This window comes from Vulpes vulpes, chromosome 10, assembly GCF_048418805.1.
Source record: "Vulpes vulpes isolate BD-2025 chromosome 10, VulVul3, whole genome shotgun sequence".
NCBI lineage: Eukaryota > Metazoa > Chordata > Mammalia > Carnivora > Canidae > Vulpes > Vulpes vulpes.
In genome coordinates this window covers 66,157,050-66,229,138 of record NC_132789.1, presented here as the reverse complement: position 1 = coordinate 66,229,138, position 72,089 = coordinate 66,157,050, and the positions used below count along the sequence as shown (strand labels likewise).

The 72,089-nt window shown below is 35.0% G+C and overlaps 1 long non-coding RNA gene and 2 pseudogenes across 1 annotated transcript; 2 read left to right on the top strand and 1 right to left on the bottom strand.

Annotated features, from left to right (window-relative positions):
• Window positions 1-22,316: 22,316 nt before the first annotated feature.
• LOC140594221 (uncharacterized) lies at window positions 22,317-57,813 on the bottom strand. Its single transcript, XR_011994897.1, has 3 exons — window positions 57,672-57,813; window positions 38,532-38,693; window positions 22,317-23,837 (listed from the first exon to the last, which is right to left on the bottom strand). It is a non-coding gene; the product is annotated as an uncharacterized lncRNA (long non-coding RNA).
• On the top strand, window positions 30,846-31,257 carry LOC112915041 (SNRPN upstream reading frame protein-like; annotated as a pseudogene).
• On the top strand, window positions 31,226-32,010 carry LOC112915040 (small nuclear ribonucleoprotein-associated protein N pseudogene; annotated as a pseudogene).
• Window positions 57,814-72,089: the final 14,276 nt, after the last annotated feature.

Here is a 72,089-nt window from a genome sequence, read left to right as displayed (position 1 = left end):
CAACATAAAAAAATAAACAAATGGGACTATATCCAACTACAAAGCTTCCACACGACAAAGGAAACCATTAACAAAGAGAAAAGACAAAATACAGGATGTGAAAAAAGTATTTGCAAACCATTTATCTGATAAGGGGTTAATACCCAAAATACATAAAACAATTCATTCAATTCAATAGCAAAACAGAAACAAAAACAATAACAATACAAATACACACCCCAATTAAAAAACGGGCAAAAAACCTGAATAGACATTTCTCCAAAGGAGATATATGAAAGGGTAAATTAAAACGAATTAAAGGAAAATTAAAATCACAATGAGATATGTCATGCCTGTTAGAATGGCCATCATCAGAAAGACAAGAGATAACAAAGGCTGGTGTGGATGTGGAGAAAAGGGAAACTCTTGTGTACAGTTGGTGCTACTCTAAATTGATACAGCTGCTATGGGAAACAGTATGAAAGGTCCTCAAAAAACTAAAAATAGAACTACCATATGATCCAACAATACGAGTCTGGGAATATATCCAACAGAAATAAAAACACTAATTTGAGAAGATATATGCATCCTCATGTTTATAGCAGCATTATTTATAATAACCAAGACATGGAAACAATCTAAGTTTCCATCAGTGGATGAACAGATGAAGAAGTTGTGATAAATATATACAATGAAATATTATTTAGCCACAAAAAAGAGAAAATCCTACCACTTGCGTCCACATGGATTGGTCTTGAAGACATTATGCTAAGTGAAATAAGTCAGAGAAAGACACGTTCTATATGATCTCACTTATATGTGGAATCTGAAAATGAACAAACAGAAAAAAAAGAGGTCAGATTTGGGGTTACCATAGGAAGAAGGGAGAGGGAGTGGAGATTGGAGGAGGTGATCAAAAGATAGAAACTTCCAGTAATAAGATTGATTAGTACTAGGGATGTAACGTACAGCATGATGACTACAGGTAACACTGATATATAAAATATAGGAAACTTGTTAGCAGAGTAAATCCTAAGAGTTCTCATCACAAGGAAAATTGTTTTTTCCCCTTTCTCTTCTTTCTTTTCTTTTTGTTGTAACTATATGGAGAAAGAGATGTTAGCTGAAACTATTGTGGTAATCATTTCACAACATATGTAAATCAAACCATCATCCTGTACACCTTAAACATACATATATCATCAAAAAAAAAAAGTACTTGAGATCTTTGGAGTCAACTCTGGAGTCAACTCTGGATATCAATTCTAGCTTACCCGTTTATTATCTGTGTCACCATGTGAAAGTCTCTTAACCTCTCTGAGCCTTAGTTTTCTTAGTTTTTCAAAAAATTGGACCACTGGCCCATAGGTTCTATCAAGATATAAGGATTAAATAAAAATGTATGGGAAGCACCTTATATTTTGTTCCCTACTCTCAAAGAGGCCATAATCTCTTTAAGAAACAGATAAATCCAAATAAATAGCTATGGAACAGCTAATGTTAATGTAGAAATGTAACATCACTATGGCATGGAATGAGTAGAAATAATTGCTCTGATAGTTTATGGGTACGTGTCTTACTGGTATATGATGATTTCTGTGCTTTGGCGTACTTGAAATCACACCAACAGGAAGTCACTTGAACTGCCTTGGTTTTCAACAAGCTCTGCATCACACAATTGTGAACACCTTACACGTAGGAATATCATCTTGTCTCTCACTTAGGCGGTAGTAAATTTTTTTAGATCATGGAATTAGATTGCCCACTGAAATATAAAGAAGGTAATACACCATGGGTGAGAGGATGTAATTATCGTAACTGCCTTTCTCTTCACCTTGTCCCTTGAAGTGTAAATTTTAATGAGATAAAGACTTGAAGTAGAAAATAGCTCTATGGGTTTTGTTTTTAATATGAAGGAAGGCTGAGCTAGGTTGAGCATACCAGCTTCATTCTCAGTTGAGAAGTGGATGTTTTGTTTTAAAGATGCTCTGGCTCTATAACACCTTGAGCAACCTCATGATTGCACAGATTCATTTTGCAGCTCCTGCTGCTGATTTTAATGATGTCAATATGCCACTTATTATCTACTTTTATATTCTTTATTTTAAATATAGTAGAGAAAAAGGCAAAGTTAATTTGTCTTATATTGTTTTTATTGTCAGTATAATTTCTGAAGGGAAAAAAAATAAGATACTGCCCCCTCTGGGGAAAAATAAAGAATGTTGAAACAGAAATTTAGCAAGTACAATTTTTACTTGAGAGGACAATATTGTATTCTTACATTATATATACAAATTTACTCCTTTGATTCCTCAGTTAATTAAAGTAGAATCTATTATGATGTGAGCCATTGTTAGACTCAAGTCACACCCATTACAAGTCTTTGCCTTCTAGATTACCTACACTCCCCCCCTACCACATACACATCCTAAATGAATTCTCTCTCTCTTTTTTTTTTCACCTATGCACAGTATTCCCATTCTTCCTCATAAAGTTATTTGGGATAGTTATTAATTTAATAAGCATTTATAAAATTCCTTTTATGTGCAGAGAACTGTGGTAGACACAAGCCTTCTTTCCAGGAAATTCACAGTTTAATGAATAAGATAAATCACAGAGAGGTATCCTTAGGAAAGAACATTTATTATGACATGAATACAGCCCAACAGATTCATCACATTCAAAATATGCACAATTATTTGGTATATATTTTAGTTTTTGTAGATCATATAGTCTCCATTGCAACTACTCCATCTTTGTAGCATAAAAGCATCCCTAGATTTTGCATAAACAAATATGTGGATATGTTCTCATAAAACTCGATTTATGGACATGCAGTGTGAAGTTCATATAATTTTTCACATCACAAAATATGATTCTTCCTTTGATATTTTCCCCAGAGGTTTAAAAATGTCAAAACATTCTTATCAACAGTATTTTTCACAGAACCAGAGGAAATAATCCTAAAATTTGTATGGAATTACAAAAGACCCCAAATAGCTAAACAATCTCAAAGAAGAAGAATAAAAATTTAAGTGTCACAACCTTAGATTTCAACTTATACTACAAAGCTGTAGTAATCAAAACAGGATGGCACTAGCACAAAAATAGACAAATAAATAGAACAGAATAGAGAGTCCAGAAGGAAATCCATGATATTATAGTTAATTAATCTACAATAAAAGAGCCAAGTATATACAATAGAAAGAGAGTCTTTTCAACGAATGCATTGGGAAAACTACACAAAAAGAATGAACTGGACCACTTTCTTATGCTGTACATAAAAATAAACCCAAAATGGGTAAAGACCTAAATGTGAGTCCTGAACAATTAATATTCCTTGAAGAAAATATAATTTCTTTGCCATTGGTTGTAGAAACATTTTCCTAGATATGTGTCCTCTGGTAAGAGAAGTAAAAGCAAAAATAAATGACTGAGACTACACCAAAATAAAAGCCTTTGCACAGCGAGGAAATAATCAATCAAACAAAAAGGCAACCTAGTGAATGAGAGAAGATATTTACAAATGATATATCCAATAAGGGGTTAATATCCAAAATATATATATATATATATTTTAAATTTTTATTTATTTATGATAGTCACAGAGAGAGAGAGAGAGGCAGAGACACAGGCAGAGGGAGAAGCAGGCTCCATGCACTGGGAGCCCGACGTGGGATTCGTTCCCGGTCTTCAGGATCGCGCCCTGGGCCAAAGGCAGGCGCCAAAGGCTGCGCCACCCAGGGATCCCTATCCAAAATATATAAAGAACTTAAGCAACTCAACACCAAAACAACCCAAATAATTCCATTAAAAAATGGACAGAGGACCTGAATAGACATTTTCCCAAAGAAGACCTACAGATGGCCAAGAGACATTGTGAAAAGTTGTTCAACATCAGAAATCATCAGGAAAATGCAAACTGAAACCACATTGAAATATTACTATATACCTGTCAAAATGACTAAAACCAAAAACACAAGAAATAACAAGTGTTGGCAAGAATGTGGAGAAAAAAAAAAAAAGAAACTGTCCTGCATTACTGGTGAGAATGCAAATTGATGCTGCCCCTATGGCAAACAGTATGGAGGTTCCTCATAAAAATTCAAACAAAGTTACCATATGATCCAGGAATTCCACTACTGGTTATTTACTCAAAGGCAAAAGAAAAACCTCTATTTGAAAAGACACTTGTACCCCTATGTTTATTATAGCATTACTTACAATAGCCACGATATACAAGCAGCCCAAGGATCCATCAACAGATGAGTGAATAAATACAATAGAATATTACTCAGCTATAAAAAATAATGAAATCTTGCTTTTTGTGACAACATGACAATGTAGATGGATACAGAGGGTGTAATGTTAAGTAAAATTAGTCAAACAGAGAAAGACAAATACCATGGTTTCACTCATATGCAGAATTGAAGAAAAAAAAAGTGAACAAAGAAAAAAAATGACAAACAAAACCAAACTCTTAAATACAGAGAAGAGGCTGGTGATTTCCAGAAGGGCAGGTGGGTGGGGAGATGGATGAAATAGATAAAGTAGATTAGGAGTGCACTTACCTTGATGGACACTGAGAAATGTGTTTTTGAATTAAAAGAAAATATCTTTTAAAAAACTATTATTAACGGGTATTAACTATTATAAACGGGTAGTGAGTGAGCCAGATAGAGTCCACAGGCCACAGTGTGTGCGTCTCTGGGACGTATAATTGTTTCTTCTTAGGTGGTAACTGTTTTGTCTCTTTGTGCTATGCTAAAAAGTCTGTGGTGTTAAGTGCCAAGAGAAGATTGAGGTAAAGTGGTCAGGAAAGTCCAGGAAAGCTTCATGAAAAGCGATGATTTTATTCTGGTTCCAAGTTTAGTACCAGTGGGGAGCAATTACCTTCATTCTCTTCCCTGACTGGAAGTTGCAGGCATACCTCAAGTCAGCCAACTGACAAGGTGCGTGCTCTCTGGCATACCAAAAAAATAAATGAAAATTCCCTGGGCTGTTATGTATGTATTTATTTATTTTGCTCAGTTATCATTATGGTATCTCCACAGGGCTTTTTTCTAGTTGAGTCTTGGCAATATATGCAGAGTTTCTTAGAGTATTTGACTGTATTTTACAAGTTAAGTAATCTTCTATCCCTTACTTTTGTCGTCCACTTTTGTCTTCTTGGAAATTATTGAGATTTTCAGTGAATCGAGTATACAGTACTTTGTTGCTCAAGACATGTCCCTGGCTTTTAGTCACTGTGACCCCAATTTGAAACTTTTTCTATCCTTAAATCTGACCCCTTCCTGCCATGCCCTCAAGCCTTGTCTGAACACAAAAGCCAGAATGACCCTTTTATCACACCTAGGCTGCAGATTCCTTTCAACGAATACCCTGGCAATGCCTTTGGAAAATATTTCCTGGAGTCTGTTTATACAAAATTCTGTAAGATGTAATACATTTTTTTCAGTAATTGGAATACGCCTATAGTCACAGCTAATATCTAAAAATCTTGAAATGTGTGACTCTTACTTGTTAACCTGTGATTTTGTTCTCTTGAGTGTTCTCAGGCTATGGCCACATTCATTTCATAAGCAATATCCTTTTTCCATTAGGATTCTTCTCTCTCACTGGGTTTAAAGGAAGATTTATTTTCACCAGCACAGTTAGTCTGGCTTCCCTGACTTCTTCATTCTTTTGTTGTCTCTTTGAGCTTGTCTCTTGGTGTTATGGATATTTTATATAGGTCATGCACTGTATAGGTATTATCTCTGGCTGAATCCTTTTGTCTCCTTCAAATGTCAAATAGCTAGCCTCATAATTTTCTAAAATATTCAGTGTTTTTCAATGGATACATCCATGTATAGAGTCAAAGCATGATTTCTTTTGAAAATTATTTTTCTTTGTCCTCTCCAACTAGAATATTTACGCTAGAGGAATTCCACATTTGTGAACTATGACTTCTCACCCCAAAATAAAAAGGAAATTCAACAATATATACACAAATGCTTCTGTTTACATGAATGCGTCTTGACTTGGTGGTCTGAAAAAGCATCCACTGTGGAATTAGACCTGAATTTAAGTTTTTAATCTTTGTTTCTGTCATTCAGTCAAGCCATTTCACTTCCTGGGTTTCTGTGTTCTTATCTGTAAATTTGGGAATCACAAGAGCAATAATATCTACCTCTGGAATACTTGTGCTAAATGTTTTATAAATGCTACTTCTTACCATAGTAAATAATCCCAAAAGATTGCTCCAAGTACAGGGCTTGTCTCTTCCAAATTAACTTTCCTGTACAGGCATTTACAGGAATGGATGTTTAGAGATTTTGTGGGATGAAAGGGAAAAGAGTTTGCATCACAGATCACACACCAAACTAGTACAGTCCCCTTTGTACATCCATTATTTTTCTGAAAATGTCTTCTCTTGGCAGTTGCCCAGATATCTCTCTTATCTTGTAGAGCTTCTCAGGTCCTTTTTATTGTTTCTCAGATTTCAGTCCAGGCACTTAGTTTCTCTTTCCACTGAGCCCATTGCAAGTCCAGCAGCCAGTTATCTCTGCCAGACTAGGAACATATTTTGGCAGCCACCTCTTAGATTGTAAAATATGCTCCGTAGTAGTCTTATTAAGCCCTCCCTTTTCGCCCACTCCCCAAACGCTCCTAGAGCCTTGTCAAAACATTCAGTCTAGGAAACATCTCGCTTACGAGCAAATCAACAGCTTTGATATTATATCACATGGTGGAAGGAGTGTGAACTGTAAATTGACAAAGCCTTGTAGGAGATAATTAAGTACAATACCTAAGTGTAGTAATATTTTAGATCAGTGCGGTCACAACTTAGCATGAATTTGGACATCCTACATACATTTATTCCACAAATTCCAATTTGACAAGCTTAAACTTTATTAATCATGAATCATCTGTACTTTCTTCTACAAAATAGACTTGTGTTTAGGAATGTGCCTATACATACACACTCACCCACATTCACATGAATGACAAAACCTATTTCCTATTTGGAAAAGGATACTTATTATCAACATCTTCTCTTTCTCCTTAGATCCATTTTTGTTACCTACTCCAGCCTATTCCTGGCATCAAATGACTGAGTAGACTACTTTTTCTCGGCTTGACATTACAATACTACTTCCCACATTCACCTGGCCTAATAGTTCCCTAGACCTCATTCTTTTCTTTCCAAAATAATAGCCAGGATCTTTTTGATAAAGTGGTGATATGTTAGTTGTTGTCTAATTCTTCCTCACAAGTAAATCCACGTACATTTCATTTGGTGTGTTTCGAATGGTGAAGCCTTAACTGAAAATGTTATGCATTTTGTGGGAGATCTTTCAGGTCAAACTTCCAATTTATCAGATCACAAAACATAGCCCATTTTAAAAGATAATGTGAAATGCTCCATTTAACTGGGTTAGTTGGATGTGGTACCATTTGAACGTGAGGGAGAGTAGCCATTTGGAGGTGGATAAAGTTTAGGATCACAGACTACTCAGTTAAACTGAGGACTTTGCGTATATTTTACTGTTGTAAGTGATTTAAATACATTCTTTTATTGTAAGGAAATTGTACAGAACTGTCCTAACATATTGTAGTTATTAATAGTATGTGGATTGTTCTATAGATCGATTATCTTCCTAACTGTTAATCAATTTGTTCGACACGTTTTTTTGTTCTTATTTATAATTTTGCTAATTTGGAGGATATAGTGGTGATGAAAACATTATTGCTGCAATTAGAAGGTCTTCAATTTATGCACAAAAGTATAAATTTAACATTCGTTGCTTTCTGTTATTCAAATATGAATTCAAGAATCACTCATTTAAGACATTTCTTCTACAGTGAAACTTGAAAGTCAACCAATTTGCAAAGTATGCCAATAAATTATATGAGAAATAGTCAATAATAAAAATAATAGCGAATGTAACAAGATTACTAATGTAGGATGCCCATTAGATCAGTTAACTCATTTAATCTCAGAATCCTGTGGCTTTGATTCTGTTGCTATTTTACAGAGGGGGAAACTGAGGCAGGGGCTTAATTTAACTGAGGCTTAATTTGCTCAAGATTACATATATAAAGAAGCAAATGGTAAAATACTAAAATGTGGCTTTCTCTTAAATTTCCCTGCTCCTAAGTCAATTTCTTTTTTTTTTTTATTTTTTTAAAGATTTTATTTATTTATTCATGAGAAACAGAGAAGGAGAGAGGCACAGACACAGGCAGAGGGAGAAGCAGGCTCCATGCAGGGAATCCAACATGGTACATGATCCCAGGTCTCCAGGATCACACCCTGGGCTGAAGGCGGCACTAAACCGCTGAGCCACCCAGGCTGCCTATCCTAAGTCAATTTCTAAAGCCATAATTAAGTCTAGAAAAAGAGTCAGCAGAGTCCTTTTACCTGATCGAGGGACTAACTTCTACTTTTTAAAGATACGGGAAGCCTTAGAGTCAGAGTCATTTACATATACATGTTTCTGGCCCTATTTGATACTCTCATTTCCAACTAATTTTTTTTCTTTATTTGGATTTCATTTATAGTTTCTAAAGCAAAGATTAAATGTAGCCTTTCTTTAGCATGCCCACAGATCACCAGTCTTTGGAGTGGTTATAGGTTGCATGGTCAGTTACATTTGTTTAATAATGGAATTCTTGATTATCCAAAAGGTTAATATGTGTCATGATCTCCCAAGAAGAAGATTATACTTTAAAGAGGTTTCAAAAAAAAAAAAAAAAATAAAGAGGTTTCATATTTATCTGCCCCCTCACCCAATTCCTTATGTTTTTATACATGCACATCTTAAAGGACTAATGTTCTTAGGAAACTACTCTGGGTAAGAAATGGACTGAATGATTATAATTTAAGATACTTGTGATATCTAATATGATGTATGTTGACTGTATGTATATTGATTCATGTTAAAGGATATAAGAAAGAAAAAAAGTTGCAAAGCCTTTTTAGAGTCCATGTTTGCTGCTGGGTTTATCCTGGCTAGGTAGTTTCTCTGACTCCTCCCCTTCTGCTGACACGTGGAGAAATGCACTAGTACACCATGAGGACTCTCCATTTCTGTAATTTATCTAATTCTGAAAATTCTCTTCAAATAACCATAATTTGATAATACAAATTGAAGTGCAGAAGATCAATTATTTTAAGCTAAAATTATATGTGAGCACTGTGAATGCATGTATTTCAATCTATTGCTTTTTAATGGGATGGGTGGCAAAAAATGTGTGGTCATCTTTAATCTACCAAAGTATTTTTTTTCTCTCATTTTTTTTTGAAAATCTTTTTTTTAAAAGATTTTATTTATTTATTCATGAGAGAGACACACACACAGAGGTAAAGACACAGGCAGATGGAGAAGCAGGCTCCATGCAGGAAGCCTGATGTGGGACTCGATCCCAGGTCTCCAGGATCACACCCTGGGCTGAAGGCGGCACTAAACTGCTGAGCCACCCAGAAGTCCTTCTCTCGTGTTTTACTTTCTTTTCAGCTATAATTCTAACATGTAGATTTTTTTAAATGCTACCTTTTAAATGATTTAATACTCTTGAATCATTATCTAGATTAAATATCTGTTTCTGAAGGAAAAAATATGAGGGGGTGAGGTGGAAAATGTAAATAGAACAACTTATGAAATAAAACATCTAGGAAGTTATTTTATGATTTTAATTAATGCTCATTACAATCTAAGATTGACTTGTCAATTTCAGCGTATCTAAGTCAAATGCTTAAGTGCCTTCAGTTTTTATATTGTTGGCAGAATGCATGGAAAAGGAGATAGTGAGTGATCTGTTTTTGTATTTCCCCCCTTTGGCAAGCTTAACATTTCCTCTGCTTCCAATAAATAATAATAATAATTAAAAAAACCATATAACTCTTTTCTTTGAGGGAAAAATAGGGAACTCTTAGAGTTGAATGAGGTCTCTTAATGATAATGAAATATGTAATTCCCTCTGCTGCTTTGTTTTTAATTCCATTCCTGTCAAATATTTCTAATAGTAAATACTGGGGTGGTATGACAACTAGATTAATTTACTATATCTTACATCTGCCTAAGTTTCAGTAGATTTTTCATATACGAGCTCAGATACTGATAAACAATTTGCTTTAGGGAATGAATCTCTCTTCTGTACCTGATTGATTGGTGTCATATGCTATTATCCCTCAAATACATGTTTCATTGGCTGGCCAGCATCTTGAGAATACACTGCTCTACCTAAGATAAGACCAATCACTTGACATGAAATCTGTGAATATTTTAATTCTGTTGGCTCTGTTCCTCTGAGCGACTCTGTAGGAATTTGTTCCTGAAGAATGTCAAAAATGTAAAGAAAGGAAGAAGTTGTTGTAAATGATTTTGGCTAACTACTTCTAAATGTAACCAAGTTTTTGCCTCACTGAATTAAATGGGATGAAGTGAGAGCAATGCTTATGTTGGTGTGTCTAGAGTGTTATTCATGCCACTTAACAGTGAAGGCTGTATTTCCTTGTAAGTTTTGAACAAAATGTCATATTTGTTGGAAATTGTCCCAGTGGTAGCTTATAGAAAAGTGCTCACAAACCTTGTCATGTCAGAGAGAAAAATCCTGAAACCCATAATGGAAAACACATTTCACATTTCAAATCTTTGGGTTATTTGTATGTCTCAAGCCAGTGTTCTGGACTACCTTTCTTTGCAGTGATATTTTTCATGTCTTTACAAATGAGCTTGCTCCTTTTTTTCTAAGAAAGCAATTTTCATCTCACTTGATTTCAGCAAGTCTTTAAATTTTACTTCAGTCAAACAATTAATCTTTGGCTAATAAATTTTTGATACTTCTAAATTTATCCTTTATAGTTTATTTCTAGAATTTTGTGTAAGTTAGCTTTTGTTGGATAACAAACCACCCAAAATATTTAGTTGTTTAAAATAACAACTGTTTTTTATTTTTCATGAGTCCATAGGTCGGCTAGGTGATTTTGCTGATTTAGACCAGGTTTAGCTGATCTCTCCTAGGTTCACTCATGTGTGGGCAGTCACCTGGTGGTAGGCTGGAGGCTACCTAGTTTCAGATGACCTTTTACTAGTCATTCAGTTTTCCTTCACATGACTATCCCATCATTTCACAGGCTAGCCTGGGGACATTTTCATGGCAACAACAGTCTCTGAAAGGAAGTTGGATTGTGCAAGGGCTAGTTGAATACTCTGCTTCGATCAAGTTTTCTACTGTCCTATTGTCCAAAGTAGTCAAATGGCCAATCCCAGAAACAGTGAAAGAAGAGATGACTATCAGAGGGCGTGGGTATAGACAGGCATGAAACACTATGTCCATTAACACCTTCTACCACAAATTTTATCTGAATAAAACAGACATGCAAACAAAGACTAACATATAAAAGTACCCACTGCAAGGGTCACTAAAATATGAAAATAATGGAAATGAATCTAAGGGATTAGTTAAATAAATGATGATACATCCATGTTATCAAGTAGTCATGGGAAGCACTAAGAATAAGGTAAATAAAATGGAAAATATTTCTAATGGTTTAAGTGAAAAAGTAAGATACAAACTTGTGTATGCAATAAGTCTTAATAGTGAAAAGCCTTTATATATGCATATACAAATAGAAAAAAACACAAAAATCTTAATAATTACCTATAGGTGGTGAACTTAAAAAATGTTTAATTTTTAATTCTTTTTTTTTTTTTTGAGATTTTTATTTGAGGGAGAGAGAGTAGGGGGGGGGCAGAGGGAGAGGGAAAAGAACACTCCCCATTGAGTAGAGAGCTGGACACCTGGCCCCATCTGTGGACCCTGAGATCTTAACCTGAGCTGAAGTCAAACACTTAACCTACTGAGCCACCCAGGCACCCCTTTAATTATTTTTATTTTCCAATTTTTAATTATCAGCATGTAGTATTTTATAATTAGGAAAGAATATAAAATAAACATTATATAAGTCCATGGTAAGCAGAATTCTAAGATGGCATCTAAAATTCCCTTCCACTTATATTTTATACCATATATAATCTTTCCCCCTTGAGTGCTAAGAGGAATTATGAATGCTATAAATTTCACTCTCATGATTAGATTATATCACATGTTAAAATTGAAAGATTTTGAAGATGTAATTAAGGTCCTAAATTAATTGGCTTTGAGTTAATCAAAAGTAAGATTATTCTGGGTAGTTCTGAGCAAATCAAATGAGCCCTTAAAAAGGGTTGGGCCCTTTCTGAAGGAAGAGATTGAAAGCATGAGAAAGATTATCCTGCTATTTTTGAAAAAAGTCAGATGCCATATTGTGAGAAGTCCATGGGGCTAGGACCTGATGATATAGCACCTTTAGGTGCTCAGAGAAATCCTAAACTTGAAAATAGTGAACTAGGTCTCGCAGCCTTAAGAATCTGAATTCTACTAATAATCAGTGAGCTTAAAGGAGAGTATTGTCCTGGACAAAGCTTGGATTTCAACCAGCTACCCTGTAGCCAGACTCCTGGCCGACAGAAACTATAAGAAAATAAACTTGTTTTAAGATGCTAATTTATGGTATTTTGCTATGCAGCAGTAGAAAACTAATAGCACAGCCCTTCTTTAGAGCAATATCATTTCAGGTTTTCATTTCCTGTGTTTTTCTGGATAGTTGTTGCAATTAATAGTGTATGACTCAAAATCATGCCACTATCATAGGATTGTTAGCACTATTGTGCACACTCATTCTTTCAACCTCTCCAAATGATGGTTTAACATAAGTTACTCATCAAATGAGAGTCACAACATTTAAGTTTGTGCTACATCCACAGTCAATGGAAAATTCAGTAGAATAGTAGGCTCTTGGAATTAACAGGTTGTTAAACTATCACAGATATAGGATTTTGCTGGGCAGATCAATCAATATTTGATTAAATAACAGGTGATAAAGAATGTCCCCAAGGTCATAATTAGCAGGATAAACTTTCAGGAAATTTAGAGCATGTAAATATTTTTTCATGTGAACTATGTATAAAACACATCACGAATGACAATAATAACCCAGAATTTGACAGTATACAATACTTAGTGTTCTTCCTATCTTCATTATCTCTGGCAGATAGTTATCTTTTCCTCCAAGCTCCAGATTAGCATCAAAATAATTTTCAGGACAGCAACTATATCCAATACATCTGATTTGGCTTGGGAAATAAAATCAATTTTCCCTTGAGAACATAACATTTACTCCTTGAATTAAATTGCCCTACTTTTTCCAATGCATTTCAGCAATTGAAGACCAACTAGACAAAATCTGTTTCATCTATTTTCATTATAACTTTAAAGCAGACTAATAGAATTTGTTGTAATAAAGTTCAAAAGAAAAGTTAACACGATTCGTGAGAAAGTGGTGTCAAACATATTATGTTGATTCCTTTTCCTGATGGTATACTTAGTCTAAAAGTGGCTGGACACCATGGTAGCCATGACTCTAAACTTGACTAAGGCCACAACCATGCTGTTAGGAGAAAATTGACTCCTTATCATTTATTTTGACAAATCTCAGTTGTCATTTTTTTCTTTTTTTACCCTTCCAAGATCATTTGCTGTGCAACTTTGGATAAGCTCATCAGGGCCTCAGTTTACAAAATATAATGATTTAGTCTGTATAAACACAGAATGGCTTAGTCTATAGTAGTAGCTCTAAAGTATGGCCATAGATCAGCAGCATCGGCATTTCCTCAAAACTCGTTAGAGATAGAAATTGTCTGTTCTCACCTGTGACGTAATGAATCAAAAACTCTGGAGTTGAGGGGTGGTCAGCAATGCAGGCTTAATTAATAAGTCTGCTCAGTGGACTAGATTGTATCTGAGACACATTTTAGACCTGATGTTGTCTCCCTCTATAGTTTTAGGTCATTGCACACACAACTGTGTGTGGTTTTTCAGAGTCCCAGCTTAGTGGAGCATGAGAATTTTTAGTTTAGAGAGGGATGAAGGTTATTCTTCTTTGGGAATGGCTTTAGGTCTACAGTGTTGATTTTGAAATTAAAGGATTGCTTGCTTTTGCCCCCAGTACACTTCTCTTTTTACTCTATCCTTTGAAGGTCCTAGCCACTTATGCCTCCATCTTGTTAGCCTTGGTTCTAGGAAGCTACGTTTCCAAAAAAAGAGTTTTGGTTTTGATGTAAACTGAAGGCAGTCTCTACATTGTAGATAGATTACATATATATTTTTTAATTTTTATTTATTTATGATAGTCACAGAGAGAGAGAGAGAGAGAGAGACATAGGCAGAGGGAGAAGCAGGCTCCATGCACCGGGAGCCTGATGTGGGATTCGATCCCGGGTCTCCAGGATCGCGCCCTGGGCCAAAGGCAAGCGCCGAACCACTGCGCCACCCAGGGATCCCGATAGATTATATTTGTATATCACTAAGTCTTGCAAATTCATTCCTTATTTTCATTAAAAAGGGGGGGGGGGGAGAAGAGGCTGTTAGCTTTTGACTGAGATAAAACTAAGATTGAATTCTGACTCTGTGATTTAAAATTATTTAATATTCTATAAGTTGCCCGATATCTCTATGTCTTTTTCCTTTATACTCTATAAAAACAGAAATACTGACAGCCCTGAAATAAGACAACATGAATGTGATTACCTGGCATGTAACAGGTGCTCAATAAATTTTATTTTTGTTCCATTTCCCAGTTTCCACAATCAGGGATTGGGTGCCAGACAGCTCCATCTTCCAAAATCATTTGCTGCTTGAGCCACCAGGCCTATATCCACAATCCCTATGTTCCAGCCAAATAAGCCTCTTCAGATTGGCTGAAGATTTCAACTTTGTGGCTCCATCATTGTCATTGATTCTCTTCCCTTTTCTCTATTTTTTTTATCCTTCTACTCCCTTTGCCAATGATTTCTGGTTGGCAGTAAACGATCTAGTCTAAGGAAGCATCCAAATTAGTAATAATAATGATAACAATTCAACTAATAATGAAGTTAACATTTATTACTGAGAATTTACCATGAGTCAGGTACTCTTATAGGTAATGATTAATTAACTCATCAGAGCAACCTTTAGACATAGGTAGTAATAGTATCCTCATTTTATGGATGAGGAAACTGAACCATAGAGAAGACAGAAATGACAGAGCTGGACTATGAGTAAGCAGACAAATAAAATAGAAATACTTAGGATCTGAATTTCCATGGAAAATTTTAAAATAACTAGAAAACTTAAGCAAAATATTTTTATAAGCCAGACTCACATAAAAAGCTGTTAAAATGTAATGATAATTGAAATGAATAACTATATTGGGGAAAATAAAATTCAGCTTATATTGTCCTCCTTGACATCCTTCACACACAGATAATTCAATTTATTTGTTATGTCCAATATATTTGGATCAAGTTCTAAGGTGTGGAGTGTGTATGTGTGGGTTGTATATGCACATATCTGTGTGTTCATACATAGACAAGTAATTTTCACAGCATAGAAACCAGACTGAGACACTTTATGAGTTTAAGAACCAAATCAGATTATCAAGGATTATTTGACATGCCACATTCTAAAATACATAGCCCAGTGCAAACATACATCTCCTTATAGTTATCTGTTACTTACTAATACCATTTTATCTGAACAGGGGAAGTTGTCAAAGAAAAGACAGGTTTAATTATATATATAATCTGTTTCCAAAGCTGGGCTTGCTATTCCCTTCAGCACTTAGAAGGTGCATTTAATATCCATTCAATCATCTGTGGAAAGTCCAAACGTCAAGAGACATTAAAATTCTCAGGAATAGGGGAAGAGAAATATCATTGTCTCAACTTGTGCCTCTGTGTTCCTATTCAAATAAATTAAATCAGTTTAGGGATTGTTTCATCATCTCAACCATAACATCTCTCCTGTCATGTTGATCTAATGGAGGGTTTTACCTTTTTCTATAATCTCTACAAAAAAGTTATATGCCTCTGCCCCACATAATACACAGAACATTTTATTTATTCTTTCAACAAATATTAGTGAAATTTACAATATGGTCATCCACTATGTAGGAACAGGGCATAAGTAGGATAGACAATATGTATTAAATAAGAAAACATGACACAGCAGTACATGTTCTTAAGGAATAAAGTAGTGTGTATTTGGAGGATGGGCTGTGGGGAACAGGAGTCGTTTTACTTTACATCAAGTGGCCAGAGGAAGCCTTTTGAAGAAATTGTGTTTACCCAATCTGATTTATATATTTTTAAAGATTATTCAGTCTCCTGAATAGAGCATGGATGAATAGGGACAGGAGCAAGAGGAAGAGTAGAGAGATCAATTAAGAAGCTATTGTTGTAGAGAATGAACATGGTGGCCTGAGTGAGGGTGGTAGCAAGGAAAATAATGAGATCCAGCTGTTTAGACTACATTTTAGAACAGTTATTCTCAAAATGCTGTCCCTAACCTACAGCAAATTTACTGAATCCAAAAACTCTGGGAGTGAGTCTCAGCATTCTGTTTTAAGAAGTCCCCTAGGCAATTTTGATGAATGCTGAAATTTGAAAAGCTACTACTTAAGAGAAAAGTTGACAAGACATGAAGACAGCAAATAAGCCAAAGGCAAAAATCAAGAATGACTAATTTTTAGTTTCATCTGTTTTTAGAGGAGAGAGTGAGCAATAGACTTTCCAGAAGATGAAAGAAGATGAGAAAATTGTCCCTTTACAATTAAACCACCTCACAATCAATGTTGAATATCTCACTAAAATCTCCTCAGCCATTTCTGCAAGCTTTAGTGGACCACTGCAATACTTAACCTCTCTTATTAACTTCCTTACTTCTCCCTTTTCTCTTCTCTGCTCTCCCTGCTCCCAGTTTCTGATCATTTGTAATAGATAACAAATTTTCCCTCCTACTTGGCTCATCCAGTCTATGAGCTAAATCTAAAAGCCTAGCCTTCTCTCCTTTAATGTAATTTTTAAACACAGTTCTTGTTTCATGAAGAATTCTAGATCAGCTATTAAGAAAATATATTTTCTTTCTTTCTTTATTTTTAAAATATTTTATTTATTTATTCATAAGAGGCAGAGACACAGGCAGAGGGAGAAGCAGGCTCCATGCAGGGAGCCCGACATGGGACTCGATCCTGGGAACCCAGGATCACACCCTGGGCTGAAGGCAGCACTAAATCGCTGAGCCACCAGCACTGCTCTATTTTCTTTTTTTAAATAAATATTTTATTTATTTATTTATTTATTTATTTATTTATTTATTTATTTATGAGAAAAAGCATGAGTAGAGGGAGGACTAGAGGGAGAGGGAAAAGCAGACTCTCCGCTGAGCAGGGAGCCTGAAGCAGGACTTGATCCAAGGACCTTGTGATCATGACCTGAGTCGAAGGCAGAAGCTTAACTGATTGAGCCTTCAGGGGCCCCAAGAAAATATATTTTCACCCCACTAAATGGGAATATAATTTCAGTAATAGTTGGATTATTTTAAAAATTGAAATTAAATTGAAAATAACTGTTTAAATGTTGCCAAAGATATTCATTAAGAATTTTTGAATTATTGGCCAGCTTTGATGGTTTTTCATGTCCATTTGTTTGGGACTCCAAACAGAGTTAATTTCAGTTTAGAACCTTGTTATGAATATGCATTTTTATTTTTTAAAAGATTTTATTTTATTTTTTTGAGAGAGAAAGGGCACACATGTGTGTACAACTGGGTTTGGGGCAGTGGGCAGAGGGAGAAGAGGAGGGACAAGCAGACCCGCTGAGCACCAGTCAGATATGAGGCTAGGTCCTTGGACTCTGAGATCATGACCTGATCTGAAGTCAGATGCTTAACCCACTGAGCCATCCAAGGGCCCCCTGAAATACATTTTTATAAATATTCTCTCAAATCAAACCAATACTGATTCTACTTCATTTTTGTATAGTCTTTCTCAAATTTTAGTGACAATTATTACTATTATACTTTAAAATCTGATACAGAATTGAATGAATAGCTTAATAATTTATTATTTAATTATAAAAAATTTATGTTTCCCATTTCAGTTATTGTACTGCAACATTATTGCACCTCTTTTTAATATTGATGTGATAACACTATGTAACAGAATTCTCTTCTTTTAGAACTGTTGTTCTTTTATAAGAATGCTGCTCTATTAATCATAACTGTGGCAGCTCAATTCTTGGATTGTAGCATAAAATGTAATTTATTAAAATCTGTTCCAGGCAGATCTGAGACAGGGAGTTCAGTATTTATTAATGCCTTCTCCATTTTAGGCTTAGGGAAAACTGAATTAAATACAGTAAAATTGTGGCACTGTCTTCACACTCAATTTTTTGAGGCACAAAAAAGTCTCTATCATCTAAAGTAGACTAAAATAAAAATCAACTTCTGAAGGCTTTTGACGTTTTTGTGTTTCTTTACCTTCTAGAGAATTGACTTTATGATTAACTGCTAAGCTACTATACTCTCTTGTAGATTGATTCTTTCCATTCATGTTTAATATATATCAAAAAACATACTTTTTCTGGTAGGTAATATGGGGAAAATATGATAATTTGTTGAAGGTAATAGAGTCCATACTTTGTAAGCTGCTATGACAGAATAGTAAATGTTTTCAAAATAATTATTTGCTCTTAGCATTTGAACAGATTCAACTTTTCTGTTTTCAAATTAGTTTGTGTATTTTTACATAATATAAGAATTGTTAATAGTTTCTGAGGTATTTGTTTAAAAATAATAAACATTTTTAAAGGCACTCCAACATCTCTATATTAAGGTCTGCGGTGACTTTCTAATGTGTCAACCAGACTAAGACTAAGCTACTGAGAATTCCCTTTCTTCTATGCTTCCTGTTAAGGTGGGCCACAAGAAAAATTCTAACAAGATTCGGAGAGTGGAGGGAAGGTAGTGGCTATTTTTCTACCACTGTTCATCTGCTGTTTCACTGTGTGGCTTGAAGGAACGTTTGGACTTGGTATGTGTAGGATGCTTTCACCGCCAAGGTCAGCAACAAGAATGGTACAGAATTCAGACAGCCCTTGGGGAAATTCCAGTTCATGTTCCTGAGATTCCAGCTGTCTCACGATCTTTCCTTCCTGATGGCTGCCCTGTGTACCACAGGTTGCAATAGGAGTGGAGACAGCTTTATAGGGTCTGTGGGAGCAGGTCCCTCCATTGCCAAATGTGTAAGCCAATTCCCTGCAATAAATCCTTAGTGTGTGTGTGTATTTCCTAGTGGTTGACTCCTGACAGATGCAAGGAGATGCAAACTTCTCTTGGCCATCAAGCATTTCTTGATCTCTCCTAAATTACTTTTCAGATCTCATACTCAAGCACAGTTCTGCACATAACATAAAAGTAAGCCATAATTATCTGCCTGTTTTTAGAGAAACAGCCAAGAACTCTTGCAACTTCATTCATCTAGGTACTTCTTGATCCCCCATGCTACCTGCTTGGCACCCATCAAAATATAATTTGTTGGTGGCGGTGGTCTTTGATTCTTGTTCATTGTTTATTTGGAGGTTTAAAAGTATTTAGTTAGTTTTTGTCAGTATAAATAATTTCTTCCCCTGAGTTACACTAGTTCCCCATTCCACCTCTACTAGTAAATACCTTTAGAATGTGGCCCACATAATCTCTTTTTATTACTCTCCATGCAACATTGAACACAGTCACTTGCACATTAAATTCTCAATAAGTAACTGTTGGATCAAAGTGAATCTGTCAAAAATGATGAAGAGTCTGAGATTTTACCCTATTTCTAAGCTAACAAGTCATTCTGCCACAGTTTCATAGAGGCTGGCAGAAAGCCAAGACCTCCGGGATATACACAGGGGACTTTATGACTCCCAGTGCAGCAAACAGCAGGAGCTTCATGTTTGCATCAGTTACTCTTGCCCCAAATCCGAGGGAGGCCATGAGGAATGGCCCAGGTGAATGCTACACCAACAATGTCTGTGTCACAGCTGTGGAATCCTGAGGCCATGAGGAATGGCCCAGGTGAATGCTACACCAACAATGTCTGTGTCACAGCTGTGGAATCCTGAGTTTAGGTTTTCCTCAATCTTATTATGGATGGAGACAGTTATTGTCTCTATTATCCTGGTCAGCAAACAAATATGCCCAGTGGTGCACGGGGAGGCACTCTCTCTATCCTTTCAGGCTGTTTATTGGACAAACATCCTTAAAAAGATAGTCCAGGCCAAAATTGTCACACAATGTATGAGAAACCATGGAAAATTGCCCCCCAGTAGAATCATCTACTGGAGAACAGTGGCTATTTCTTAAGCTCAGTAAAATGGCATTTTGAATATCCTTTATATTTAAAATGTTGTTCTCTCTTCTTATAATAGAGTTTTTGTTTTCTATAGATCTCATCCCAAATATTTACAGCTTGGGACAAAAATTGCCTCATACTCTATAATTAAGTACCATTGAATCTGGCACGTTATCCTGCTTTAAAAGCACATTGCAAATCACATGCTATTAATCTCCATGGAGATAGCTGAGCTGCCAATCACCTCTTAAATTCACAAAAAATCAGTGGACTGTGTGGAAGAAATTGGAGCATTTGGGACTAGATAAATCTCTATCAAGTTGTTCCTGGGAGATATGGTGACCAAAATAGCTTGAGATGTACATCCAATTTCATTCTTTTTCTATGCTAAATTTTATAACCAAGCTATTCCAAAGAGATAAAAGAAATATGGCTCTTGTAGTGAATGGTTGGAGAAATAAACCATTTTGAATACATGGTTGATAGTTGATTATTAGGAATGAGATAAAATAGCATTGAAGAGCACATTTCTAAGAAAGTCAAAGCATGAAAAATATTTATATACATGTAAATTCTGCATATAATCACCAACAGTTTGAGTTTCCATTTATTTCAAATGTAGAGTTATGTGCAAAACTATTAATTTCATAATTTTAGAGGAATTTGTGTGTGAAGAGAGATAACAAAATGAATGGACCCTTCAGTAAAAGACCATGTGCCTGTATGACATAATCATATATATTACCTTATTTTATCTGTATGTCAGTGTTATTTGATATGCTGAGAATTTATAAAACCTTTCTCTCATTAATATTAAAATGGATTCAGAACGTTTATATTTTTTTCCCAAGGTTGCAGAGCTATTAGGTTATAGCGTATTTACTAGAGCTCAGCCTTTCTTGGCTAGAGTTATTTTCACCATGTTATACATTGAGGTCCATTAATGACATCTGTCATTTATTAAACATTCAAAATGTGTCTGGCACTATGCAAGGAGTTTTGCTTAGGCTATCTCACTTAATTTTCATAAGGATCACAATCAGATAGCGTCAGTTATTATCTTAATTATATTCCATATGTAGTAATTTACAAGGTCACAGAGAGTGTAAAAGTTTGATCCCAGCCTCATACCTAGCAATTCCAGAGCCAGGAATCTTAAATGAAATGCAACTCTAGAAATGAAATAGTTTCAGCAAACTGTTGATCACACATATATATTTCGCACAATATGGATCTGAAACACTCCTCTATCAACATAAAATATATTTTTAAGGTTCCATCAGCCACATAAACTTCAATAGAAACTCATTAAAAATGTAAAATCAAGCGTACTCTTTTAGCTCAATGGTAAACGTTGAGGAAAATATCAACAGAAAATTCCTACTGATAAATAATAATTTCTGTAATGTATGATGAATAAGTATCATCAAGCCATGTCTTTCAAAAGTCATTTTGAAATATGTTAGCAGGTAAGATATTTTCATTTCTACTGCAGAGTTAACACTACATTCGCTTTGTACGACATCAGTGTTCATTTGATCTGGCTGATGATTCAGAGGCAGGAGCTAAGCCTAGGTTCTGTTTATTATTCTCTGCAAATTTCATATTACTCTGTGATGTTCTAGAAACAAAACAATTATTATTCATCTCCCACAGGGAAAGCAAAGCTGTATATAAAGCTGTAGCCAGCCAGCTCCACTTCTACAACAGCATTTTATAAGGAAGAATTTCTTTGCAATTTTGTTAGGGAAAGAAAAATAATCAGAATGCATTCAAGTTCAAAATCCTTGAAATCTATCCCGCCTACAAATCTAGTAGATCTTGAAGTCACATTTTAAAGCAGTGGGAATTCAGAAGAATTTAGTCTGACGTGCTAAAAACAAAACAAAATAAAAAAAAAAACTCAGAAAGATTCTTTGTTTTGGCTTTGCCTTTTCAGAGATAGATAAGGCATACTAAAATATTTACAAAGAGCTACATCACAGACTGAGAAATTAAATCAAATTTAAGGTTAGGAAAAAAAAATAGATTTTTCTAGTTCTCCATTCCTTTCCTTGAGGAAGCTTTTACATAGAAATACAACAGGACACTGCCTTGATTTTTTTTTCCAAGTTTTTAATTTAATTCCAGTGTTAACATACAATGTAATACTAGTTTCAGGAGTAGAATTTAGTGATCCATTACTTAGCTACCTCACCACATGCTTATCACCCATTTAACCCATCCACCACCCACCTCCCCTCCAGCTACCCTCAGTTTATTCTCTATAATTAAGAGTCTATTTCTTGATATTATCATAAACTCTTAAATATACGTGTGGTAAGCTCAGACATTTTCATGATAAATAATTGCATTATGTGGGAAAAGGAAAGAAACACTCTGATGGTCCCTTTTCCAGTTTATCTTTGGACCAAAGTTGCACTGATCCAGTTACACCACAGCCATTACACACTCTAACTTAATGTTTAAATCTGCATATTGAATGAGTTTAGTGACAATTTTCATCATATTCTTTAAAAAGTATGGTATAAGTTGAAAATGTCTTAGCATCTCTATGAATGAACGTAAAATGTCAAGTAAATAGATTTTACTTAATTTTTTCTTTCTTGTATTCCTAAGTAAGAATTCTCTTAATTTAGCACTTTTTAGTTATAAGAGGTGAAATGAATTATTCTACAGCACCTTTAGAAAATTTTAATTTTCCAGTGATGCCAATTTGAGCAATCTTAGCTGCTGTAGTGATACTTAGTTTCAGGTAGCATTGTTTGAATGTATAGCTTAATGGAACTAATAGGCCCAACTGGTATAAATTATGTGTTTTATTAAAAAATGCAGAAATATTTTTTAAAATATATTTATTCATAGAGACACAGAGAGACAGAGAGGCAGACACACAGGCAGAGGGAGAAGCAGGCCCCATGCAGAGAGCCTGACATGGGACTCCATCCTGGGTCTCCAGGATCATGCCCTGGGCTGCAGGTGGTGCTAAACCACTGTGCCACCGGGGCTACCCCTGCAGAAATATTTTTTAAAAAACGACTGTAGATGGAATATTCATGACAAAATCCCATTTTTCAGGTAACAAAAAATCTCCAGTATATTATAAAAATAAGAAGAGTTGATCACATTCTCTGATCACAGTGCAGTAAAACTATACATTAAAACAACAACAACAAGACATTCTCTTATTCATCTACAAATTATATCAAAACAAAATACAGAACTGTTACTTGAGCAACTCAGGAATTATAAAAGAAGTTTGATCACAAGTTGGAAAACCTTTAAAATTATGGCAAGTAAAGTCTAAGATATAAAAATGTATGGCACAAGCTAAATAAGACTCAGAGGAAAATTATAAATTTAGTAACAAAGGAAAAATAAAAATAGAAGAGGAAAAAATAATTCAGTCACTCAAGACACAATGATAGAAAGGAACAATAAACATGACAGAAAAAATAATGAAGAAAATGGCCAAAGTTAAAGCAAGATTTGAGTTAGTCAAATGCAAAGGAAAAAAAAGTCAAAACTTCCTTGTCCTTCTTCAGTATCTGGTTGTTTGAAGACATGATGTCTGCAGCATCATCTTGCAAACATGACAACAAGCTGAAGACCAGTGAGGCTGCCAGGACAGAAAGATAAAAAGCTCAGGATCCTTCATTCCTGGAATGCACATTTATTGAGTAGTTACTCTGCCCTAGGCCATTCAAAGCTTTGGGAATGAAATGGAAAAAAAAGCTATAAAAAATTCTTGTTCTTGTGCTGTTCCCATTCCAGTAATATTCAGGAAGAGCCACCAACCAAGGAAAAAATTGATTAAAAACGTTGAGCTGGGAATACATTAAATATGATTATATATGATATGAGTTCAATGAGATATATGTATATAATTCTCAGTAATTTCCATTTATGGTTATTATATGGCTAGTGATCCCAAAATAGGAATGACTTCTAGAAATAATTCTAGTCCTCATGGAACTGCTGTTTTGAGGGTTGGGACCTAAAGTTGAAGGGCCAGGGACCATATTATTTTATGAATCATGGCACCTGCAATATTACGTTATTGCTCTAAGGTCTAGAGTTTTTGATGTTTGTGGTATTTTTCAGCTTTTTGAGAATTAGCATCTGTTGTGATTTCTTTTCTTTTCTTTTTTTTAAGATTATTTATTTATTTATTTAGAGAGAGGATGCATGCAAGTGGGAAGAGGGGCAGAGGGAGAGGGAGAGAGAGTGTCTCAGAGTCCATTGTCCAGCATGGAGCCCCACAGGGACTCAATCTCACAACCTGAGATCGTGACCTGAGCCAAAATCAGGAGTTGGGCACTCAATAGACTGAGCCACACAGGCAGCCCTCTTTTTTATCCTAATAAAAATTCACTTTTTACCTTATTTTATAGTAACTATTTTATTTTGATTTTCTTAAGAAGAGTCCATATTTTATTTACTTACATAAAACTTATAATTGCCCTTAAAAGTTACCAAGTATGTGCATGTCTGGCACTTCTGGAAAGTAGAAAGATCACAAAAATGTATTACAAAAGGATGTTTGAAGGGCAATGAGCAACTAGGAAGAACATAATAAGAGATTAACTCAGAGTGGTAATAGGGGCCAAATCACATAGGCCAGCCCAATAAAGACACATATATAATTTTACAATATCCTGTAGCCGCATAAAAAAGGTAAATAAAAACCAAATTAATTAATTAATATATTTTAAGTCAATATATGCAAAACATTATCTTCTAAACATGTAATCAACATAAAACTATTAATGAGATAGTTTGATTTTTTTTTTTTTTTTGGTCATAAGAATGGTCAAATCCAGAATATAGTTTGTGCTTAAAGCATGGCATCATTTGGACCCTGCACATTCCAAGATCAATAGCTACATGTAGCTGTAGCTAAAGCCTTCAGAAATGGATAGCACAGCATTAGAACATGTAACTTAAAAATTTAAAAAAATTTTATGTATTTATTCATGAGAGACACACAGAGAGAGGCAGAGACATAGGCAGAGGGAGAAGCAGGCTCCCTGCAAGCAGCCGGATATGGAATTCGAGTCCAGGATCCGGGATCACGACCTGAGCCAAAGGCAGACACTCAACCACTGAGATACCCAGGTGCCCCTAAAACATGTAACTTTAATGAAATGGGAAGGGAGTGGAAGGCAGCCAGCAGAGAAGTGATAAGATCTGATTTATGGTATAAAAGGATCACTCTGCATTTAAGAATAGATTGTAGAGATACAGTGTTTGAAGTAGAGAGAGAGGTTAGAAGGCTATTGCAATAATTCAGCAAGAAAAGAAGGTGCCTTAAATGAAGATGGTAGTAATGGGTCTAATAAAATGTAGTCATATTATGTATATATTTTAAAAGTTAAGACATCAGATTTTGCTGAAGAGTAAAGTAAGAGAAAGAAGGTAAAAATTCATAAGACCCAGGCAAATATTAATGCCACATATTGAATAGGGAAGATTATAACACAAATTGGCTTGAGAGTTTTTTGATCTTGGGCTTGTTATTTTGGTGATACTTTTAAGCCAGTAAACCAAACAATCTTAACTATTTATGTGATATTATCAATGTATGTATTTTAGAAGTCATTTTGAGTTGTGTTGCTACTTAGAGCTGAAAGTTGAATGCATATATTATGAAAGGTGGTGGTACTTTTTTCATTTTATTTTTCTAGATTTTTCATTTCCCTTACCCCAGTAGACAAAAAATTAACATCATAAGTTTTTTTTTAAACATACTTTGGATAATGACTGATATTGAAGTTATATAAATACGATGTCTATATGCTAGGTTTTACTTGAGCAGTGTCAATTAATGCCTCTTTTCCCATTATAGTCATTGATAGTGGCCCCTGTGATTCTCAGAACCTTTGGTTTGGATAGTAAATAACAGTATGTTATCTGTTACCACAATATTGTCCTGTTACAAACCACCCACAAACTTAGTGGCTTAAAGCAACTATTACTTTTTAGGAATCCGAGCTAGTTGAGTGGATCTGCTGATTGAGCCAGCTTGGATGCTCTTGGCTGGGCTTGTTTATACTTTTGTGGTTAACTAGCAAGTTGGCAGGCACCTGTTGGTCTAGAATAACCTCAACTGACATGATGTGTATGTTTCACTTGGTCTTCCTCCAGCAGTTCATCCCTGGGCTTGTTCTCATGGTTGATTCAGAGTTTTGAGAGGGTAGATGGAAGCATGTAAGCTCAAAACTAGCAAATCATCTTCTTCACACTAGTACACTAGCATATTCTTTTGGTTAAACAAAACCACAAAGCTAGTCCAAAATCGAAGGGGTGAGGACTAAAAAGTAATAGAACAGAGGCTATAATAAAAAGTTATTAGACATGGTGAAGCCATTAATTTGATGTGTCAGTTTCATCAACAGTCACTTTGTCTTTCCCATAAGTCCCTTCATTTATCTCTAGTCAACTACATATGCCTTTTCAAAGACACAGTTTTGAAATGATCATCTTTTAAAAGAATATCTATATATTCTGTAATGCTTTATTTTTTTATTTTTTTTAAAGATTGTGTTTATTTATTTATTTGACAGAGAGAGAGAAAGTGAGAGAACACAAGCAAGAGGAGGAGCAGAGGGAGAGGGAGAAACAGATTCCCCACTGATGTGATGTGGGGGCGGATCCCAGGACCTCTGAGATCATGACCTGAGCTGAAGGTAGATGATTCACTGAATGAGTCACCAATCACTCCTTCTGTGTTTTATTTTTATATATTCTATAATGCCTTATATTATGGGATCTCTACAATGAACTTACGGTTACCACTTGACAAACTCACTTTATGAAATTTATTTCCTTTACATTTTTCTCAAAGATATATTTCCATGGAAACTTCCAAATTCTCCTAAAATGTTTTATGTTTGATATAGATAGGATTATAGTCATATTTTTGTCTGCATAATCTTGAAATGTGTTCTTCCTTCCTTTATAAATAAGCCTGCTGGGAAATAGCAGATACAACCATCTAACAAAACTTGCCAGGGAGATAGTTGGTATTTTATTTTATTTTTTTTTAAATTTGTATTTTAAATTAAAATGATTATTATAACCCAATAAGCATTTCTTTGAAAACTACCATATGCTCTTGATTGCAAATAACAGTTATGAGTATTCAGAAAGGCCACATATTGATTTGCATCTTTTCAATAACAGGTATGGTGTTTTTCTTTTATTATCTGTGTTCCTATCACTCTTCCTCAATATCATTCTTCTCCATTATTTTATATTGTATAATGTCTCCTGTTCAAAAATATAAGGTAGTATTTAAGGATCTTGAAATATATTCAGTATTAAAACTGTCTATTAAATAAAGTGGCCCAGTATAATACATATATATAATATAATCTTCTAGAGCTGTAATATCAATTTGTTGGAAAACTTGTCTACTAGGACAAACTTCTTTCCAAATTACCTTATTACTTTAAAAATAAATTTCTAATTTGTTGTTTATTATACAGATGCCACTGGGGCCTGTGAAACACTGTCTTTTATGTATATGGACAGATTATTCCAAAATAAAGACTTTTTATTATTATTAAGAAAATTGGATAATTTTCACATACTCACATAAATTATTGGCTGAAGCTCAATGGAAAAATTGTTGTTAGTATTTCTACAGTTTATTTTGGGATTAAGGAAACTTCATGAACCCAAACTTTCCACTTTGAAAAGTACCTTGAATAAAGAGATATACTAATTTTTTTAAATTGACTAATTTTTCTTCATGAAATACAATGTAAACTTCCCCAAAGTAAGTAGAAAGAACAAAATATGAGGCTTCCCTTTATTTCCTTTGAGCTTTGACATATACTATTACTCTAAAACAGTATAATTATTTTCCTTGATTTTAAATATTAATAATTCTTTCTAGATCTGTTGATTCTTTAATGTAAATGCTCCACTAAAGTATTATATAGTCATGAAAAACCCATAAAAAGCATTTATATAAATACACCTGAAAGTAAATATCCATTTTATATGTACCACTAATTCTTTAGTATAATAAATAGTGGAATGGAAAACATATTTTTTTTTCCTAATGTGTAAGCTATATACCAAAGAAAATGTCTATATTGTTCATGGATTCTTCTATAAAGAAATAATCTGTTACAAAACTGCACAATACTTTATTAATGTAATTGATTCCATAAACAAGATATTTGTTCTGATAGTCAAGTGAGAGAAAACAGATTTAAACAGGGAAATATTTAAAATCAAAATACACGCTTTACAAATATATGAGCTTTTCTATAAAGAGTGGCATGGCCCAACACTTTTGAATTAATAATTCTATAAAAATAATCATGATTGTTCTCCACAGTCTTAAAAAAAAAAAAACCTATCCATGATAATATTGAATCAGTTGTTTTCTATTCTATTCCAGATATTTTCTGGGAATGAACAACCTCTTAGATAATTTAAGATCATTAGAAATTCAAATTTCTGCATTGCTGTGTTATCCAATAATGAGTTTTAACTATTATACTCTAAATTTGAACTCTGGTGTGTTGGTTCTCTGTGTTTCAGCCTACAGTTTACATTTTCTCCCATGGTCTTGGATTCTCTATCTGTCTAGGCAGCCGTTGCAACAACATTTTTCTTGGCAACTTTTTGATTTCTTGATACTTAACTTTCCAGCAGAATAACCACCCTTGTAAGTCCAGCCCCAGTTGCAGAAAAATTAGCAAATAAATTCTTGTTACTGTAAGCCCCCACCTTTTAAGATGGTTTGTTCCACAAACTACATAACTGATGTATTCCATCCCAAATATTTGAATTCAGTGGGCACGGTCAGTTTTAAAGCTCTTCAGATGATTCTACTGTGGAGTTGGTGTTGAGATTAATAGCCTTAGAAAATTGAGATCACAGAATATTTATCCATAGAAATTCTTAGCAAAAACATTTGAACACATTAACTTTGTAATACTAGAAAGTGCAGAGCTTAATAAATAATAAATGGCTTTGGGACTGTTTCTGAACATAAAAAGGCTTGTATTAAAAAAAAAAGGCTTGTATTAAATATAGATTGTTGAATTTAAAAAAATAGAGTTGTCACTGGTGTGTGAACAATTTTAGAAAATGATTTAATGAGTTTAAAAACAAACTTGATCACACTAAGTTGCTTATTTGATGCTTTTAATTAAATTATTAGGTAATAATATTGTTAAAGTACTAGGTTTTGTTAAAGTATTAGGTATGAGAATCTTTTGTTAAATTTTTAGTGCATTTTGAAAAATAAGTTTGTCATTTCCTAATAAAACATTTTCCTAGAGTCTTAGTCTATCCCAGAGAGCAAGATATAAAGTTGCAGGAAAAAAAAAAAAAAAAAAGAATTGAAAGGGTTCATCATTATCTTGAGGTATTACTACCAATTGGTACATCTCACACGTTTATAGATGTATGTCACCTATATCCTACTGAATAAGTATGTGTGTTTGTATTTAAAGTATTTAAATCTATACCTCAGGTGAAACCTTAAGCAGTTGCCATAAATGCTGTCCCCTTTCTCTTAAGATTTATTTATTTTTGAGAGAGAAAGAGAAAGAGAGAGAGCGAGCACACTTGTGGTGGTGAGGAGGGGTAGAGGGAAAGGGAGAGAAATTTTTCAAGCCGACTGTGCCAAGTGAGGAGCCCACAGCAGGGAGGGGCTTGATGGTGGCTCAGCCTAGGATCCTGAGATCATGACCTGAGCTGAGACCAAGAGTCTGATACTTAGACTGCACTACCCAGGTGCCCCTGTCACCTCCCTTATAGAATAAGTCACAAAATTAGTCTCACTTTATTAACTGAAATGTGCAATCATCACATCATTTTGATCATAATCAAAATTCCAAATTTGACTAAAATTTGAGGCTTTTGCAGTTCCCTAGGAGTCTGACATTGATTCATTCTCCCATAAATATTTTGCTGTTGATTTTTCAGAAGGCTCCTGATCAAAGGGAATCTCTCATCTGTTATTCACTATACAAGAATCAAGAGTTTCTATTCTGTACACTTTCTATCCTAGTGACATTATTATTACGTCTATCTGTTATTCCTTCTATCCTAGTGACATTTTATTTTATTTTATTTTTTATATTAAGATTCAGTGCCTCACCATGAAGCCCCCTTTGACAGGACTTGAGAAACATAATCTTCCCCTCACATCAGTGACTCACATTGGATCCATGAAAAACATTCATAATATGTGTCAGGAAAATATTTCCAGGTTTGTGCTTGCCCGTCCCCCAAACAAATATACCACTGCTCTTTTGTTCTGTCATAAAAGCTGCTATTTTACACACTAGACCTCCCACATGGGAGGTATGTCAGTCTAGGGTACACATATATATTCTTCAAGAATCCTGTTAAACACTTTGTCCCTAGGATTGAGAGGATCTTCCCTCTCAGGATCAACTTAGTTCTTCAATAACCTTGATGTTGCTAAGTGGTTAAGTGTCATAGAACTGGTTTTCAGTAATCTATGTATATGACACATATGGTCTAACACCTACTTTTGAGTGTGGTATTGCTTAATTTTAAAATCCTATTCACAAGAGTGGAGTGGTCCCCAGAGATGCGTGACTGTTTGTTCTGGGGAGCAGCTAACAGCACGATGGAGTGGGCCAGGGACTGCTTACACCTGAGATGGACTATGGAATAGCACATCCCAGAGGTGGAAGTCCAAGTCAAACGTAGAAGGACAGCCTCACTGAGCAACCAAGAGCGTCAGCTATACCCAAGGCGATCTCAGCAGCAGCAAGTCCCTGTGGTGGACTTCCAGGTAGAACTGAGACAGGCATTCTTGGCTGAGACACCAAGAGGTGGTTAAAGCAGTATTGGAACATCCAGGCTCCATCTACTGTTTGAAGCTTCTGCCCCAAGCTTGCATTGTTTGTAGGAGAACCTGCATCATACCTTTATCTGTAGCCTTCCCTTAGATCTTAAGGATCCTTAAACCTAACTGTGGATATTGGATTTGGTGGAACAGCAACCATGACTGTGGGAAACAGCAGCCAGACGCTGCAGCACATTGACTATAGAATGAGATGTATCTTGCAAGATGGCCAAATCTTCATTGGCACCTTTAAGGCTTTTGACAAGCATATTAACTTGTTTCTCTGTGATTGTGATGAATTCAGGAAGATCAAGCCAAAGAATGCGAAGCAGCCAGAGCGTGAAGAAAAACGTGTTTTGGGTCTCGTGTTACTACGTGGAGAGAACTTGGCTTCCATGACTGTGGAAGGACCACCCCCCAAAGATACTGGCATTGCTTGAGTACCATTTGCTGGAGCTGCAGGACGTCCTGGGGTTGGCAGGGCAGCTGGCAGAGGAGTTCCAGCTGGTGTTCCAATTCCCCAGGCTCCTGTTGGATTAGCAGGTCCTGTCTGAGGGGTTGGGGGCCATCCCAACAGGTAATGACTCCACAGGGAAGAGGAACTGTAGCAGCTGCTGCAGTTGCTGCTACTGCCAGCATTCCTGGGGCCCCAACTCAATACTCACCAGGACAGGGGACCCCACCTGGGGCGAGCAACACCACTTCCAGGCATTATGGCTCCTCCACGTGGTATGAGACCACCTATGGGCCCACCAATTGGGCTTCCCCTGCTCGAGGGATGCCTAAAGGCATGCACCCTCCAGGAATGAGACCCCCTCCACCAGGAATTAGAGGCCCACCTCCCCCAGGAATGCATCTACCAAGACCCTAGGATATTGTTGGTCCTTCTTAATTTCCTGCTATGTGTCTTGTGAAACTGTGTGATTGTTTGTGAGCTTTTGTTCCCTCATTGCTGAATCAATATTAGCTAATAAATGCACAAAGCAATTAAACTGCAATAAAATAATAAAATAAAATAAAATAAAATAAAATAATAAAATAAAATCCTATTCACTAGTGACTTTTTAAACTTTTCCCACAGTGCCCAAGTCTCTTAGATCACTGTGGCTCAGTACTGAGTTCTGAGGGGTTTTTTTTCTTTGCTTTTAATCACTCCCTAGGTAATCTCATGCAGTCTCCCAGCTGCATGCTGAGAACTCTCAACATCTTATATCCAGTCTGAATAACCAGTCTGAATAGCCAGTCTGAATTCGACTCACATATCCAGATGTGTAGACATAATTTTTGCTTGGATGTCTAATAGACATCTCAAATATAAATAACCCCAAATGCCTGATTTTGCCCATTCTCTTATGCAACTCCTACAGTCTTTACTTTATTAATAAAGGGCAATTCAATTCTTCTGAATTCTTGGCCTAATATGTGGAAGTCATCCTTAACTTCTTTCTCAGGTTTCATTACCAACAGTTATAACATCCTATTAGGTCTTCCTTACATACTGTTCTGGATTTGGGCCACTTTTTCTTACCTCCGCTGCTCCCCAATTGTCCAAAGTACCACCATCTCCTAGCAAGTTCTCCTAATACCTTTCCCTGCCAGTTGTTGCCCATCCCCTTTTCCTCTTTTATTTTTCTCTGTAACATATTATCCATCTATTTGTCTCTTGCCACTAGGATGTAAGCCCCATGACAGCAGGGACTTTATTTTGTTCACATATTTCACCTAGCTAATGAGGTATGGCACATACTTGGTCCTCAGTAACTACTTGTTGAATGAATAATTGAATCAATCTTAATTATCAATAAATAGTTATTACTTTCTTGGTCATTTTGATTAGCCTTTATATGGAATAGTCTTATTCTTGTAAGACTCTAATAAGCCAGTTCAACTCTGAATAAAACAAATGTATCCGTTATCTTGCATCTATTCAAAGCAAGACTAACCCTAGAATATTCTATTATTTAAATGTCAACCTTACTCAAGAGTATTTCATAATTAGTTTATACTACATAGCATCTAGTAAATGGAATGCTTGAGGATGCTAAAGTGAGGCATGTTCCTTTGCATTTATAATTGGTTTTAATCTGTAGTATTTTCCATAAGCATTAATTTTTTTTGTTTTATTTTTTGTTCTGAGTCTTTTGTGGGGGGTTTTTTGGTGTATTTTTTTACTTTTTTTTTTTTAAGTTATGTCACTAAGGTATGTAGTATTACCATTATAAGATGTCCTCCTGTCTGTTAAATCTTACTGATCAGTCAGTTACCATGTTTTTCTTATAGAGTTAATAAAGGTCTTAGAAAAACCTTGTGTTTCATGTTTGAGTAGTTCTTTCCTCACAAGCTGGTGGAGGGCGGGGGTCAGAGGATGAAGCAACGAGACTAGGAGAATGATATGATCCCTTGGGTGGTAGTTCCAATTTCAGATAAATATTTAGAGAAATTCAGAGTAGATTGTGGGTTTATTTCTGAAAATGAGGGACTAAAAATACAAATGCTTACACTAAACAAAGCAGTGAAACAGCTGTGTATACTGGCTTATTTAGCTGTGCTTACCATAGCACTGGGTGTATCTGTCTACAACACCATTTATCACCGAGTCTGACCCAGCTGCCATGTTTGTGAGGCTCTCCATTATAGACAGGCTCTCATTCCTTTTTTTTTCTGCTCATTCCTTTTTGTATCAGCATTGAAAAGAAGGATTCCTGATCCACAGTCACCACTACATTAAACTTTTCTGACATCAATTAAATTTACTGACACATTCTTATAATGATTTATACTTTTTAAAATTTGCCATGATCTGAAAAATTATCTGAGGATTTTCTTTTGGAATTAGCTTGTAAAATATTTTGCTGTTGTAAGAATGAATTATTTTACTTTTTGATTTTTTTTACGTTTACTTTTTTTTAATAATAGGCATGGGTTACTTTTGTAATTCAAATGTGGGATTAGAATCTAAAAATCATTCTTATTACTTCATTGTCTTAATATTTGTCTTTAAAAGGCATTTCAAAGAAAATATTTACTGAGTACCTAGTGTGTGAAGGGTCCTAAGTTAGGTGCTTTAAGAAATATGAGAAAAAAAACAGAACATGTATGTTATCCCTAGGAAACATGGTCTGAAAGATGTTTGTGTGATTGCGTGTGGAGGATGGTGACTGGGAGATGCAGTGAGTGAGAAAAAAGAAACGCTGTTTTCAATGACTTTTTTCATGGTAGAAATAGTGACCCTGTAGTAAGCTTCCATTACACTTCTTATATTATTTGATGCGTTGATAAATCCTTTGCTATTTATGAAAATAAAATAGAAAAAAAAAAACATATGGCTTCTAAGCAGAAGTATTTAAGCGTTGGATTTGTAGATACCGCTTGTAGGTGTATACCGATCTCTAGAACTGGAAACTTTGCTTAAGTACAATACTTAATAGGCACAATCTGCTTATCCCATCTGTTGTCCATGAGAGGGAAATCCATTACATATAGTAATCAGGATTATCAGGTTAGATGTTGAGAATTTCCAAATGGCTTCCCATAATATCAAAGAATATAAAACAAATCAGGCTGAAAGACAATGTGCTTAATTAGAATTAATGTAGTGGGCAGTCAAGTCTGGGATGTTTTTAAAATGCTATTCTTAATGGGCTATCAAGAATAGTTTGAAATGCATGATAAAAATGGGAAAGAAGCCTATGACCCACTGAGTATTGTAAGCAAGGTTGGAATTGAGTAAACAACGTAAATAATTGAAACATTGAACAAAGTCGATGATGTGGAGCCCAGTAATTTGAATTAATAGCAGAAGAAAATAATTTTGGAGGGTGTTGGCATAATTAAAAGATGCCACATAGTTGGATTAGCTAAATTTAGTCTTGATATTTGACTCTGAGGATTTAGAAAAGATGGCAAATCTTACAGATTCAATAAAGAAGAGGCCAATTAAGCTGATGTTATGGACTGATTAAAAATCATTTAAGAATAAAAGAATTAATTCTTACATCATGCCTGACTTTAAGCTGTCTGCTTATAAAAATGTGCATCATTTTAAACAGCACATCTGCGAAGGTTTTTTGATAGAGAATTTCTGAATCTGTTCAGGAAGTTTATTTACTATGCTCGCTGATATTTCTACTTCTTCAGAAAAGTATCATATCATTGTACCAATACTAGATCAACGTGAATTATTTCATCGCATTTTTTAATCTGAAGGTTAAATGTAATTTTTCCTGACCTTTTCAAATATATTTTTCTTCCTTGTCAAATGTCTTAAGGCAACAGGAATCAAAGCTCAACAAATAGAACTTTGCTCAAAATTCCACTGAAATACATTGTTGTGTTAATAGAAATTGGGATTTCCATCAATGTGGAAGCTTCTATAGTTTTGTTTTTGCTTTTCCCCCCTTTTGGTTTTTGTACTAGTTCTAAAGTTACGTGTGTGTGTGTGTGTGTGTGTGTGATATTTACATGTATGTATATGTATGTGTATATATGTGTGTAAAAATAATTTTGATATTTAAAAACATTTCTATTGATGAGTTTTTACTTCACTCGTTTTCTTTCAACCATTTAACTTTTAGAATGAATTTTTTGTTTACATTTTTATTAAGCATAAAAATGGGTCAATGACATAATAATATATTATTTTCTATTTTAGTATAAAAGTTAATATATTGTGGGATCACATTTGTCTTTTTGTTTAATATTAAGTTCCATACAGTATGAATTATATACACATATATTGTTCAATTCTATTATTACTTTAAAAATTAACAAAATGCCTTTCAATGTTTCTAAGCATGTCATATTATTATCACTTAATTTTGTTTCTCATTAGTTATATTCAATAACATTCAATTATTAGCTATAATTCTTTAAAAAATAAAAGAAAAATATGTAAATGAATGGGATATAACACCTATAAAGTGTGAGTTTGAACACCTACTGCTTATGCCAATGGTAATTGCAGGTTGTACAACCACTATATTATTGTCTGATTACAGCTGTAACAGACAACCATAAACTTATGTCTTAAAACAACACAAATTTGGCCTATAGCTCTGGGGGTCAGGAGTCCTAAATGAATGAAATGGTGCTAATATCAAAGTGTTATCAGAGCACATTCTTTCTGGAGGCTCTAGAGAGAAATGAATTTTGTCTCCTTTACCAGTTTTTAGAGATTGCCAGCTCCTTGGCTCTTGGAACTCTTTCAGCAGTTGTATCATCCCAGCCTCTGCTTCTGTTGTCACATCTCCTTCTCTGACTTTGAACCTCCTGCCCTCCTCTTCTAAGATCTCTGTGATTACATTGGGCCTACCTGGATATGATATAATATAGCTTCTTCCACTATATCTTTCCATCTCAAGATACCTTAATTTAATCACATTTATAAAGCCCCTTTAATCGTGTGAAGTAATATATTCACAGGTTCTGGATATTAGGACATGGATATCCTTGGGGACTTAATCTGTTTAACACAGCTGCTTAAAGCCTTAGTGATAGTGACCAATCAGTTTCAAGGCTCCAGTCTTGCAAAGCTATTTTCAGAGTCTGATTTATTGTATTAACTATATTTTGGATCCTAACCTCTGATGAATGGCTGATAACCTAGAGAGCCTTGTGATATCAATTCTGTTTGTTCATGGCTTCTTACATTTTGGGGATTATTATGACTGAGGTGGCAGGAAAAGACAGATACTGTCACAAAGCTGGGAATCTGTACATAAATGTCACAATATAAATATGAAGGCATAGTTATGACTCTATTCAATGCCATAGCCCAAAGAGACTCCAGGGGAGACAAGAGAATCCTCAGTGTCCATGTGGTATTGACTTATTCAGCTTACCATTGATTCAGTATCTTTTTCTGCCTAATCTCTCTTAACATGAGTTTGGCTGTATATGTCCCCCTTTATTACTATTCTCATACAGAAATCCAAACATTTCTAGCAAATTTCCATAAGTAAACTACCTTTACTGGCAAAACTAGAAGAGACAGTTATGACTCCTTGCTGGCCCTGAGAATTATGTTTACCCACCATTAGTTTACGTACAAAATATGTCCAGGCTGCCTTACAGCTGCTGCTACACAAGACTCCTCCATAGAAAGAGAAGCCCACCATTGGAAGTGAAGATAAATGGCAAAAGTTTTTGACGGTTGATATCCAAAGTATATTCTGAATGACAAGTACAAAACCCACTTTTTTCCATTATTTTTGCTTTTTCAAAAAGTCTATGATTGCAGAGGAAGCCCTGCAAAGCTGCAAAAAGATAGGAATTCAAATCTGATAAGGATATAAAGCTCATATGCCTTCTTCTAGAATAATTGAAAGTGATTATGTTAATTAACAATTTCATCGAGTGTGTCCACAGGAATATACAAGCTGAGGATAGCTAAAGTCTCTGTAACATTGGGAAGAAGAGTTGTCATTAAAAAGTAGACTACAAAATACTTTTGAAAATTTTACAAAAATGTATGATTACATCAGATATTGATGGAGCCTCTCTTGGAGGGAGTCTACAGAAAGTGAGGGGCTCTGAAGCCTAAACATCGAAAGTTTGGCCATCAGTTTATCCCTGGATGTCCATCTCCGATTTACATGGAGTTACCCCTTGCTTGCTCAGTATATAGTGGAAATTAATAAATCTTTATTCTATAGGACACACTTGTTTGGACACACTTATATCCAATGCAAGGCAACCAGAAAGAAAAGTAATGTTTCTGAACAATAAGCCATATATGCCACATGTGTCTTTCCTGGAAGAAATGTTAGAATTTATGAGTCCTCTAATTTTTAGCAATGTTACTTGTATCTTAGCCCAGAAAGCAGAATCTTCCCTCTATGAAATTGGAAATAATCAGGGGCAGCCCGGGTGGCTCAGCAGTTTAGCGCCGCCTTCAGCCCAGGGCCTGATCCTGGAGACCTGGGATAGAGTCCAATGTTGGGCTCCCTGCGTGGAGCTTGCTTCTCCCTCTGCCTGTGTCTCTCCCTTTCTCTCTTTCCCTATGACTCTCATGAATAAATAAATAAAATATTTTAAAAAGAAAAAAGAAATTGGAAATAATCTGGAATAAGGGATAGTAGCAGAATACTTCGATGCTTGAAAGAGAATATTAAAGTTACTATAAAAATTAGACTATTCCAGGTATACAAATAAAGTAAGTTGTCTTGCTAAGATGAGAGAGAGGGGAGAGATAGAAATCTTTTGGACATTTGAGTATGGAAAGTTCAATAATCATCAATGTAGTCAGATCTTTTTTTTCTTCAAGAAATTTATCCATGTCATTTAAATGTCAAAATTAATTGATGTAAAATTATAGAGAAGACAACAGAAACAGAGGTAACTAGAATTTATGTCCAGAAGTGGGTGCGCCTCTCCTGCCAGGTGAGTAATATGGGAAGCTGAAACCCTCTAGTCAGTTGCGCTGATTTCAGATTACTTCAGAGTGGGCTGGCTGCTGTTACTTACCTCAGGCTTAGTGTGGGGCCTTGGGGTGCTGGTGGATTTTCTAAAATCATCTCTTCACTCTCAGACATAAGGCGTTGGTTGTACCCCATTTTCATGCTCCTTCCCAGTGGGTGAAATGACTAGATTTGATTCTCTGGGGGATCAGGTAACTGATGGGTTTGTCTAGTAGAAAAACCATATACAGAATCAAATCTGCAGTTGCCATCTTTATCTGATGAAGTTTGTGAAAATCTCGTTCTCCATGATCCATCTGGCTTTCACAGAAGCCAACGAGGCTAGTAAAATGAGCAGTGACTGGAATTGTAGCCCTGCCACCATCCAGGACTTCATGAAATTACTTGCCTCTCCAATCTTCTCCATGAGTGTGGTATATCCTAGTTCCATAGATAGCTAGTTGATCCTACCTTCCCCAATCTTCACTCCTACATTCACAAAATCAAAGTGGGAATTCCACCAGGTACTAATAAATATATATATTTATCTACATTCTATATTCTGGAATTGGAATCAGGGATATAAGTACAGGATGAATCTGTGGTCCCAGTGAGCAAACTGTTAAATGTGTACCAAAGCATTTTCTATCCCCAGATCTCTAAAGCTCCTACACACTAACTAATGGGTGGGCCACAGGTATTTCTGGTCCTTGGGAAGTAGCACATCTTCAGAGGCCTTATATTAAAGTCCTTAGAAATCATAGTATTTTCCTTTTTCTAGAGTATGGTCACACTGATAAATGTCTGCAGCCTTGGAGACCTTAGGGGAAAGTTGAGACTGAGGGGAGAAGATGCAGGGCACACATCTGAGACTCTTGCAGGGTTGTTCTCCAGTGGGCTCTAGGGCTTGCAATCTCTCCCTCAGCCTAGGGACTTAGAGTCCGACATTTAAGCCTAAGTCTTGTAGCTAGAGAGAGAAGACCATGACTCTTTATTGCAGCAACTACTAAATACAGATTTTATTTTCCCTCAGTAGACTGCCTAACAATTTAATTTCTAGGCACACCTGATCAACTATCCATTACCGCATATTCCTGAGAGCCACATTCTCTAATTACCATCTTGTCTCTGTGGATTACTGTGTGAATTACATGTACTCTGTCTCTGCTGGTTAAGGCATCTACTCACTTTTCACCATCTCCTCCCATCATCCCCTGCACTGAGAGGCAGACCATGTGGAGATCTTCAAGTTTTGCTGGTGTCTCCCAAGCCAATGTATTTTGAATGTTTTGATGAAGGGAGTGAACTCCTGTCTCTCCCAGCAAACATAGTTAAGGATGGCTGAGAAGATTGCGTACCACAGATCCATTTTAACCATTGCTGCTTCCTTATGCCTCCTGACTTCTCCCTGCTTTTCTCAACATCTACCAACAAAGTCCTAGCATTTGACTTCATTGATCTGATAGAGGATCCAGAATATCAACACCACTTGTAGGTGATCTAGATAATCCTTTAAATCTCAAATTCTTAGTAAGTGCATTCATGTCAGTGAATTCAGTCCAATTAAGACCTTCATGCTATCCCTTTGCTCTACCACTCTTACAGCTTAGCCCGCTCGTGCTGCTCAGGCTTTTGCCAACACAGATTGGCAAGGTCCTATAAACTTTCATTGTATAATCTCTCTCCTCCAAGAAATAGTAACTTTCTATTTTGGCTATTTTAAAATCTATATTAGATCTACCTCTAGTTTGATCTCCCACCAATACATATAAAACAAGTCAAGAAATTATTTTACTATATACATCACTTCTCCCTGAACAAAGGAAGAATGAATCTGTAGGGACAAACAACAAGCTAACAATGATAATGAGCTAACAAAACATGCAAGAAAAATCACTGGGGGTGATATGCATACATTATTCTAATTACAGTGATGGTTTTAGTGTATGTACATGTCAAGACTCATAAAATTACACATTTTAAATCTATGGAGTTTTGTTATATAATTATACTTCAAGAAGTTTAACACATTTAAGAATCTGAGCACTCTGTACCTATCAATATGAAATACTAAGTAAATCATTTAAACATAAAAATAAATGAACAAATCTTCACCAACACCTACTATTTTCCTTGCATTCCCCTTTTCTAGAGAATTTCTAGAGAAATTTCCCCTTGTCCAGAGCATATTTTAGAGAATCCATCATTATGCTTTATTGCTCTGTGGGCTGAAGGTGGTATTTTTTTTTATATTGTACCAGCAGCAAAAGCAGAATTTTTCCTACTCTCATTCTCCAAAATGTATATCCCAAGATAATTGCTCCTCATCCAGAGAAATAAACAAATGTGTGATTTCCTTAGGCACTAAGATAGCCAGTGTTCACTGGCAACTGAAGCTAAATATTAGCCTTCCTGCCCTAGTAAATGCCTACACTGTACAGTTTCATGCAGATCTCAGAGGCACAGTTACTGACTGGGAGACCTTTTAATTTCTGGATTTCTGAGATAATTAATGACTCTGCCTCTTTACTATCCTACTCAAGAATTGGTTGTAAATGAAGATCAAACAGGGATTAAGGCCAAATTAACACCTTAATGTAAAATGTTTTGAAACAACCAATTTAATATATATATTTTTAATTATAAGGTGAAGAAACTCTTCTATCACCTACTTTTTTTTTCCAAACTGGTACCCTGTATATTTTCATAAGTGCTCCTATGATAATACACCTAGAAATTTTGTATAAAATAAAACAAGCATAATTTTGAATGTATAGTTGTGCTTGTGAGATCAATTATTAAAGGCAAAAGAAAAATAAAGAAACAATAAAACGAGGTTCCTTTTTAATTGGATGGATTTATATGTTTAAAAGGCTCAGATAAGTTTAAAATTAATAGCACCTTGGAACAAAGTTTTAGTTTTAGGAACAGAAAAACTTTTTTACTAAGCCTATAATTTAAGAAAAATATTTCTGGCTTCCTTCAGGCGTTAATATATTCTCTTTTGTCTTCCTATCTTATAATCCTGAAGGTTTTTTTTTTAAATGTAGTAGTGTTTATAAGTACTGCGATTATTTTGTGGAAGTAGAAACCTTATTCTTTTTACAAGGCAATGAGGGGTAGAGGGAAGTATTTATATAGAAAGAAAGAAGAAAGAAGAAAAAGAAAGAAAGAAAAAAAGAAAGGAAGAAAGAAAGAAAGAAAGAAAGAAAGAAAGAAAGAAAGAAAGAAAGAGAAAGAAAGAAAGAAGAAAGAAAGAAAGAAAGAAAGAAAGAAAGAAAGAAAGAAAAGGAAAGAGAGAAAGATAAGAAGGAAGAGAAGAGAAGCATGCTTCCTACTCAGCTTTCCATTTAAATGGCACAGAAGCAAACAGTAGAGATAAAAATATCCAGTGTGTATTAGGTGTGGACATTAAGTTGGGAAATGGGTATATAATTAACTAACTCTTAGTACCAGTGTTGCCTTACCTGAAAAAAAGGGAATAAAAATATTTGCATCGCCTAGCTCATGAAATTGTTTTTGATTTTTTTGAATCAAGACAGAAGATGTCTGTACTGTGACAACGCTGACAGTCTATGCACTGTCATGATTGTAACTCTGCCAGCTTTTTCCTAATTCTGACATACTATCCTGAAAGTTTTGTGGGCTTTTTTGCCCATGATTCACAGGGCTACAATGTGCAAGTCAAAAAAATACACTATTTTAGAAGAATATACATGTATTTTTAAATACGATGTTAGGCTCATATTTCCCATCTCAAAAACACATTTTCATTTCGAAATGCTTTTTATCCAACAGAATGTTGTAGCTTTTCTTAGTGATCTTCCAAATTTGGTGCGCAAAGAATTCATCTGAGAAACCAATTTTAAATGTCTATCCTTCAAGTGATTCTGATTCTTGATGAGATTTAAAAACATACCAATTGTGATGATTACACCATGTGATTCTGATAAATGTGGTCTGGTGGGCCATGCTTTGAGTAATACTCTGAGTTCTCCAACTCTGAGTTGGAGAAAAAGTCTTATTAATATTTTCTCTTCCGATAAAAATATTTAGGTATATCTTAGAGCTGGGTGTTTCACCTCCTTCCAGTGAATAGTCTATATTCTTATGTGTCTCCAAAAAGTGTATGTAGAAGAGAGTAAAGTTTTGTCCGTTTGATGAACTTGATACAGAAATAATAATCAAGAGAGGGAGAGAAAAAAGAAAAAGAAAAAAAGAAAAATGTCATTAATTACATAATGACCTTTGGCATACAGGGGCTATGCAGGCTATTACCATCAAAAGATAACTTTCTGAATATTTAGTTCTATATTGACTCATTTTACAATATATTTCTAAAAGACGTTATGCCTTAGTAATAAGATGTTCACATTGATTAAAAAGACACAAAACTCTAATTATGTGAGTCTATTTTATAAAACTTAGCTCCTAGGATCCGGCATATCTGGATTATAACCCTGTCTTGCAAATAAGTGAGGGTGAAATATAAAATTGTGTAAAGGATAAATAGAACTATCCCAAAGGTCATTAGTGGCAGCTCTCGAATCTATTAGAAAAATCAATGTGTCACCAGTAAAATAAGTAATGAAGGTCTTTGTTATTTTGTTGGCTATAATTTGTACAATCTTTTAGTTAGCAACAATTGAAAATTTTTTACTTGGAAAATATCATACTAATTCTCATTTTCAGAAGTTGTGTAGGAGTGGTTTGCAATCAAATAAAAATATATAAACCATCTAATATGGTTAGACACTGTACACCTTGTAAAGGCTGTTACATGAGTAAAAGGCTGTTGAAGATAGGATAAGGTCTTCCAAGCTGAAAGATGGGTAAGTGAGGAAGAAACCAGAATGGGATCAAATCAGACTGGTTTAGTGACTGGGACAAAGAATGTATGAGTAGTGGGGAGACAGAGGCTAGTGGTCACAAGAGAAATTTAAATACATGTGAGCTCACTTAGCCTTCTCTTCCAAATTAATGTTGTTTATTATTACATTTTATTGGGATTAAGGCATTAGCCTTAAAACAGCTAGTCAACTCAGCTAGATTATCAAATAAATGATTAGATATGTTTATGATATGATCAACTACTTATCCCATTACCTTTCACAGTGAAATCAAGCTTACAACTGAACAACTAATTAAATAAGATTAGTCTTTTCAGGGGAGACATACCACATTTTTCTTTTTCCTTGGAATTAATGAAACTTCCTTTCAACAATGTGCATTTCATCACCAAAGTTTCAAATACCCACTGGGCAACAATATATTAGCATATGAGTATTTATGATGATGCTGAAGTATAGTCAGTGATTGTGTTTCCTGTGATAAAAGTAATCATAAGAACACCATTTTTAAAAATGTATTATAAGTTTTCTGCCTATTACTAGGATCCGTAGGGGAAAAATTCCATTAAAGCAAATCAAATTAATAAACGTGCATCTAGCCACACACATTTATCATTTCAAAATTATAATATCATTCACCTTCTATTGTAGAAAAGTAGTTATTGTTATAGATCATCATTATAAGATCAATGTCTCTAGCTTCAAAAATATATGTCTCTTTTGGCTTCAAATTAATCTGCTAGCAGGAGTCTGGTATTAATTCAGTATATTAGTATGAAAATATGTCTATGAATATTCATTAATGAGCATCGATTTCTCAATTTAGACAGTTAACTTTTTAGTATAGTTTCTTTTATTTTGCTTGGCCACTATCCGTTATTACTTTGCATTTACACAGCAGCTTTCCTCTCAGGAGCCTAAAAGTACTGTAGTTTAATTGTCCAAAAGAAATGGTGTCAGGGTAGAGGGAAGGGAGGTAGAAAAATGTGTTTCCTGATTGTCTTAGGGAATTGGGAGATACTTAATTTTAATTCTGGCTTTACGCCCAGACAGTGAGGCTGTGTCTACACAAGTGAGGTTGTGTTTGAGACTTCTAAATTTTACTTTCAGGAGTGCATGTACATGGAGTCCCATTTCAAGAATTCACAACATTATTGTCTAAGCCAGTAGATCTCAACCTGGGGCAACATTCGCCTCTCTCCATTCTCCCCCACCCTGGGGAAGTTTGGCAATTTCCAGAGTTGTTAAGGGGTTGAAAGGAGTGTGCTACTGGAATCTTGTGGGTAGAGACCAAGGATGCTCCTAAAAACCCTACAATGCATAGGAGAACCCTTACAAAAAAGAATTATCCAGCTCCAAATTACAATAGTGCCAGGATTAGAAACTCTGATAACACTTAATACTGCACATGGACTCAATTTCTCTGGAATTTATTCAAAAAGTGTAACACCAAATAATAGAAGTAGGTGCCAAGTATAATTCTGATTCTATTGAAATCTCATTTGTACTAAGGGGGATTTTCAGACATGGTGTAACTTGTATCTTTTATTCATCCCAGAAATAAAATAAAATTAGGCCCTAGATTCCTGCCATGTATCTTAAGTAATAAAGGAACTCTTTTCTAATTCCCATTCTGTCTGGAGTATCTGAAACCCTCCCTCCTTTTTCCTGGAGTCTGGTAAGTTTCTATATGATGTGCCCAAAATTAACCCATGCAAATGTAAGGAGGGTCTCTTCCTTCCAGTGAACAAAATTAATTGCAATTATTGTCACTTTTTTTCCCCCAGAGAAATCCAGCAGCTTCCTTAGTAGGTCCAAGAAGAGAAATGGACTTAGAACTGGTTTCTTAAGGAAAGAATATTGGCCCAGACACATACACAAAGTAATCATGCAACTATAGAACTTTCTGTTCCTGTTAGTAGAACTTACTAATTAGCCAGTTAACATGGCTGAGAGTACCTTAAATCTTTTAGTAGTATAAGTATAGTACTTAAATATAGTACTAAATATAGTGCAATACAATGCAATAATTTCAGAAATCACAGTTTACATTTTACTCTTGCCGTTATCTTGCTGAAGTATTTTACAATTTCCTCCAAATTTCCCTCACTCATAGGATTAATTATCACCAAAATGGGAAATTTTGGAGAGTGTAGAGGGGCACGTTAATAAGTACTGTGTCAGTCAGGTACTATTAAATCAGAACTGTCTCCAACAAACTGTGGCGTTTGGTTATACCAACTCTGAAGTCATTTAGCCACTGGCAACTGTGATTTTCTTCCTTTTTTCTCTGAGGTCACTCTTGCTGGTATCAGAATTTCCTAAATGATACTGTTCCCTGTACTGAGAACAATTTGTCTTTTGGGAATATACACTCACCTTTTCCAAATGCAGTCATGGTGTTCTCTACTTCCTCTAGGCAACTGCTGATTCCTACTGTCTATACTGGCACTGCCACTGCCATTATAGTACTCTGAAGTCCTCATGAAGCCAAGTCTTCAGTCAAGTGTCAAAAATGCCCTTTTTCCTATTATTTGTAACATAGAGTTTCTGAGTACAAAAGAGGTGCTGCTTTTGTCCTAGCACCTTCAGGTTTTTCATGCAATGTAACATATACATCAAACCTAAGTTGTGTATGGCTAGGCTGATAGATAATTCTGATTGAATTATCATATGCTTTCCCTTGCAAAAATAAGACCTTTTTAAACCTTTTAAACTGATTAAGCTTAATTAGCTCATGATTACTACTTCTCTTCGAATGTGTTCTCCAACCCCAAGAGACTCCTTGGTTCCTTATGTAAATAGGATTCCTATAGACTCATCCAACCAATCTGTGCCAATATCCAGACAGGTTGCTATCCCAGAGGTTCATGGAATTTAGAGTTAATCTATGATTTATCGACATATTAGAACAAAAACAAGTATATTATTTTAGAAGTAAAAATGAAAATAAAGAGAGCAGCTGGCAAACAATTTCTAATCATCCATAAGTAAAATACCCAGTTCCAAATGTGGCTGACTTATTTTTCTACAATACTTCAATCTCAATCATATGAATGACTCTCCAATCATCTTTTCTTACATGTCAATTTCTTAAAAGCATAAGAGTTAAAACTATATCTGCTCATTTGGTCATTTTGAACATCCATATGTTGTGGACTGAGTTATGTCCCCTCCCCCTAAATTTATATGTTGAAGCCCTCACCCCAGTGTGACTACATTTGGAGGTAGGGCCTTTAAGGAGAAAGGCTATAGCCTCTTTTCCCATATTACCTAGCACAATATCATCAATAGGTGACTATCAGTTCTTTTTTTAAGAGAAGGATGTTTTCTTGAGGGTAAATGACTCTTTGCTACACCATTTCTATCATCCTCTGCCATGGTTTTTAAATACTAAGTTAACCTAATAACTGAAGTATAGCATGCACTTTCCATAAGTACAGCATTATTTATCTGACACATTTATCTAAATTGGCTTATTCAATCAACCTTATGTACACTTTACAATGTTTAAGGATTTTAAAATGGTTTTAGATAATTAACATTTTGGTAATGCTATTGGCTTCTGATAGAAATGTCTCCAATGACTTAATGATATCTGGCTGACTGCTTAAATTTCTAATTACATATTCTTTGGGGTATATAGGTAGATCAGTGCTTAAAATCTAATTTATTCATCTAATTATTTCTTTTTTAAAAGGAATACTCTATTGGGAAGCTATGTAGCATATGCATTAGATCTTCATTATCTTTCTCCAGGTAGGGCATTTCTTGCTAATGAGTGAATTAAGCTTAAGCTTTTGGACTGTAGCACTACATTGCTATATGATAAGGCCTATTCACTTTCCTGTGATGGCAAAGAGGTAGTGGAGCACTGTAAAATTCTTTAAGAGCAGAGAAAAATGCCCTTTTCCAAATACAGGCTGGGAAAGAGTGAAAGGGAGGATGAAATAGGAACAAGGATGAAAAATAATCTGTCTTAGGTTGGTGCCTATAGCAACCGATGAGGCAGTATTGCTAATGAGCCCCTTAGAGGTGACACAGCAGAAGCATATTAAAAATCAAGTCCAAAGCACACTGATCCTATATCTTTGACTAGAATTTTATTAAACCTTTTCTGACAAGATGTGACAAATGTATCTCTATTTGTGGTTGCAAAGAGTTTAACTTCCACAAGCTAGGGCATCATCAAGAGCAATGGAGTGGGGGTTCTGAAGAGCAATGACAATAATAGTGATCATTAATGAAAGGCCTCCTAGATGCCAGGTACTGTATTAGTCACTTTATGGTGTCCTTATGGAAATACTGTCACCACTTTTAGGAAGTAGGAATGATAATACTTAAAAAAAAAAAAAACATAAAGCAAGACAAAAAGAGAAACTAATTGCTCTAAGGTTGACTTAGGTGGAGATACTAAGATTAGAACTCACATCCATCTGAAGTGCTTTCTGGTTAGGAGATGACTATATTTTGGTAAATAAACATTCCCTGAGTACCGACTGTAACTGTGGCTCTAGTTATACAATTTGATTAAGTCAAGGACCTCGCTCCCAAAAGCAACTTTCTAGAGCAAAGCTTATTTCTCCAAAACTGGGACAGTTATATTTTAGGGAGGAAGAAAGCTTCTAGTCTCCTCAAGGTTAGAAGAAATCTAAGGAATTATCTGTGCTTGAAAACATATATATATATAAAATACACTCACATATATATGTATATGCACATGTGTACACACATACCTCATTCAGAAGGATGCTATTGAAATACTAATAACTTACAAATACTGTAAATTATTTATCAGTGATAATTCATTATCTGTTAATATCATATCTGGTTTATTAAATTGTAGATTATGGTCCTTGCCCTTTCATAAGGAACTAACACAAAAAATATAGTATTGTTTAAATTGCCTTAGTATGAAATCTGTGACAAGTAAATCCCGTTATAATCTAGCACTTGTCTGATTCTCTACCCTTATTTCTACTCCCTCTTGTATAGAGACCCACTTAGTCCTGTGATTCTGAACTACTTTGATCCTCAGACTGCCTTTCTCTTTAATGCTTCATGCCTTACTCAATCAGCTCCCTTACTCTGGAGCAAGCAAACCATATAGTCTCCAGCGTGGAAACATCTCCAGCATGATCTAAAAAGCTTACTTCTTTTAAAACACCTTTGACTTTTATACAACTTGGTCTAATTACTTTTCTTTGTGTTCCTATAGTATTCTTTGTATACTCCCACCAGGAATATTTAGGCTATTGGTATCATTTACTTCTATCTCGTCCTCACATAGCTATTAGATCTTTAAGGTTAGCTATTGCCACAATAGTACATGACAAATTATCTCAAAAGCCAGTAGCCTCTAATAACTCATTTTCCTTCCAATAGCTTTATTTTCCTAGAAGAAAATAAAATGAATGGTTGAACCAACATATTCTCTCACCAACAGTTTGTAAATGTCCCCATTTTCTTCCAACAATTAATATTATGAAAGTTTTCTAAACTCTTGCTTATTTGAAAGAGGTAAAATAATTTTTTTGTAAAATAATTTTTAATTGTGGTTTTTAGTTGCTCTCTTCTACCTTTATTATTTTTATAATAATCTTTATATAATTAAATGTTGAATTTTTTACAAGTATGTTTTCTGCATTTATTAGGAAATTACTTGAGTTTTCTCCTAACTTAATCCATTATGTGGTAAATCATATTTATTGATTTCCTAGAGTTAAAATAGTTACATTACTGGAATAGGTCCACATTTGTCAGAATACATGTTCTTTATTATTACTAGAACTATTATTATCATTATTATTACTTCTTGATATAGAGATCAATATGGTCACATTTTATTTGGATATTTTTCATTGTGCTTACAAGGATTATTAGCTTTATCGAAGAATATATATAGAGACTGCATTTTTTAGAATAGGTTTAGATTCACAACAAAATTAAGAGGAAAATAGCAAAAGTTCTCACATACACATACACACATACAGTGTCCTCTGCCATCAACATCCCTAGCCAGAGTGTTACCTATTTATTCCTCCATTCCTTCCAACCTTTGGCAACCTCTGGTTTTCTTAGCATATCCAGTTGTCTTTTCCAGAATGTCATATAGTTGGAATTGTACAATATGTAGCTTATTTAGATTGGCTTCCTTGACTTAGTAATATGAATTTATTTATTTATTTATTTTAACAAAGTAGCTGGGTTTATTTTTTTTTTTAATTTTTATTTATTTATTATAGTCACACAGAGAGAGAGGGGCAGAGACACAGGCAGAGGGAGAAGCAGGCTCCATGCACCGGGAGCCCGACATGGGATTCGATCCCGGGTCTCCAGGATCGAGCCCTGGGCCAAAGGCAGGCGCCAAACCGCTGCGCCACCCAGGGATCCCCAGTAATATGAATTTAAAGTTCCTCTTGTCTTTTCATGGCTTGATAGCTCATTTCCTTTCAGTACTAAATAATAATCCATTGTCTGGATGTACCACAGTTCATCCATCGACCTTGAAAGGCTTCCCAGTTATTCCAAATTACTAATAAAACTCTATTACATTCATGTGTAGTGTTTTTGGTGGGGGGAGGGGGTTATACATTTTAAGCTCATTCGAATAAAATACCAGTGAGCATAATTGCTAGATAATATAGTAATAATGTGTTTGGTTTTGTAAAAAACTGCCATTTTTTTTTTCCAAAGTGACTACTATTTTGCATTCCCATCAGCAATGAATGACACTTCTGTTATATCACAACCTCATCAGCATTTGGTGTCAAGATTCTAAATTTTAGCCATTCATTGAGCAGTTCTCCTCGGGTTTTGCAATAATTTATGCAAATTTCACAAAACAACTTTTTAATTCTCTTGAGTAATTGGTAAAAAGTTTCAATTATTTTAGGTGTTTTTCTTATAAATAAAATTGTGTTGAATATTTGTAATGCAATCTAAATATTTTACCTATGTCTGATTTTTTTTCCTATGTCTGATTTTTAACTAGGGAGTTAGTTAATTTTTATTAATTTTGATTACCAACATGGTTTTTATTCATTATACTGACTTATTTTTGCTTTCAATTAATTCTGATTTATTTTTGCCACATTATTTGTGTATAGCCTGATACCTAAGAATGATTTTTACACATTCAATAAATAAAAAAAAATTAAAGAAGAGTAAAATTCTGTGATGGGGGAAATATGTGAGAATCAAATTTTATTGATGCAGTTACAAGTCCACAGCATTTTGAGTGCCAGATAAATTACCATACGGGGATTTTCATTTTTATTTTTTAATCCCACTGTACGCCCATCATGTCAAAATACAAAAGAAAAGAGAATTTCACATGTATTGATATTTAGACACAGTGCAGTGTAGGTTATTTATTAAATCAGATAGCAAGGCATTGTGTTAATCAATGACATCATAGCTAAGCTAAATGAATAAAAAATACATAAACATCATAACTTTAAGCACAAGTCACAGTATCTTCAATCCCAGGAAAGCAGCAGCCATAAATATTAGAAAATTTAAAATGAAATTATTCACTACAGCAGAATGAAAATAAGGATGCATCCAAAGTGAGTTTTCAAGTGGTTCATTTGTTGCTATCAGTATTTGGCTCTACCTATCTGTGTGAAAAGACATTTCCAAACATGAAATTTGTAAAGTCTCTTCACAGATTAGCATTAACAGATGCACATTTACAATCAAATTTGTTGATAGAAAACACTAATTTCGAACCTTAATTCATCAAAATGTTGTCTCCCCCCCACACATGTTTTTCCTCAATGGTAGATCTGAGTCACACACATGCATCCACCATGCACACAATTGTCAATAATTATTATTATATTTTGAACTTCATTAATTAAAAGATATTGTGGAAATATCTTCCTCTTTCATTATATAGGTATCTACATAGTATCTTATATTTTGCTTCTTGGCCTTTAAAACCTAAAATATTTACTATGCAGCTCTTTATGAATAAGTTTGCCTTTAGTTGTCTTAAGTACATTAAAATTTTATGCTTCCACAGAGCACTACTTTTATGTTGCCATATTCAGATATTTTTGTTCTGTAGTTGTTTCTAACTCACAGCTTAGGTAATTTTGTTATTGATTTAGATACACCTACATGTTTTCTAGTGTCTTTGCTACAATTTCTTCTAATACCTCAGACTTTCCATTCTGGATCCTTTTCTTTCTTCTGAAGTACATTCTTTTAGAAAGCCCTTTAGGGAAGACCCAGTTTGTCTAATCATTATTTTGCCTTTATTCCTAAAGAATAATTTTGCTGAGTCTACTTTGAAAATTATTTTAACTCTCCATGGTGAAATATTTTCCTTCTGTCTCTGGCTTCCGTTGTGACTGTTGAAAATTCAGCAGGTTTGGTGCTGAGTTGTGATATTCGAAGGGCTTCTAACCTTTAAAATATTAATTACCAATCTAGACTGTATACAATAGCTAATTTAAACATAAATTAATCATCAGGCTATAAATGTTTTTAATATTCATAGTTAGAGTGAAATTTTCAAACATCAACACTGCTGAAAATTTAACAATTACTTTTTACTCTGGGTAATAATGATAACATTTAACTATGTATGGTGCTTCTCTTTTGTGCAGCACATCCACATGTAATTTAATTTGATTACTGAAATTAAAATATTTAAACACATTTTCAGATACATTGTTCTATTCATTCTGGCAACAGCCTTATGTTATATAGCTTTAGTTATTATATATTTTTTAAGATTTTACTTATTTATTAATGAGAGACACATAGAGAGAGACAGAGACAGAGACACAGGCAGAGGGAGAAGCAGGGTCCCTGTAGGGAGCCTGAAGTGAAAGTCAGTCTCAGGACCCTGGGATCATGACCTGAGCTGAAAGCAAATGCTCAACCACTGAGCCACCCAGGCACCCCAGTTACTGTATTTACATTTTTTTAAATTAATACCTTCAACCTTACATACTCTTCTTACACTGGGACTTTGACACTCTTTTCCTTCTCACTGAGAAGTAGGGTATGTGTTTTACCTTCTTGAATTGGGGGTGCTTGTGATTATGACAAATATGGCACTCACAGTGATTTCTGATATTAGGACATAAAAGCAGTATTTTATCTGCCTGGCTTTCTCTGGGTAGGTGCTTGTTCTTGGCTCTCAGCCATAGTGAGAAAGTATAGTAGCCACAGGGAGACACTAAATGCAAGTGTTCTGATTGAAGGTCCAATTGACATTTTTGGTGACAATCAATATTAACCAGCAGGCACGAGAGAGAGCGAGCCTTCAGAGGCTTTCTGTCCAAGCCATTGAGTCAACCCCAGCAGGTGATGTCCTGTGGAACAGAGATAGGCTGTTCTTACTGAACTCTGCCAAAATGGCAAAATAAATCTTTATTACCTTAAGCCACTATGTTTGAGGTAGTTTGTCACTCTGTCACAGATGACTAAAATAGTCATTACTTTTACCAATGTAAACACAAATGGCCTGAGGTTTAGAACAATAAGTTGACTTCTCCAAGGTTCACACAGTAACTAAGTAAAGATACGGATTTTATGATTCTAAAATTTTCCTAATTTTTAAAAGATTTTATTTATTTGTTTTAGAGAGAGAGGGGGGAGCACATGTGCAGGAGGTGGGGAGGGGCAAAGGGAGAGGGAGAGAGAATCTCAAGCAGACTCTATATTGAGCATGGAGCCCATAATGGGGCTCAGTCTCATGACCCTGAGATCAGGACCTGAGCTGAAATCAAGAGTCTGATACTTAATGACTGAGCTACTTAAGTACCTTAACACTTTACATATTTTAAAATTATTTAATTTCATACAGGACTCCAAAATATATAAAATATATATATATAAATATAAATAATAATATATATATATAAACAAAAAATATATATATAGCTATCATCACCAATATCCTGATGACAAACTTAAGGCTACAGAGAAGTTGAGGCAAATTGTCCAAATTTGCAAAGATTGTAAGTGGCCACAGTCCAGCTTCAAAACTGCTAGCCTCCCTCCCAAATATGTTTTCTTAATCATTCCATAATCTAGCTTTTCAATCTCTTCCTCTTTTCACTAATCCATACCTACTTGAAAGCTCTAAAATTATAAAAGTTTAAAGGAGGATTGAGTTTTATACTCCAAAATATTGGTTTAGTTGTCTAAAAAAAGCCAAAGATTCTCTGTATAAATAGTATACATTCACATAAAAAGGTGCACATTTTTAAAGAAGATTACAGCCCCACTTGAAGCCAAACTTATTTATTTTAAATATTTTATTTATGTATTTGAGAGAGACACAGAGATAGTGAGAGAGAGCATGAACCAGAAGGAGAAGGAGAAGCAAGCTCCCCACTGATAAGAGAACCTGACTCAGGGCTCAATCCCAGGACTTTGAAGGGCTTGATCCTAGGACTCTGAGACCATTATCTGAGCCAAAGGAAGATGCTTAACTGACTGGGCCACACAGGTGCCCCAAAGTCAAGATATTTAAATATGTTTTCAAGAAACTCAGAATCTCTTCCTTACACTGTAAGTAGAGCTCTAGATTTCTAATATATAAGCAATAGAAGGAATTTATCCTATAATTACCAAAATTGAATAAATTGATGAGTTATTGTAAGTAAAACTGAGATAAGATAAAAATCAATTTAGTTTTGTCAAGATACATTAGACAGTTTCCCAACTGCATAATCATTATGGAAAACATTCTCTTCTTTCTGCAATAAATCTATTTGAGGGATGCCCTTTGATAATGCTCGTGGCTCTAACTCCTTTATATTAAAGAGTTAGCATCCCATGTTAATTATGCACCTGATGATCTCATCCTTGAGCTTTGCAAAACATGATATTTAGCAGAATTCAAATAATAAGCTGTCATCTAAAGCATTTAGGTACAATTGAAATATATGTGTCAAAAAATAACTTGATTGTGTAATGGTTAAGAAAACATGTTTGAGAGTGAGGTTATTGGGTTTGAAACTAGGCTATGACCATATACAACCTATACAAATTTGTAAAATTCTCTTAATGTCTTTGTCCTAGCTTTGTGATCAAATTGAGAATAATGGCATTATGTACCTTGCTGGAGTTGACCATGGAAATAAACAATTTTAATATATACAAAATTTCTAGGGTAGAACCTGGCAAATAACAGGTTATAAATGAATGATAGGTACGGTGTGTGTGTGTGTGTGTGTGTGTGTGTGTGCGCGCGCGCACCTAAGTATATGTGTATATATACATGCACATGTTCTGAAATAAGCTTATATTCCTGTAACTTCACAATTATTCTTTCTCATTTCATACATACAACCAGTTATAATTTCCTTATTTTTAAACATAAGAAATAAGATGTAGACTTCTATTATGCTACCCCTGAGAGACTGACATTTTTTTTTTTCTACTGGATCCTTTAGACAAGGAACATATATATGGAGTTAGAGTGCAGTACAAAGACATCCTTCCTAGAGTGAGGCAGTTCAGATTTTATGCAGAACAATGATATCAACTAGCAGTAAAACCCGATGTTTATTAGTTATGGCTATACAGTTTAGACTGTTAAGTTATAAACTAGCAATAGAAGGCCTACATGGGCATACTGATAGGCTAAGATGCAGAATGTAGATCTGTAACATATGTTTAAATCCTCTGGTAGATGAAAAATTATCTAGAAACATAAGGATGCACCAATAAACACAAACATATACAGGAAACATCTCATTTTCAGCTGCCAATTCAATCTAATATGAGTAGGGATGTCATTCTAATACCACAAAGTTAAATTGCCTCACACTTCTCTTTCTCAGTAACTGGCTAATTCAATCATAGCACATATAGTTTTCATCAGTTTTTAATTTGCTTAATTTTTGTGAGCTGGTGGTTTAGAAAATTTCCCATTTTTCAACCCTAAGACTGTAGGGATAGGCCATGTGCTATTCTTTCTCTGTGTCATTTTCATTTCAATATAGATTTTATAGTTCATTACCTGTCAATCAGTTTTAAATGGTGCAGTATTCATTTTATCATGTTCTGTGAAACTGTTTTATGCTTCTTACAATGTCTTAACATTCGTTTTAGACCGAGCCCTATTTATTTCTCTAAGAGCCTTAGTCATCTATATCTGTGCACATTTGAACGTGTATTTATTTTAGCAAATGCAACATTTTGCTATATATGATATATTCATTTAGGATATTTATTCAAGCAAGTGAGTACTGACAAAGCAGTACAGTATAAATGTTTTATCTGTGACAAGTCATTTTATGTTCTCTTTTTATTTCTCTCAAACTTGAGGGATATCTCAAACTTACAAATACAATTTAAGATGCTGATGCTATGTTTTGTCATTTAATTATTCCTAATCTAATAAAATATATTTACATAATTAACACTTAAAGCACTAGGGCAAACAAACACAAATTTTGAGCTTCAAAGTTGTCACATAAATTAACATTCAAATAAGTAACAAGGAGAAAAGATATATTTTTTAAAAAGTAGAAAGTATCTTTTTTTTCATAGAAAGTTTTTTTTCACTGTCACATTTCTTCATTTGACACCTTTTTGTTTGTAAAATAGATACCAGTTTTATTTCTCTTCTTTTCACTAAGAAATAGTAAAAATTTTTAGTGTTATTTAAAAGAATGGATACATCATAAATCTAACAAGAAAACTTAGAAAAATTTCCCTCAGGAACTAATTAGTACAGGTACAATTTTACTGAGGAAGTGATGTTTTAACTTTTGACCTATTGAATAAGGAACAATTGAAGATGATACCACACTCTTTTTAAAGTATACCCAAAAAAGTATTTTCTATAAGCTTATTTGGAAACTAATTTCAAGTTTGACAGTAATTTGTGTGGTGTGCTAGTATACCAGTTTTCCAGAAAAGCAATCAAAATCCTGACTTGTAGCACTGGATACTTTCCACAGTAAATTTTCCCACCATTGCCAATTTAAAGACACCAACGTTTAAATAATCATCTTTTTTGCACAAAATAGCCAGTTCAGCACATACACCACTGTTTCCTACTATGTATGTAACATAAAATTTCTTCTGAACATTAAATGTAGATAATGTATTAATCCAGATGTCTTCAGCATTTTCTCTTTACCAAATACCTATTTTTCCTTTTTTTTTTTAAAGAATTTATTATTCATAAGAGACAGAGAGAGAGAGAGAAAGAGAGAGAGAATGAGAGAGGCAGAGACACAGGCAGAGGGAGAAACAGGCTCCTCACAGGGAGCCCAAGTGGGACTCGAATCCTGGTCTCCAGGATCACACCCTGGGTGGAAGGCAGACGCTCAATAGCTGAGCCACCCAAGCTCCCACCTATTTTTCCTTTCTATATTTAACTTGACAAACATATAGTTAACTTTCACACACTTTTGCACTAGGCAAAGTAAGCATATTTGCCACCTTTACTTTGCTTTTTCTCACTTCTGATATATTGGATTGCCATTCTTCTTCCTGAATCCATGACTTTTTCTATTTTCAAAGTTAATTTCTAAGCTTACTACTTCCTTGAAAACATTCGAGACAGATGTATTTATTCTATTTGCCAAATCGGTTAAGGAATTTCATTATTTTTTCCTTATGCCTCTAAAATACATAGCACTTTTATGTCTCAGTATAACTAGCTTATTTTTATAACTTTGTCACATTGTTATACTTATGTATTAAAATTTACATATATTTTATTTATGTATAAGAAAAATTGAGGCATTTGTGTACAGAAATATACTATATGCTTATGCCTTTACGGTTTGCATCTATTATTTTAATATATTTTGTTTTTCTTTCTTTGATGATAACTTCGTAAAGCAAGTATCCTTCAGCTGGAACATTTCTAAGCCTGTAGACTTCTCCTGTGGACACAAGGGAATTCTCAATAACCGCTTGACTTTCTCTAAGTACATCTTTAATGTGGCCTTTGCTGGGCTAAAACAAAAAAGCAAAAAAAAAAACCCCAAAAAACAAAACAAAACAAAAAAACCCCAGGCTGTCCATAAGTCTACTTTCTACACATCTAGCTAGTTTTTAGTTCTCTGTTACAATCTTTATTTAAGTCCTCAGAAAAATTAATAACATTTCCAAAGAAAGCCATTGTCTTCCTTCATTTTATTAGCTTCCTGACACTCTGAACTTTCTGTTTCCTTGTTTATTTATTGTGGATTTTATCTTTATAATCCACACTTAAGGCAGAGAGGCATCTAAAGTTTAATTCTTTGGCAATTTAGTCCCGAGAAACAAGATTAATACCAATGTATTTTGTATTCAAAAGAATACAAAAAAAAAGAATACAGTAAGAATATAATGTATCAAATATGTTTCATTCAGTTTTGTCTTACCCAGAGTAGATTTTCATATTTTCACAAATAAATTTTTTTTCTTCTTCCAAGGGAAGCACTTTCTGTAAAAGCAGCTTGAAAAACAACTGGTCCAGAATATGTAATCGGTAGGGCAAGCTGAGAGGCTTGTAAAATGCAAATTGAGTAAGCACTAGGAAGCAGAGTGTTGAGTTAGGAGAAATGCCAAAAGTATTTGGAGCTCTTAACATAGGGGGGATAATAAACCCAACCTCAGAAACAGGGAGGACTGCATGCTTCATGTGTTTGGGATGGGTTATTCTATCAGGTCCATAAGAACCACACAGAGAACCAGCAACAGTAGATTTCAGCATTTGATAACCAGGAATAAATCAAGCCAAAGCTATAGGGAAAAATCCTGAGATATAACAGTGCAAGGAAACAATCAAGCTGCCATTTTTTTTTTTCTCCTCTGTAAAGAGAACACTGAGTTATGAGGACAACATGTATACAGATCCTAAGGATTTGATTTCAAATCCTAGAACCACAGCTTACTATTTGGTTGTGTGAGGTGGGTAAGGTTGCTTGATAATGTAGGACACTCGGTTAAACTTGAATTTCAATTAATCAATTGGTCATGATTGTTTCGTGTAAGAATATCCCAAATATTGCACAGGATGTGCTTGTAGTTAAATAAAATTCATCATAAGTCTGAAATTCAAATTTAACTGGGCACTCTGTATTTCTATTTGATAAATCTGATGACCTTAAAACTAGGCAAATTATATAATATCTCTAAGTATCACTTATCTCATCTACAATAAAGTGGCAATAATCACACCAAATGGAACAGAAGTTGTGAGGACACACACACACACACACACACAGTATGTAAAAGTATTTAGACAATACCAGGATACCAGGTACAAGGTAGTGCTTGTCGTTCTCAAGCAAGCACTGTTCTGGGTATATGATTGTAAATGGGCTTTATTTTTCTTTTCTTTGCACCTTGATATTCTCTAGAGCTAACCCTTCCTTTACTTTTGATGAAATTTAGGCAAACCCCATTGATCTGGTCATGGTGGCATTTCTCCAGGCAGTAATTAAATATCTGTTTTAATGTACCAGTCTTGTTGAGCTCTTGATTTAAAATTGAAACCTCTCTCTTTCCCCAGCTGAATCCTGCCTAATTTTCTGCCTTAAGAAGACACAGCGTGTGTGATAGGCTTCTTCTTTTTAACCATTTATTTTTTCTGAAACTTTCTCCCAGGTTGTATACCATGATTTCTGACAGAAGTAAGGACTACGCAGTGGGAAGAAGGGGCAAGGTGCTGGGATATCTAGAAGAGAAAAGAAAGGAGGGATATAAAAGGTCTTTGACTGGTTCCTGTAATGTCCTTACCTGTGCTATGTGGGTCTTACCCTGATGATCCTTGTTCCTGGGAGGTGATTACTCCTGTCATGACTCATTTTATAAGCTGTTTGCAAATACCACCCTCCAAAAAATATACCTCCATTCCAGAAGGTCTTTCATTCCTTATTTCATCTGTACGTGTTATTTTAATGGTGGCAGCAAGGCCTCAACATGGAAAAGTTTGTGTTATTAAGCAAAGCATCTAATAAATTCAAGCTCTAAGAATCATTGTTTAATGCAGTACTCCATTATAAAAATATGAATCTTATTTTAAGTAACATTCATTATACTTTTTTTTTTTGTTTAAGGTTTATCACTCAAAAAGGTCTCATTCATATTTTAAAAAGTCTAAAATAGTATTTGTTTCTTTTTTATTTTTTAAAAATATTCTATTTATTTATTCATGAGAGATGCAGAGAGAGAGAGGGAGAGACATAGGCAGAGGGAGAAGAAGCAGGCTCCCCTCAGGGAGCTTGATGCAGAACTTGATCCCAGGACACTGGGATCATGACCTGAGCCAAAGGCAGACACTCACCCACTGAGCCACCCAGGTGTCCCTAGTATTTTTTTTCTTAATGACACAGGTTTCTGATATATTTCCTCTATGACCAAAGAGTCAGTAAAATTATAAAGATATTGTCTATTATACGATATTAATTCAGTGTCAGCTTCTTCTTCAAGTGGAAAATTCAGCTTTGGTAGGAATTGAGGTGTGGAATTCTAAAGAATAAGCAAGTTTAATTAATTTAAACAAAAATTAGAGGAAATTTTCTTCTAAACTGTTTTTACTCACAACACTTATGAAACCAAATGTGTTTTTTCCTCCACCCAATTTCCTCCAATAGAGGAAATTGTCTTCTAAACTGTTTTTACTCACAACACTTATGAAACCAAATGTGTTTTTTCCTCCACCCAATAGCAACTTTTCTGACTTTCCTGACACCAACTGGGTGTCCTACATTCAATTCAGTTCTAACACCAACTGGGGATTTAGTACAGACCCCTTAGGTTAAGGGCTCAGTCCCACAAACTGCCCCCACTTCAGATGCTAATTACAAGTCTGAGTCACCCATTCTTCTGAGGAACTAGCAAACATGGGTGGTTCTCACAACCTCCTCCTCAGGTTTTATAATTTATAGAACTGCTCAAAGAATTCAAGAAGTCACTTTACTGGTACTCTAGTACTTGTTTGTTATAAAAGATACTACTCAGGAATAGCCAAATGAAAGAAATGCATAGTGCAAGGTCTGGGGGAAGGGAATCACCAGGCACCCTCTCTAGGCATGCCACTAATAAGCACCTCAGTGTGTTTACTGCTCAGAGTTCTCTAAACCCCATCATTTTTGTGTGTGTATGTGTGTGTTAGTTCCAATAAGTAGACATGATTAAATTATTGGCCATCGATGATTGAATTCAACCTTCTGCTCTTCTCTCCTTGTTGGGTGTCTGCAGGTGGTCTGAAAGTTCTAACCCTCTAACCACATGGTTGGTTCCTCTGGCAATCAGCCTCCATCCAGAAGCTATCCAGAGGCCAATCAAAAGTCCCATTATTAGCATAAATTCAGGTATAGTAGAAAGAGGCTTGTTATGAAAAACAAAATGCTCTTATCACTGTTATCACTTTGGAAATTCCAAGGCTTTTAGAGGCTCTGTATCAGGAACTAGGAACAAAGGCCAAATGTATATTTATTATTATCATAGCGTCTTAGCTTAGGTTGCTATAACAAAACATCAAAGACTGGGTGGCTTAAACAATAGACCTTTATTTCTTATAGTTCTGGGGCCTGGGAAGTCCAAGATCTAGGTTCTGGCTAATTCAGTTCCTAGTGGAACCCTCCTCTTGGCTGAAATTGCTACCTTTTCACAAGATACCCATGTAGCACAGAGAGAGAGAGAGAGAGAGAGAGAGAGAGAGAGAAAGGGATCGAGGGATAGAGGGAGAGAGAAAAATCTGGTCTCTCTTCCTCTTTTTATAAGGAAACTAATATCACAGAGGTCCTACCTTCATGACCTCATCTAAATCTACATACTTCTCCAAATCCCTAACTTCCAATTTATCATATTGTGAGTTAGGGCTTTGACATGAATTTTGGGGCATACACAAACATTCAGTTCATAACAAAAGAGATTTTCAGTCTGTGTCAGAGAATGAATAAAGGTCTTCCAAATTTTTAGTTTGATGTCTTCTTCCATTCAAAGTCAAATAGGGAATCTGGAGGAAAAGTGAGTATCTTAGATTTTTGCCTATCTCTTTACCATAGTCCTCTTGCAAAAAAGTAGAATGCTTGTTCACTCATTAAATATTTATTTACTAAATGTAGGCTCGTAGGACTTGTGAAAGTATGAATGAATGAATGAATGAATGAATCAATCAATCAATCCATCAATGAATCAATGAAAAGATGCAAGCATTTAGGCATAAAATTTAATAGAAGTAAAACAATAAAAACTTAGTTTTAATCATGTGCTGAAGTCTAAAATCGTATTCATTTCAATGTATATTACTAATTACTTCCACTATGTAAATATGCAACTAGTCTACCCTAGAAATATCCCAGAGTCATAGTATAGATTAAAATACTCTTACAGGGGGCAGCCCTGGTGGCTCAGTGGTTTAGCGCTGCCTTCAGCCCAGCACCTGATCCTGGAGACCTGGGATCAAGTCCTACATCAGGCTCCATGCATGGAGCCTGCTTCTCCCTTTGCCTGTGTCTCTGCCTCTCTCTCTCTCTCTCTCTCTCTGGAATAAATTAAAATATTTTTTAAAATGTTCTTACAGATTATGAAATAAAGGCTTGGCAGTGTCTTATTGAGCTTAATATTTTTTTTAAAGATTTCATTATTTATTCATGAGAGACACACAGAGAGAGCCAGATACATAGGCAGAGGGAAAAGCAGGCTCCCCACAGGGAGCCTGGTGCAATACTGGATCTCAGGACCACAGGTCATGACCTGAGCAATAGGCAGATGCTCAACCACTGAGCCACCCAAGCATCCCCCCAAAAATAATTTTTTAGAAAGAAAATTATTAGAGTAATGGAAAGAAAGAATTTTCTACATCTGTAATTTTAAAGACTTTTTTAAACCATAATAGCAGGAACTAATATGCATTTGAGTAAAGCAAGTTTATAAAATAAATGACCCTGCGTTTGTGAGATTAGGCTAAATGACCTCTAGGCATTTCAGATAAGGCTACTATTTTATGATTAATAGATAAGGGACTGTTTAGAGAGTTGCAATAGCCTACACCTTAAATCACGAAGTGTTAAAAGATAGTTGTTTTTATTTTATCTTCCCCTAGTCCCCACTGGATCTTTGAAAGTACACTAGAAAAATAATTATGAAATTATTACATTTAAAGAAAAACACTCTTTTTTAATTTGCATGAGCCTACTTATATTTCAGCTTTTAAGGTCAATCATCCCAGAAATAATTATTATCCACTTGCTTGAGATGTGCCACATTACAATGGGAATCAAACATAACCAGATACTACATTATGAAAGAGAAATGGAAAATGATAAAAAGTTGTAAAGCCTGATTCATATATTATAAAGTTTAAAATCAAGTGAATTAACATAAAGTTATGAAGTCATTATGGAACACTTTAAGGCAGAACTCTTAGACTAGTTTATGCAAAGAATAGTATACTGTATCAGTAAAGCAGAGGCAGATTGCCTTGGTTTGCCCTCTGGCCCATCACCTGCTGGCTATGTGACCTTAGACTAATTTACTTAGCTTCTCTGTGCTGTGATGTCCTCATCCATAAATGTATGTAACAGTGGTGCTTATCTAACCAAGTTGTAAAGCACTCAGGATGGTGCCCCGTGTTCATAATCTTGAAGTAGTAGTTATTGTCGTTAAACAAGAGATCTTAGGTTTGTCTTTCAATAGTGGTTGAAAATAAATATTGGAAATGAGAATGTTAAGTCTCTGAAAAGCTATATGTGACTAGAATTAAGTACTTTCTTCAGAATGTGAATTCAATTTGTTAAAAATACTGAAATGCTGGATGTGTAAGAGAGAGAGACTAGCAAATTTCATTATATTACTGATTTTTTTTATTAGTATGACGAACATTTAACATGAGTCTACTCTCAACAAAATCTAAGTGTACAATACAGTATTACTGAGTTTAAGTACAATATATTAATTCATTTTTAACATAGTTCAATTCAAAACACTTTTAAACATTAAATGATTCCTAAAGAAATAAAAATATCAACATTACTCAGCCATTAGAAATGACAAATACCCACCATTTGCTTCGACGTGGATGGAACTGGAGGGTATTATGCTGAGTGAAATAAGTCAATCGGAGAAGGACAAACGTTATATGTTCTCATTCATTTGGGGAATATAAAAAAATAGTGAAAGAGAATAAAGGGGAAAGGAGAAAAAATGAGTGGAAAATATCAGAAAGGGAGACAGAACATGAAAGACTTCTAACTCTGGGAAACGAACTAGGGGTGGTGGAAGGGGAGGTGGGTGGGGGGTGGGGGTGAATGGGTGACGGGCGCTGAGGTGGGCACTTGACGGGATGAGCACTGGGTGTTATTCTGTATGTTGACAAATTGAACACCAATAAAAAATAAATTTATTAAAAAAAGAAATAAAAATACCAGATATCTGTATAGATTAAAGGAACATAAAAAATAAAATTTTATATTGATTTTTCTGAATATGAGCAGAATATGTTTTTATTATTAGGACATATGCATGTTTTTAATGACTTTCTAGGCACATCTGTCTATAGTACTGTGTCAATGGTATTTACCTGAAGAATGCATTTTTTCCAGTATGGAAAAGTTATTTTTAATTGCTTTCAGAAAATGTTTCCTACAATGTTATTCAGAGTTTTATCTTACGGTTAATAAATTTGAAAGTTTGAGGCACCTGGGTGGCTCAGTTTGTTAAGTGTCCAACTCTTGATTTTGGTTCAGGTCATGATCTCGGGGTCAAGATCAGGAACCCCACTGTGGGTGCTGAGCGGGGCATGGAGTCTACTTAAGTTTCTCTCTTTCCCTCTGCCCCCTCCCACCCCTTCATGCATGTATGCATACATACTCTCTCTCTTTCTCTCTCTCAAAAACTAACAAACAAACTAATTAATTAATTAAATAAATTTGGAAGTTTTGACATCCTTAATTTATTTTTTGAAAGATCATAATGTCTTTTTTTTGAAAGATCATAATATCTTAATTGAGGTAACATTCTCTCTGTAGTTGCTGAGCAAATTCTGCTAAATGGATGATATTTTACTTCCATATTTAGTATTAAAATTTATAAATATCTTGGGGATCCCTGGGTGGCTCAGCAGTTTAGTGCCTGCCTTTGGCCCAGGGCATGATCTTGGAGTCCTGGGATCAAGTCCCACATCGGGTTCCCTGCATGGAACCTATTTCTCCCTCTACCTGTGTCTCTGCCCTCCCTCTGTCTCTCATGAATGAATAAATAAAATCTTTAAAAAACAAAAAAACCCAAAAAATATAAATATCTTAAACCAATTATCTTCACAAATATCTATCAGAAGCAAAATTCTTCAAATCCTTGTTTCTTAATAAATGTTACAAAAGATACAGATGCTGCAAAATCATAGGTTTTCTCAATTTCCTTCAGGTTCCAGTTATAAACTTCCCTAGTAAAAACAGGAACTCCCTCTTACTGTAGGTTGAACTATTAAAGCTAATTATAGAATCTCAAATTAACTCGTGTAAACTGAGTTTTCAACATTAATTTGTTCAGTTTTTGTCCTTGCTTTTAAAAGAATAAATTTTAATATCTTCCTACGCATAGACTTAGTGTTCAATAATTACAATTCACTAAAAATTTGAAAGCCTAAGGTTTTTAGGACTTCTTTTATTGATTACTTTCATTAAGGGTTTTCAGCTGATGATAAATAAGATGCAACCAACAGTTAGCGGACCAACACTATTGATTTAGAAAGTAATTCTCCAAAGCCTGAAAATTTCTAAAACCTGTTTAATAATGGGGCCACATAGGGTTTAACATTTCTAAAACCCATTTAATTTAGCATCAGTTTCATCATAAATAATTTTCTGGTTGAATTATTCCTTGGCTATTTTAAAAATTATAAATTTCCAAAATTTCATCTTCTATTTAGATTGATAAAATATCCTACATTGGTTGATACCAGTCATGCATTATGTATATAGCATGTCCAATTCCAAATATATTGCTGACTCAATTTATACGTGTATATCCCATGTCATGCTCCCTGCCTGGAGCCTACTTCTCCCTCTGCCTATGTCTCTGCCTGTTTCTCTCTGTGTCTCTCATGAATAAAAAAATAAAATCCTTAAAAAAATTTGTATGTGTGTGTTTATGTATACATACATGAATTTAGAGATTGAAGTATCATTGACATACAAGGTTACATTAGTTTCAGGTGTACAACATAATGATTTAACAATTCTGTATATTACATAATGCTCACCATGGTAAATGTATTTATCATCTGTCACCATAGGAAGTTATTAAAATATTATTAACTATATTCCCTATACTATACTTTTCATCTCCTGACTTTAATTTAGTTTATAACTGGAAGTTTGTACTTTTAATCCTTATCATGCATTTTGCTCATTCCTCTGCTCCCACACTCTGGCAACCACCAGCCTATTCTCTGTACTTAGCGGTTTGTTTCTGGTTGTTCATCTGCTCAAATGGTTTTTAGATTCCACATATAAGTGAAATCATATGGTACTTGTCTTTCTCTGTCTGATTTATTTCACTTAACATAATACCCTCTGGGTCCATCCATATTGTCATAGATGGCAAGATTTCTTTTCTTTTTTTAAGATTTTATTTATTTTTTGGCGGGGGGGAGGAAGGGACAGAGAAAGAAAGGAGGAGACTCTTAAGCAGATCCTGCATTGTACACAGAGCCCAATGTAGGCTCCATCTCATGACCCTCAGATCATGACCTGAGCCAAAGTTAAGAGTGAGATGGTTAACTGACTGAGCTACCCAGGTGCCCCATGAATGGCAAGATTTCATTCCTTTTTATGTATACACACACACATATCACTATTTCTTTACCCATTCTTCTATCAGTGTACTCGTAGGTTGCTTCCATATCTTGGCTATTGTAAATAACGCTGTATAAACATGGGGGTGCATATATCTTTTCAAATTGGTGGGTTTTTTAAAAATTCTTTGAGTAAATACCCAGAAGCAGAATTACTAGATTGTATGACATTTCCATTTTTAATTTTTTGATGAAACTCCATGCTCTTTTCACAGTGGCTGCACTAATTTACAACTCTACCAATTGTGCACAAAGATTCCTTTTCTCCTCAACCTTACCAACACTTGTTATTTCTTGTCTTTTGACATTATCCATTATGAATGGTCTGAGGTAATATCTCACTGTGATTTTGATTTGTATTTCCCTAATGATTAGTGACATTGAATATCTTTTCATCTGTCTGTTGGCCATCTGTATGTCATCTTTGGAAAAATCTCTATTCGGGTTCTCTGCACGTTTTAAATGGTTTTTTTGTTGTTATTTTGGTGTTAAGATGTAAGTTCTTTCCATTGTTGGGTTATTAACCTCTTATTGGACACATCATATGCAAATATTTTCATTTTGTTGATGGCTTTCTTTACTGTGCAAAAATTTATTTTAGTGTAGTCCCGATACTTTATTTTGGCATTTGTTTCCCTTACCTCAGGAGACAAATCCAGAAAAATTCTTAAGATTGATGACTAAGATGGACACCGAGGCTCCTTCCACAGTTTGGCTATTGTGGCCATTGCTGATAGAAACATCGGGGTGCAGGTGTCCCGACGTTTCGTTGCATCTGAATCTTTGGGGTAAATCCCCAACAGTGCAATTGCTGGGTCGTAGGGCAGGTCTATTTTTAACTCTTTGAGGAACCTCCACACAGTTTTCCAGAGTGGCTGCACCAGTTCACATTCCCACCAACAGTGTAAGAGGGTTCCCTTTTCTCCGCATCCTCTCCAACATTTGTTGTTTCCTGCCTTGTTAATTTTCCCCATTCTCACTGGTGTGAGGTGGTATCTCATTGTGGTTTTGATTTGTATTTCCCTGATGGCAAGTGATGCAGAGCATTTTCTCATGTGCATGTTGGCCATGTCCATGTCTTCCTCTGTGAGATTTCTGTTCATGTCTTTTGCCCATTTCATGATTGGATTGTTTGTTTCTTTGGTGTTGAGTTTAATAAGTTCTTTATAGATTTTGGAAACTAGCCCTTTATCTGATATGTCGTTTGCAAATATCCTCTCCCATTCTGTAGGTTGTCTTTTAGTTTTGTTGACTGTATCCTTTGCTGTGCAAAAGCTTCTTATCTTGATGAAGTCCCAATAGTTCATTTTTGCTTTTGTTTCTTTTGCCTTTGTGGATGTATCTTGCAAGAAGTTACTGTGGCCGAGTTCAAAAAGGGTGTTGCCTGTGTTCTCCTCTAGGATTTTGATGGACTCTTGTCTCACATTTAGATCTCTCATCCATTTTGAGTTTATCTTTGTGTATGGTGAAAGAGAGTGGTCCAGTTTCATTCTTCTGCATGTGGATGTCCAATTTTCCCAACACCATTTATTGAAGAGACTGTCTTTCTTCCAATGGATAGTCTTTCCTCCTTTATCGAATATTAGATGACCATACATTTCAGGGTCCACTTCTGGGTTCTCTATTCTGTTCCATTGATCTATATGTCTATTTTTGTGCCAGTACCACACTGTCTTGATGACCACAGCTTTGTAGTACAACCTGAAATCTGGCATTGTGATGCCCCCAGCTATGGTTTTCTTTTTTAAAATTCCCCTGGCTATTCGGGGTCTTTTCTGATTCCACACAAATCTTAAAATAATTTGTTCTAACTCTCTGAAGAAAGTCCATGGTATTTTGATAGGGATTGCATTAAACGTGTAAATTGCCCTGAGTAACATTGACATTTTCACAATATTAATTCTGCCAATCCATGAGCATGGAATATTTTTCCATCTCTTTGTGTCTTCCTCAATTTCTTTCAGAAGTGTTCTATAGTTTTTAGGGTATAGATCCTTCACCTCCTTGGTAAGGTTTATTCCTAGGTATCTTATGCTTTTGGGTGCAATTGTAAATGGGATTGACTCCTTAATTTCTCTTTCTTCAGTCTCATTGTTAGTGTATAGAAATGCCATTGATTTCTGGGCATTGATTTTGTATCCTGCCACGCTACCAAATTGCTGTATGAGTTCTAGCAATCTTGGGGTGGAGGCTTTTGGGTTTTCTATGTAGAGTATCATGTCATCGGCGAAGAGGGAGAGTTTGACTTCTTCTTTGCCAATTTGAATGCCTTTAATGGTTTATGTATACAATGGAATATTACTCAGCGATTAGAAACGACAAATACCCACCATTTGCTTCAACGTGGATGGAACTGGAGGGTATTATGCTGAGTGAAATAAGTCAATCGGAGAAGGACAAGCAGTGTATGTTCTCATTCATTTGGGGAATATAAATAATAGTGAAAGGGAATATAAAGGAAGGGAGAAGAAATGTTGGGAAATATCAGGAAGGGAGACAGAACATAAAGACTCCTAACTCGGGGAAACGAACTAGGGGTGGTGGAAGGGGGGAGGAGGGCGGGTGTTGGAGGGGAATGGGTGACGGGCACTGAGGTGGACACTTGACGGGATGAGCACTGGGTGTTTTTCTGTATGTTGGTAAATTGAACACCAATAAAAATTAATTTAAAAAAAAAATAAATAAAAAATAAAAAATAAAAAAAAAAAAGATTGATGACTAAGAGATTATTGTCTACTTTCTTTCAGGATTTTTATGGTTTCTGGTCTTACATTTAGATCTCTAATCCATTTTGAGTTTACTTTTTGTGTAAGGTATACAAAAGTGGTCCAGTTTCATCCTTTTGTGTGTAGCTGTCAAGTTTTCTCATATTTAATTAATGAAGAGACCATTTTTTTCCTTCTTGTATATTCTTGACTTAGTTGTAGATTTATTGATCATACATTATTTTAAATAGTTATAAAATTCCTTGAAAATAAGGTCCAGCAAAATATGTATTCATTACACCACAGGAAAAAATATGCTTGTCTTAAGCATTGATATTTTCATTGAATTTGGAACACTCATCTAAAGTCAAATATTTCAGCATTGAAAGACTGAACTTTTTTGAAAGTTTTGTTTCAATAAACTGGTTAAGAAATCAAATCTTTATTGAATTAACTTCACTGATTTTCCTTCATTTTTGTTTTTAAGATTTTATTTATTTATTCATGAGAGACAGAGAGAGAGAGAGAGAGACAGAGAGACAGAGACACAGAGACACAGGCAGAGGGAGAAGCAGGCTCCATGCAGGGAGCCTGATCTTGGGCTGCAGGTGGTGCTAAACCACTGAGCCACCCAGAGATCCCCAACTTCATTGATTTTCTATTTGAAGCATTTAACAACAATGATATAAAACTGCTTTCTAAGTTCTTCTGTTAATGGAACCTACACATGAATATTTACTAATCATTTTTCATATGCGTATAGAAAATTGTGTGGACACTATTAATTGAGAACATTCTAATTATGACCACAATTCATTCTTTACTTAAATACCTAGATACAAAATGTGCACACACAGAAATTAAATGTTTGCATGATGATTTCTGACTCAGGACTGTAAATTTGGAGATATCATACAATTTAAAAAAGCTATGTTTGATTAAAGCCCACTTAAGTGACATTAAGTGAGGTGCCTTTTTTTTAAAAAAAAAAAAATTGTATTTATTTATTTATTTATTTATTTATTTATTTATTTATTATAGTGCTGACTAGTGAGAATTACTTGGAAAAACATAGTGACTGAAATCTTGCTTATCTACTTGTGGAAAATTTCCAACATGTAAGTAAATGCCAAAAATATTGATAGAATGTTTTTTTCTTTTTCTTTTATAAAAGTTAGAGGATCAAGGTTTGATGGTAAAAGAATCATTTCACACTTTTTGGGAAGATATGTATATATAATCTTCCTGGAGATAGACTTTAAGAAACACTTCCATATTTAGCTTCACAGACTGTCACAGACTGTCATCTAATCATCTTCATATCTTTTTCTGAAAAAGGAAATACACTTAATCCTTGAAACAACCTGAAATCTATAATGCATTTCAAATGCTTGAAGATTCAGTTCAACTTTGATTTCTGAATGGCAGCCTTATTTTGTTTTCTTTTCTTACTCCCTGTTGGGTTGTCAATTCATAGTTTTTACTTTTGTAATAATGTTAAATAAAGTATGCAATTATCTGTGAAATACCCTTTTATGAAGACTTTAGGAAATATTTCATTTTGCTGCATCCTTCCAAATCCAATTACCTCATTCAGGTAGAAATTAACATCTGGAGTAGCCCGGGTGGCTCAGCGGTTTAGCACCGTCTTCAGTACGGGCTGTGATCCTGGAGACCCAGGATCAAGTCCCACGTCGAGCTCCCTGCATGGAGCCTGCTTCTCTCTCTGCCTATGTCTCTGCCTCTCTCTCTCTCTTATGAATAAATAAATAAAATCTTAAAAAAAAATTAACATCTGTGTCCTACCATGCCTGGGTAAAGTGCCTGTTGGTCATTTTATTTGCCCAGTTTGGGATTGTACACTGAATTTGGCTTTTCCTACAGCTTCTATTTTCTCAGAACTGCTACATCTACTATTTGCATAAAGTTTCATTTTGGTAACATCATCTCTCACTCTCCTTACCTATCTATCAATGGGAATTAGATTAGTTGATTGCTACATGGTGTCTAAACAGAAAGAAAAAGAGAGAGGGAGAGCAGGAAGGAAAGAAGGAAGAAAAGAATGTATAAAAATATGTATTTGGTATTCTTAAATACCAAAGTAGGTATCTATAACATATTTTACAGAGCAATAATACCTTAGGCCAGGTAAGTTTGTGGGCTGCCCCGATACCTCCATTTAGGGTATCTACTTACAAATTTTCTGTCTGGATTATCAGGTTCTCAACACCATTACCAAAGAGTGTCCAAAGTACCCTGTGACCAGACCTGGTCATTTGTGGATTCTGGTAGATAGAAATGTCTACATCAAATTTACCTAAGTTTCTATCCAGTGTCTGGGAATCCTGTGGTGAGCCATGCCATCTGATTTGTGTTCTTTAAACCCAGATTGGCATCTGGGCACGTCTCATTTCTTCTCATTGGGGCACACTGATCTTCTACAACTGCCATCTCTTGACCACCCCACACTCCTTTTGTTGACCTGATGACATGGAGGAACTTCAGGTCTAGTATCTATAGCATGTCATAGGACTTTTCATTCTCATTGGATTCAGAGTGAGTCAGGGCTCTGATTACCCATGTTTCACTACCAACAATAACCAGAAACACTTGGGCTTTTACCATCAGTGGTTTGACTGAAATGTTCCTCAAATCTATAACACCCAGGGCAATGGGGCTGATGACAGAAATCCTTTACCCTGTGTGTCAGCTACTGCCACCAAGGGTTACCTCCCCAACTCCTCTATAAGTTTCATACCATGTGTCAGACAGTCTTCCTATGTGTCTGTGCATCTTCCTATGGTTTATAAGACATTCACTTCACAATGTCAATGAACTTTCCCATAGATTTTCTATATTGCTATGTGGTAACATCATGCTATACTACATAGATCTTAAGCATGTCAGCCAGTCTTGTAAAAATGTGACAGACTTTCCACCTGTAAGCCCATTGCCAGCTCTCTGCTAGTGGTGGTATAGAGAAGGCATCACTGGAGATGACATTCTAGGAATGATGTGATTACAGCCTAAAAATTTCAAGGGAAGAAGATGAGTAGAAGATGTATTGTTCTATGTTTACACTACAAAATTACCAAATGAAAAATTTATCAAAATAAGAAAAAGAATTTTCATTCACATTTTTCTGCATAATCTGAGTAAGACTTGTGTCTGTTATTGCCATCAATGGAGCAAAGTTACTCTTTTTGAGAGTCTTTGGTATCCATTATTTCTGGCAGCACAAGAGATGAAGCAGTAATAAGAAATTATGTATCTAGCATGAAACATATGGG